Source organism: Aotus nancymaae, unplaced genomic scaffold (assembly GCF_030222135.1).
Source record: "Aotus nancymaae isolate 86718 unplaced genomic scaffold, 86718_ANA_hifiasm-v0.15.2.pri h1tg000028l, whole genome shotgun sequence".
NCBI lineage: Eukaryota > Metazoa > Chordata > Mammalia > Primates > Aotidae > Aotus > Aotus nancymaae.
Genome location: NW_026988441.1, coordinates 23,787,064 through 23,846,060, shown reverse-complemented (window position 1 = coordinate 23,846,060; position 58,997 = coordinate 23,787,064). Strand labels below are relative to the sequence as shown.

General features: G+C 39.4%; 1 protein-coding gene and 1 pseudogene across 3 annotated transcripts; both read left to right on the top strand.

Moving 5' to 3' along the window:
- The first annotated feature begins 645 nt into the window (after positions 1-645).
- LOC135276759 (zinc finger protein 254) lies at positions 646-40,517 on the top strand. 3 transcript variants are annotated; one of them, XM_064381548.1, is made up of 5 exons: positions 646-795; positions 10,141-10,235; positions 10,732-10,858; positions 11,339-11,434; positions 38,625-40,517. In XM_064381548.1, exons 3-5 carry the CDS (start codon positions 10,825-10,827, stop codon positions 40,355-40,357), a joined length of 1,863 nt encoding a protein of 620 aa, XP_064237618.1. In that variant the 5' UTR covers positions 646-795; positions 10,141-10,235; positions 10,732-10,824; the 3' UTR covers positions 40,358-40,517. The 3 variants fall into 3 exon arrangements, with proteins under 3 accessions (XP_064237618.1, XP_064237617.1, XP_064237619.1); XM_064381547.1 differs by lacking the exon at positions 10,141-10,235; XM_064381549.1 differs by lacking the exons at positions 646-795; positions 10,141-10,235; positions 10,732-10,858; positions 11,339-11,434 and adding an exon at positions 21,469-21,546.
- On the top strand, positions 21,575-26,773 carry LOC105714479 (MAPK-interacting and spindle-stabilizing protein-like; annotated as a pseudogene).
- Positions 40,518-58,997: the final 18,480 nt, after the last annotated feature.

Below are 58,997 nucleotides of genomic sequence, written 5' to 3'. Positions count from 1 at the left end.
AGACTGCAGCCTCTGCCTCCTGAGTTCAAGCAGTTCTCTGCCTCAGCCTCTCAAGTAGCTGGGATTACAGGCACCTGCCGCCACGTCCTGCTAATTTTTTTATTTTTAGTAGAGACGGGGTTTCACCATGTTAGCAGGCTGGTCTTGAATTCCTGACCTCGTGATCTCCCCGCCGCGGCCTCCCAAACTGCTGGGATTAAAGGTGGGAGGCACCGCGCCCGGCTGATGAATTTACTTATAACGTTTTATCTAATTAGCTCTAGTATTGATAATGCACTATTACCAAAGTGAACGTTGATTTTCTTTTGAACAAAAATTTTATGTATCAATATACATAAAATAGTTTTGTTCACATTTTGAATACATTGAAAAAGAGAGCGAAAAAGAGAGCAAGAAAGAGACCGAATTTTCCCATGCTCTGGGGTGGGCCTGGCTCAGCTCAAGGAGGAAGCCCTGCCTGAAAAGGCTGCAGCTTAGGTTGTCACACGTTCTTCATTCAGCTCCGCGTCTGATCACATCTTCTGTCACTCAGGGTCAGAGAAGGCGGGGTCTTAAATGTTATCCAATCAGGGACGCTGGTCTGGGAACTGTCCAATCAGGCACACAGCGGGAGCGGACAGGGCGGCTTCCGGGATGTGGCGGGGTCTTTGTCTCTTGCTGCGGCCGGGCCTCCATGTCTCTACTTCACTGGTCTCTGCCCTCTCCTTTTAGAGGCCAAGCCTCTGTAATCCTGTGACCTGCAGGTATTGGAGATCCACAGCTAAGACGCCAGGACCCCGTGAAAGCCTAGAAATGGTGAGTGCTGGGTCCGACATTCCGACAGAGGGGTTGGGGCTGATTGGAACCAGTGGGAAGTGGCTGTGGCGGGGCTCAGGTCTCCCCGCTGTCAGCTCCACAATCTGTGCTTCTAGTTCTCCTTGCCCAGCTGGGCGCCAGTGCCCTTCAGCCATAAGATGGCGGCCGCGTTGACAGTCGGCTCCCGGGCGTCTTGTCTTTTCCCTGCCCAGTGACTGTGCCCTGGCCTGGAGTCCTCTCTGGGCAGCTCTGCACCAGTAGGCTCTCTCTCTCTCAGATTGTGCAGGGACCACTGGAGGATCCTCAGGACGGAATCCTGACTCGAGGTGCGGGTTCATGAATGGGAAGAGCTTTGGTCCATGGAGTTCCCAGGCTTTCTTTTTTCCTATTAAAAATTACGGGCGTCACCGTGAAAATATTAAATAATTAAAGAGTGATTCAAAAATTGTAGAGCACCTAGCTGTGGTTTGTAATTTGTGGTCCATGGAAGGGACTTGATGGAAAGATTTTTATGACGTTCAGGATAAAGAAAACCAAATTCAATAATTGGCAAGGTATGTAGTGTTTTTTTTTTTTTTTTCTCCCCGGAGACAGAGTCTCACTCTGTTGCTTAGGCTGGAGTGCAGTGGTGTGATATCGGCTCACCGCATCCTCCGCCTCCCGGGTTCAAGCGATTCTCATGCCTTAGCCTTTCTGGTAGCTGGGACTACAGGCAGCCGTCACCACACCCAGCCAATATTTTTTTCATTTTTAGTAGAGACGGGGTTTCACCATTTGGCTAGGCTGATTTCGAACTCCTTACCTCAGGTGATCCACCTACCTTGGCCTCCCAAAGTGCTGGGATTACAGGAATGAGCCACCACGCCTGGCCTAGTTTCTTGATTTTTACAATCTAGGTGGAAATACCCTGGTTGTGTAATCAGAGCTTAATTGACAGTTTAGAGTTGTTTGAGCCTGAATTTTGTTCCAGCAATGTAGTAATTTACCAAAAAAATGCTCTTCAGTTTAGTTTTTTTTTTTTTTTTTTTTTTTTTTTTGAGACGGAGTTTCGCTCTTGTTACCCAGGCTGGAGTGCAATGGCGCGATCTCGGCTCACCGCAACCTCCGCCTCCTGGGTTCAGGAATTCTCCTGCCTCAGCCTCCCGAGTAGCTGGGATTACAGGCACGCGCCACCATGCCCAGCTAATTTTTTGTATTTTAGTAGAGACGGGGTTTCACCATGTTGACCAGGATGGTCTCGATCTCTTGACCTCGTGATCCACCCGCCTCGGCCTCCCAAAGTGCTGGGATTACAGGCTTGAGCCACCGTGCCCGGCCAGTTTTTTTTTTTTTTTTAAAGAAATTGAAATCCGGGGACTAGGGCCACCTCAGTCTAATTGCCTGCCACATAATTATTTTCACACTCCACAGGGGACTGATTTTTCTCTGAATTTTTCATATGTGCTTCAAGCAGGGCTTCAAGTCCTCCCTTGTCCCCTATTCCTCCAGCCTAACTCTGGCTTGCAGTAAAATACTAAATTTCCATTTTTTTCTGACATTTCCAAATGCCAATTTCCCCTTTCTTTTAATTTTCTTTCTTTTTTTTTTTGTGGTGGAGTTTTGCTCTTGTTGCCCAGGCTGGAGTGTAATGGTGCAATCTCGGCTCACCGCAACCTCTGCCTCCTGGGTTCAAGCAATTCTCCTGCCTCAGCCTACCAAGTAGCTGGGATTACAGGCACCTGCCACCAAACCCAGCTAATTTTTGTATTTTTGGTAGAGATGGGGTTTCACTGTGTTGGCCATACTAGTTTCGAACTCCTGATCTCGTGATCCGCCTGCCTCAGCCTCCCAAAGTACTAGGATTACAGGCGGGAGCCACTGCTCCCAGCCCAATTTCCCCTTTCTGATTCACTTGATCAACTATTTGTTTTTTAGTGTACATTTTGATACCTATATTAATTTACCTTTTTTTTTTTTTTTTTTAATTCTTGAGATGGAGCCTTGCTCTGTCACCCAGGCTGGAGTGTAGTGGCCCAATCTAGGCTCACAGCAACTTCAGACCTGTGGACTCAAACTATTCTCCTGTCTCAGTCTCCCAAGTAGATGAAATTACAGGTGCCCACTGTCATGCCTGGCTAATTTTTGTATTTTTGGTAGAGACAGGGTTTCACTATGTTTGCCAGGCTGGTCTCAAACTCCTGGCCTCAAGCTGTCTGCCTGCCTTGACCTCCTAAAGAGCTGGGATTACAGACATGAGCCACCGAGCCTGGCCAATTAATCAGTTTTTGACAAAGCATTTGATGGCACATTTAAAAAATTTGTTTTGTTGTTGTTTTTTTTTTGTAAACATTTCCTATGAGAAGAAAGCAAAGAATAATTTCCTGACACTGTATTGTAAAATATCTGTGTGTTTTTTTGTTGTCTCTTTTCCCTAGACACAGATATTTTTCCAGAATATTTTTGGGTAAAGTTTTCCTTTTGGAAATTTTATAGGGTGATGTGTCTTCAGTCACCTTTTAGTTTTTTCTTGGACCTGGGTTTCAGTACTGTATGGGGATAAACCGAGATACCCACCGTGGCCCATGGCTATGTCTGCTACAGTGTCTGGTGAATATCAGCTTCTGTATCATTTTCTCTCACAGGAGAACCTGAGGTACTGAGTGTAGCTTCTCAAGTGTTCAGGTGGATGTTCTGAGGCTGAGGCAATTCCTGGTGCACTTTTTTTTTTTTTTAAGGTAATTCCTTGAGACATTCATATTATCTTCACCCAACCTAGCTTTCATTTCTTGGAGACACATTGCTGGTCAGCCAATCAGATACTAGTACTGAGGAGAAAACAATTTTTGCCTGCTGGATTTTCTTAGGGGGCATAAAAGTAGTAAAAAATTTCTAGGATAAAAAACAAAAAACACACAAAAAACCCCTAGGACTCCAAAAGACAAAAAGAAAAAGAAGCAAACAAAAAAATGACCCCAGTGAGGTGGTATAAGAACTTGCAGAGTAAAATGTGCCTGAGGTATTCACTGGCATAGTTCAGAGTCTCTTGAGAGGAGGTTATTGAGCTCTCAAGTGAGCAGGACGGGGTGGGACAATCTCTCAAGTAATTGAATGGCTTGACTTCTTGACACATGAGTAAGACATATCTGTATCTTGAAAAGATTTGTTCACTTATTTTTACCTAAAGTTTTTTTTTTTTGACAGAGTGAATCTCTGCCACCCAGGCTGGAGTGCAGTGGTGGCATCTTGACTCACTGCAACCTCCAAATCCTGAGTTGATGTGTTTCTCATGCCTCAGCCTCCCAAGTAGCTGGGACTACAGATATGAACCACCATACCCAGCTAGTTTTTGTATTTTTAGTAGAGACAGGGTTTTGCCACGTTAGCCAGGCCGGTCTGAAAATTCTGACCTTAAGTGACTCACCTGTGTGAGCCTTCCAAAGTGCTGAGATTACAGGTGTGAGCCACTGTGCCCAGCTGACCTCAGTTTTTTAAGTGTATATTGCATTTTATTAGTAGAGCTTGAAAGGCAAGAAAATATTTCCAAAGGGCAGAAAAGACATAAGTTACAAAAAGTTAATATCTAATAATATATTTATTTGTTGAAAATTTTCATTTACCTTTTTCTTTCTCAGAGTGAATTTAGAAATTTTCTCTGGTGTGTTTTTTATGGCTCAGTGATTTCAAACAGAATTCTATCTAGCTTTTAGAATGTTAGCTACCAAGGAAAATGATAAAATTTCTATTCAATTTCAGCTTTAGAAAATGAATACATTTCCACAAAAAACGTGGTAGATAATTGGTGAGTTACATAGATTTCTGAAAACTTCAGTTCTTTTTTTTAGCCGGGTAAACTTGTGACAGTGAATATCTTTGTTTTATATCCTGGTTTTTGTTTGTTTGTTTGTTTTTGAGATGGAGTCTCACTGCGATGCCCAGACTGGAGTACAGTGGTGCAATCTCACCTCACTGCAGCTATCACTTCCCAGGTTCAAGTGATTCTCCTGCCTCAGTCTCCCGAGTAGCTGGGACTACAGGCACATATCACCACACCCAACTAATTTTTGTATTTTTAGTAGAGACGGGGTTTCACCATGTTGGCCAGGCTTGCCTTGAACTCCTAACCCCAAGTGATTCCACCACCTTGGCCTCTCAAAGTGCTGGGATTACAGGTTCGTGAGCCACCAAGCCTGGCCCTATATCCTGTTATTTTGATTTTTTAGTTTGATCCTAAATTTTATTTTATTTTATTTATTTATTGTTTGAGACGGAGTCACTCTGTCACCCAGGCTGGAGTACAATGGTGTGATCTCAGCTCACTGCAACCTCCAGTTCCTGGATTCAAGCATCTCCTGCCACAGCCTCCCAAGTAGGGATTACAGGCATCTGCCACCACGCCTAGTTAATTTTTGTATTTTTAGTAGAGACAGGGTTTTGCCATATTGGCTAGGCTAGTCTCGAACCCCTGACCTCAGGCAATCTGCCTGCCTCAGCTTCCCAATGTGTAATTACAGGTGTAAACCACTGTGTCTGGCTAATTGTTTACTACATATTTTTTAACACAAATAATAAAATGATACATTTATCGTTCGAAGGAAATAAATACTTTTTCTTTTCTTACTCAGGTATAAAACGTAAGCGCCTTAAAATTTTCTCCCCTTATATGAAGACTTTGAGGAATTTTGGGAAGGTCTTATTGAAGATAAAGTTGTTATTTTTTAAAGATAGTTTCTTGAATTTTTAAAATAAAACAGATACATGTAAAAAATTGAATTTCAAAGGAGGATTGCAACAGGAGGAAGCAGCAAATGTAAGATTTTTAAAGATTGCAAAGATTAGGCAGAAAAGGGCTATTTTTTTCTAGGGAAAAGCAAACAAGATTAATAAGGAGGTTGGAGGGTAATGTTTAAATGTTTAAATGGAGGGTGATAAAGTCAGAAATTAGATCAGAGAATGTTTTACCCTGAAGCCAGCATGTTCTTAAGAGGGGCATAAAATGGGGATGTATGGTGGCTCAGACTGAGTAGCTCAGAGTTCAGGAGTCATTGGGAAGAAAATAAACTTCAGTTCAGTTTGATTAAGAAGTATTTTATGTTGACCGCTGAAGACAAAGTCAGCTGATTTTTAAATGAGAAAAAGGAGAAAATGTGCAATCATTTTTCTGGCTCTGTGATAGGTAAGAAAAGAAAGCACCATTTACATCATAATGGAAAGGGTTTTTTCTTTTCATAAAGTGTTCCTGGAGAACACAAAGAATAGAGAGAATTTTATTAATCATGGCTGTTGATTATTTATATACTTCATCTTTTCTCACCTTTTTCTTAGTCCTATACTTGACTTTTGAGTGGGTTGTATCTTTTTTTTTTTTTTTTCAGATGTTAGTTTTGCTCTTGTTGCTCAGGCTGGAGTGTAATGGCACAATCTCAGCTCACCACAACCTCCGCCTCCCAGATTCAAGCAATTCTCCTTCCTCAGCCTACTGAGTAGCTGATATTACAGGCATGAACCATTATGTCCTGCTAATTTTGTATTTTTAGTAGAGACAGGGTTGCTCCATATTGGTCAGGCTAGTCTCGAACTCTGACCTCAGGTAATCTGCCCACCTCAGCCTCCCAAAGTGCTGGGATTACAGGCATGAGCCACTGCGCCTGGCTGGGATTGTATCTTTTGTATAAAAACGGTAAATGTAACTACAGTGTTCTGCTGAGTTCTGTGAGTAACTCTATCAAATTGGTAAATTTCAGTAACATTATGGGAGTCCTCAATTTTTAAACAGTATCTCAGAAGCATAGATGGGCTTATGGGGTTTGTGACTGGCATCTGCAGTGAGGACAACATTGTGGGACAGAGCCCTGAATCAGGGTCTGTGCTGATTCTGGGTGGTGTCAGAATTCAAGTGTTAGACAATAAGTTGATGTTGCAGAATTGCTTGTTGTTCAGCAAACTCGACAGATTTGGTGGCAGAAGAAAGATATTACAGTCTCCTGGCCTAGAATAAAACTCTGGGTGTCCAGGAATTGGAGGCTGTGCTCTGCTCTACACAGGCTGTCTCACTGTTTCTTGTTCTGTGATACCAGCTGTCCTTCCAGGGTGACAGAGGACTGAAAACTTAAAGGAGCTCTGATGACAGACCCCTTTTGCCACAGCTGCCACCATAAGGTTTTCACCCACTCACAAACATACCCACTAGACATTAATGTGTCCACACCTCTCCCAGGACAAGGAACCACACTCAGGTGATCAAAAATTTTACCACAGCATTTTTGATCATGTTTTTTTTTGTCAAAAACTTACAAAAGTGTCTACAAGTCTCCTGGCATATTCTCACCTTCAAACACTCAATCTGCAGTAGCAGCAACCTGTTTTCTCTACCAGCCTAGGGTTCTGGACCACCGGTTCATAATGTCATCTGCCTGCGTGGACCCAGAAATAAATCAGAGTACAGCCCCACCTGGGCCACCCTATGTAGCACAAACCAGTCCTTCAGCCTGCATTGCACTCTTTCCCACCCAGGTATTTTTTTTTTTTAACTTTTATTTGTGGTTTAGGTATACATGTACAGGTTTGTTATACAGCTAAAATTGTGTCATGGGGGTTTTGTATGTACATTATTTTGTAACTAAGGTACTAGCATAGCATCAAATAGGTATTTTTTCTGACCCTCTTTCTACTCCCGCCCTCCACCCCTAACTAGGCCTCAGTGTCTCTTGTTCCTCTCTGTATTCCTGTGTTTTTACTTTTTTTAGCTCTTACTTATAAATGAAATGCATTTGGTTTTCTGTTTTTACATTAGTTTTCTAAGAATAATGGTCTTAAGCTTTATCCATGTTGCTGTAAAAGACATAATCTTGTTTTTGGTTGTTTTTTATTGCCACACAGTATTCTATGATGTTTATGTACCATATTTTTAAATTATGTATTTTATGTTACGTTGTGTTGTTTTATTTTTGGAGACAGGGTCTCACTCTATTGCCCAGGCTAAAGTACAGTGGCGTGATGTTGGCTCACTGTAGACTCAACCTTCAAGCCTCAAGGAATCTTATTTATGAGACAGTGTCTCTCTTGTTGCCCAGTGCGAGTGCAATGGTGCAGTCTTAGCTCACTGCAACTTCCGCCTCCTGGGTTCAGGTGATTCTCCTGTCTCAGCCTCCTGAGTAGCTGGGATTATAGTCACCTACCACCACCATGCCTGACTAATTTTTGTATTTTTAGTAGAGACAAGGTTTCACCATGTTGGTCAGGCTGGTCTTGAACTTCTGACCTCAGGTGATCCACTTGCCTTGGCATCCCAAAGTGCTGGGATTACGAGCATGAGCCATCGTGGTGGGCCAAGCAATCCTCTTGTACCCCAGCCTTCCAAGTAGCTGGGACTACAGGTGTGTGCCACCACGCCTAGCTATTTTTTTTTTTTTATTGTTTTAGAGATTGGATTTCTTTATGTTGCTCACTCTGGTCTCAAACTCCTGAGCTCAGACAATCCACCTGTTTTGGCCTCTTGACGTGTTAGGATTACAGGCATAAGCCATTGTGCCCGATTATACTAAATTTTCTTTATCCAGTCTACCATTGATAGGCATTCAAGTTGATTCTATGTCTGCTATTGTGAATAGTGCTGCAGTGAATTCGCTTGTGCTTAGGTCTTTATGATAGAATAATTTATATTTCTTTGATTATATACCCAATTATGAGGTGGCTTGGTGAAATGGTAAATCTGGTTTTAGTTCTGCGAAGAATTGTCACACTACCTTTTACAATGGTTGAACTAATGTACACTCTTAACAGCAGTGTATTTCCTTTTCTCAGCAACCATCACAACATCTATTTTTTTGACTTTTTAATAGCTGTTCTCACTGGTGTGAGATGGCATCTTATGTTTTTTCTTTTTCTTTTTGTAGTGATTATTGGGGAGCATTTTATTATATGCTTGTTAGCCACATATTTGTCTTTTGAAAAGCAACTTTTTCATGATTTTTGTCTACTTTTTAGTGAGGTCTTTTTTTTCTGTAAACTTGTTTAAGTTTCTTATGGATTCTAGATATTAGACCTTTGTCAGAAGCATAGTTTGCAAATATTTTCTACTATTTTGTAGGTTGTCTGTTTACTGTGTTGACAATTTCCTTTGCTGTGAAGAATCTCTTTAGTTTAATTAGGTCCAATTTGTCAATTTTGGCTTTTGTTGCAATTGCTAAGTTGCAAGAATTCCTAAGTTATCTTCCAGGGTTTTTTTTTTTATAATTTTAAAATACGCATTTCAGTCTTTAATTATTCTTGAGTTGATTTTTGTATATGGTGTAATAAAGTGTCCAGTTTCGGTCTTCTACATAGTGCTAGCTAGTTATTCCACCACCATTAAAAAAATAGGAAATTCTTCCCACATTTCTGTTTCTATTGTCACCTTTGTTGAAGATCACGTGGTTTTAGGTGTGTGGCATTATTTCTGAACTCCCTATTCTGTTGCATTGGTCTATGAATTTGTTTCTGTGCCATTCCATGTTGCTTTGTTTACTGTAGCGCTGTAGTATAATTTGAAGTCAGGTAATGTAATGCCTTCAGCTTCGTTGTTTTTGCTTATGATTACCTTGGCTATTTGGACCCTTTTTTGGTTTTAAATAAATTTTAAATAGGTCTGCTTGGTCCAGAGCTGAGTGCAAGTCCTGGATATCCTTGTCAATTTTCTGTCTTGTTGATCTGTCTAATATTGACAGTGGGGTGTTAATGTCTCCCACTATTGTTGTGTGGCAGTCTAAGTCTCTTTGTAGGTCTCTAAGAACTTGCTTTATGAATCTGGGTGCTCCTGCATTAGGTGCATATATATTTAGGATAGTTAGCTCTTCTTGTTGCATTGATTCCTTTATCATTATGTAATGCCTTTCTTTGTCTCTTTTGATCTTTGATGGTTTAAAGTCTGTTTTATCAGAGACTAGAATTGTAAACTCTGCTTTCTTTTTGCTTTCCATTTGCTTGGTAAATATTACTCCATCTCTTTATTTTGAGCCTCTGTGTGTGTCTGCGTGTGAGATGGGTCTCTTGAATATAGCACACTGATGGGTCTTGACTCTTCATCCAATTTGCCAATCTGTTTCTTTTTATTGGGGTGTTTAGCCCATTTACATTTAAGGTTAATATTGTTATGTGTGAATTTGACCCTGCCATTATGATGTTGGTTATTTTGCCCTTTGATGTAGTTTCTTCCTCGCATCAATGGTCTTTACAATTTGCTATGTTTTTCCAGTGACTGGTACCAGTTGTTCCTTTCTATGTTTAGTACTTCCTTAAGGAGCTGTTGTAGGTCAGGCCTGGTGGTGTTCTTTAAGTTTTCTTTGCACTTATCTTTCTTTGGTAAATGAAAGCTCTCTTCTTTGTTTACAGGCCGGAAAAACTGAAAACAAACAAGAAAACAGGCTCTTTCACTTACTGGATGTTTGACAAAATAGTTTTTTGGGGCCAAAACATTGGCATTACTGGTGAGCTTGTTAGAAATTCAGTAACTCAGACTTTATTTCGGATCTCCTGAAAAAATAATCTGCATTTACAAGATGTCCAGTTTTGTACACATTAAAATTTGAATGGATCCTTCTAACTCAACGTGTCTATCTTGTATGAAAAATAAAAACAGCTATGTCTTTTTCTTCTGAAAAATATACAGAACTCATTCTGTATTACGTAAATATAGCACACAAAAATGCACATGTTAGTGTTTATGCCCTCTATTTTCTACTTTATCATCCAGACAAGTATCATATATACACTGATGTTGTGGATATTATGCTACTCTCTTTTCCCAGAGTTAGAGAATATGTTACACAATGCCTATATATTGACAATTATTTTATTGGATAGTTTCAGCCACTCTTATAAGTCAGAACCAATTCTATTCACTTTCTCATTTTACCTTGAGTCAAATGAAAAATTCTGCACATACCCACTTTGCAAATATGTGTGTTTGTGTGTGTTTTCCAGGGACTGTTGACATTTAGGGATGTGGCCATAGAATTCTCTCTGGAGGAGTGGCAATGCCTGGACACTGCACAGCAGAATTTATATAGGAATGTGATGTTAGAGAACTACAGAAACCTGGCCTTTCTGGGTGAGGATAACTTTAATATGGAATTCCTAATATAAACTAAATGTTTTATTACTTTTTTTGTAGAATGTATTTTGCTTATTTATGCTTTCAGATTTCTGTTTTCAAGAAAATCCTGGGGATTTGTCTGTTTAGAAAAGAATTTCTTCAAGATATTTTATTTTGACCCGAACTTTCCATATTCCTGAGCTGATCTGTGTCCTTCACTTTAGTGGTAATTTCAGTAGTTTAGTGGCATAGAACATTGTTGCTCACATCTTAAAATCTAATTGCCATCGTGAATTTTTGATTCAGTAGTAACAGGCAGTGAAATTAAGAATCTACAAAATTAAAATATTTCATAAATATTTAAAAATTTCTGTTATAAATTGGTATATTGGGATAAATTTATTAGAATATTATATCCTCTTTACTGAGCACATTACTAAGTTGGTAATTGGAGAACATGAGCAAGATTCATGTTAGTTATTTTTAATAAAACAGGTATTGCTGTCTCTAAGCCAGACCTGATCACCTGTCTGGAGAAAGAAAAAGAGCCCTGGAAGATGAAGCAACATGCGATGGTGGATGAACCCCCAGGTAGGTGAGAGTGAATACAACAGACAACATGGATGAGAGGCCCAAAGTCAAGGAGAAAACCAGTCTTTAAAGTGATTTGGGAAGCTGTTATCCAAAGGAAATAGATTCTGAGAAGCCTGTAATTTAAAAAAAAAAAAATTATACTCTCACATAAGGGCATCTTCTCTCTTATGCTTATAAAATATCTAAGAATTCTACTTTTCCTTAAATGATCTTCCTTCCAGTTTACAGTGACAGCCAAAGTCCTGTTCATGGCATACAATAGAGTGTAAAATCTGACTTACTTTTCCTTGTTTTTGTGGAGAGACAGTTATCTGCATAATTTTGATATACTGTATGTTAACCTCTTTTTTTTTTTTTTTTGAGATGGGGTTTCACCATGTTGGCCAGGATGATCTCGATTTCCTGACCTCATGATCCACCCACCTCGGCTTCCCAAAGTGCTGGGATGACAGGCGTGAGCTACTGCGCCTGGGGTTAACCTATTTTTTAAGTTCTCTTTTCGCATCATGACTGAAATGCATGAGAGTAGTGGTTTCTGTTCCATTGATTTTTAAAAAATTTTCTGCACATTTCGTCCTATTTTCAGTACTATGGTCTTGAAATATTGTTTAAAATTATAAAGTATGATGTCATTCTGCTTTGTTCTTTTTCCTCAAGATCGTGTTGGCTATTCAAAGTTTATTGTAATTTTATGTACATTTTAGGGTTATATTTTTTATTACTGTGGAAAAAAACTGGAATTTTGATAAAGAGTCTGTTGAATCTTTAGATCACTTTGCATACTATGGCAGTTTCACAATACTTATTCTTTCAATAGAAATAACATTTTAAAATTTATTTTTTTCATTGATATAGTTTTCACTTAAAAGATTTATAAGTTCCTTGGTTAAATGTGTTCTAAAATTGATTATTTTACTGCTATTGTAAATTAGATTTTTTTTTCCTTTATCAAATAGTTTGTTTTAGGTATATGGAACCATAACTTATATGTTTATTTATATTTTGCTAATTAACTGAGTATATTTATTAGTTTACACAGATTTTAATGTAGTGTTTATGTTTTTTAATATATAAGATTACATGGTCTACAAACAGCAATGTTTTTACTTGTTGGTCTTCAATATCAATGTCTTTAAATTTTTATTTTGACTATTTCTTCTTCCACATACTTTCAGTGCTATGTTAAAATAGAAGCATTGACAATAAGAAATAATATTTTGCATTGGTGTCTGTAAATTTGAATGAGCAAACAGCTCTCCAAGTTTTTGTAAACTGATTTGAGAAAGTAAAAATCTATTTTTGTTGGGTCTCCCAAGTGATAGAATGCCCTCTGGGTTTGTAGTGAAGAGGGGTTGTAGCTTGGTCTTAAGGCTGCTGGGTTTGCACACAGGTCCACCGTTAGCTGTCTTGTTAAAAGGGGCTTGGATAGTTGTAATTCTCATTTAACTTTTGGACAGAGTGAATATTCTTCAGGACTTTGCTCTGCAGGGCAGATTCAAGAGCAGGTTTCTGCAGTCAGGTCTGCATATGGTGGGCTTTATATTAATAGGTGGATGAGCATGGCTTTCACTGAGTACAAAAGAGGTTTTTCCCAGGTCACTCTGAGTTTGTACACAGGCAGAACTGGTCATGAACTGAGTCATGGAACTGCTTCAGGGATCACAGTGAAAGTCATGGTCTGCAGGCCTGCTGGATGGCTATAAAATGGGGTACTTCATCCAGGCCCCTGGAAGAACAGGACCTCCCTCAGACTGTGGCTGGGAAAAGTTAGGGATAGTTATAGATTAAGTTCAGAATTCTCAGTGGAATCAAGTTAGGTGGAACATTTTGTTACCTGTAGCCAAAAACGGTAGTCTAGTAGTTTGCCACCTGAATGAGGGCCTGCCTTCTAAAAAAGATTGCCTTCAATGTTGGGCCTTAGCAGAGCTTCACAACTCCCTGAATCTCAGAGCTCTTTTAAAGGCACTTATTTTTGAGATGGGGTCTTGCTACATTACCCAGGCAGGTCTTAATATTTTTACCAGAAGCAATTCTCCAACTTTAATGTACCATGTAGCTGACATTTCAGGTGGGATCCATGATGCCTGCTTCTCTCATAAAGGCATTTTTGTCAGGAATAGCTTACAAATTTTCTTGCTGTCAGGGGATAAGCAAATAGGGAACCCTTTTTTATTTTTATTTTTTAAATCTTATTAATGTCACTCTCCATATAAATTTTTACTTTCTATTTTTTACTTCAAATTTGTCTGTAATTCTAGATTCAGACATTTAGGGCGATATACTAAAATTTACATGTTGTACCTGAATTAGATAGTATGCAGGCAGGCAAAAAGGAATTATAGAATTTTCAACTTTTTTTTCACCTATATCTAAATAAAAACATAATTTATTTCCCAAATATTTGTTTTATATATGAGGCTCTATTAAATATATACATAATTTAGCAATATAAGGCTATTTTTTGCTTCTAAACTTGGATTATAGTAGTTTTAGTTTGTGAAAAATGCATATATTTAAAACATAAAAATTTACACTATTTTTTCTTTTTTAAATTTATACATATACATATTTTTTTTTTTTTTGAGATGGAGTTTCGCTCTTGTTACCCAGGCTGGAGTGCAATGGCGCGATCTCGGCTCATCGCAACCTCCGCCTCCTGGGTTCAGGCAATTCTCCTGCCTCAGCCTCCTGAGTAGCTGGGATTATAGGCACGCGCCACCAGGCCCAGCTAATTTTTTGTATTTTTAGTAGAGACGGAGTTTCACCATGTTGACCAGGATGGTTTCGATCTCTTGACCTCGTGATCCACCCGCCTCGGCCTCTCAAAGCGCTGGGATTATAGGCGTGAGCCACCGTGCCCGGCCATATATGTATTTTCTATTTTTATTTTATATATATGTATTTTTTATTGCACTTTATGTTCTGGGGTACATGTGCAGAAAGTGCAGGATTGTCGCATAAGTATATACATGGCAATGTGGTTTGCTGCCTCTATCCCTCCATCACCTATATCTGGCATTTCTCCCCATGTTATCCCTCCCCAACCTCCCTATCCCCTGCTGTCCCTCCCCTCTTCCGCACCAACAGACCCCAGTGTTTGATGCTCCCCTCCCTGTGTCCATGTGTTCCCATTGTTCAACACTTGCCTATGAGTAAGAACATGCGGTGTTTGATTTTCTGTTCTTGTGTCAGTTTGCTGAGAATGATGGTTTCCAGGTTCATCTATGTCCCTACAGAGGACACAAACTAATCATTTTCTGTGGCTGCATGGTATTCCGTGGTGTATGTGCCACATTTTTTTTTTTCAAAAAGGAAACAAAAGAAAAAACAAAGAGAGACATAAAATGAGAGGAGAAGTTATACCATTAAGAGTATTATCAAAGTAAGTCTATGGTTTAAATTCTGTTGTCATTGGTTTAACAATCCAATGTGCCACATTTTCTTTGTCCAGTCTATCATCTATAGGCATTTGGGTTGGTTCCAGGTCTTTGTTATTGTAAACAGTGCCGTGATGAACATGTGTGTGCATATGTCTTTATAATAGAATGATTTATAGTCCTTTGGGTATATACCCAGTAGTGGGATTACTGGGTCAAATGGAATTTCTATTTCTAGGTCCTTGAGGAATCACCACACTGTCTTCCACAATGGTTGAACTAATTTACACTCCCACCAACAATGTAAACATGTTCCTATTTCTCCACATCCTCTCCAGTATCTGTTGTCTCCAGATTTTTTAATAATTGCCATTCTAACTGGCATGAGAGGGTATCTCAGTGTGGTTTTGATTTGCATTTCTTTAATGACCAGTGATGCTGAGCATTTTCTCATATGTTTGTTGGCCTCACATATGTCTTCTTTTGAAAAGTATCAGTTCATGTTCTTCTCCCACTTTTGAATGTTTTTTTTTTCTTGTAAATCTGTTTTAGTTCTTTGTAGATTCTGGATATTAGCCCATTGTCAGATGGTAGATTGCAAAACTTTTTCCCATTCTGTTGGTTGCCTGTTCACTCTAATGATTGTTTCTTTTGCTGTACAGAAGCTCTGGAGTTTAATTAGATCCCATTTGTCTATTTTGGCTTTTGATGCCAACGCTTTTGGTGTTTTAGTCGTGAAGTCCTTGCCTATGCTGGTGTTCTTTTTGCCTAGGTTTTCTTCTAGACAAGAAAACTTTTATGGTGTTAGCTCTTATGTTTAAGTCTTTAATCCATCTGGAGTTAATTTTAATTTAAGGTGTCAGGAAGGGGTCCAGTTTCTGCTTTCTGCACACTGCTAGCCAGTTATCCCAACACCATTTGTTAAAGAGAATCTTTTCCCCATTGCTTGTTTTTGTCAGCTTTGTCAAAGATCAGATGGTCTTAGATGTGTTGCGTTGCCTCTGAGGCCTGTGTTTTATTCCCTTGGTCTATATCTCTGTTTTGGTACCAGTACCATGCTGTTTTGATTACTGTAGCCTTGTAGTATAGTTTGAAGTCCAGTAGTGTGATACCTCCCGCTTTGTTCTTTTTGCTTGGGATTGTCTTGGTTTTGCAGGATCTCTTTTGGTTCCATTTGAAGTTTAAGGTGTTTTTTTCCAGTTCTGTGAAAAAGGTTATCGGTAGCTTGATGGCGATAGTGTTGAATGTATAAATTACCTTGGGTAGTATGGCCATTTTCACAATATTGATTCTTCTTAACCATGAGCATGGAATGTTTTTCCATAGTTTGTGTCCTTTCTTATTTCATTGAGCAGTGGTTTGTAGTTCTCCTTGAAGAGGTCCTTTACATCCTTTGTTAGTTGTATTCCTAGGTATTTAATTCTCTTTGTAGCAATTGTGAATGGCAGTTCGTTCTTGATTTGGCTCTCTTTAAGTCAAATTAAGATTGGTGTATGGAATGCTTGTGATTTTTACACATTGATTTTGTATCCTGAGACTTTGCTGAAGTTGCTTATCAGTTTCAGGAGATTTTGGGCTGAGACAATGGGGTCTTTTAAATATACAATCATGTCATCTGCAAATAAAGACAATTTGACTTCCTCCTTTCCTAATTGAATACAATTTCTTTCTTTTTCTTGCCTGATTGCTCTGGCTAGAACTTCTAATACTATATTGAATAGGAGTGGTGAGAGAGAACATCCTTGTCTAGTGCCAGATTTCAAAGGGAATGCTTCCAGTTTTTACCCATTCAGTATTATATTGGCTGTGGGTTTGTCGTATATAGCTTTTATTATTTTGAGTTCTGTCGATACCTAGTTTATTGAGAGTTTTTAGCATAAAGGACTGTGAATTTTTTCAAAGGCCTTCTCTGCATCTATTGAGATAATTGTGATTTTTGTCTTTGGTTCTGTTTATGTGGTGAATTACCTTTATAGACGTGCATATGTTGAACTAGTCTTGCATCCCCAGGATGAAGCCTACTTGATCATGATGGATAAGCTTTTTGATGTGCTGTTGCAGTCGGTTTGCCAGTATTTTATTGAAGATTTTTGCATCTATGTTTACCATGGAGATTGGCCTGAAGTTTTCCTTTCTTGTTGAGTCTCTGCTGGGTTTTTCTATCAGGATGATGTTGGTCTCATAAAATGATTTGGGAAGGATTCTTTCTTTTTGTATTGTTTGGAGTCGTTTCAGAAGGAGTGGTACCAGCTCCTCTTTGTATGTCTGGTAGAATTCGGCTGTGAACTCATCTGGACCTGGGCTGTTTTTGGTTGGTAGGCTATTAATTGCTGCCTCAACTTTAGCTGTTGTTATTGGTCTACTCAGCGTTCAACTTCTTCCTGGTTTACGCTTGGGCGGGTGCAAGTGTCTAGGAATTTATCCATTTCTTCCAAGTTTACTGGTTTGTGTTCATAGAGTTGTTTGTAGTAATCTGATTGTAGTTTGTATTTCTGTGGAATCTGTGGTGATATCCCCTTTATCGTTTTTTATTGCATCTATTTGATTCTTCTCTCTTTTCTTTTTTATTAATCTGGCTAGTGGTCTGTCTATTTCGTTGATCTTTTCAAAAAAACAGCTCCTGGATTTATTGTTTTTTTTTTTTTTTGAAGGGTTTTTTGTGTCTCTATCTCCTTCGGTTCTGCTCTGATCTTAGTTATTTCTTGTCTTCTGCTAGCTTTTGAGTTTTTTTTTTTTTTTATCTTGCTCCTCTAGCTCTTTCAATTTCGATGATAGGGTGTTAATTTTAGATCTTTCCTTTCTTCTCATGTGGGCATTTATTGCTATAAATTTTCCTTTACACACTGCTTTAAATGTGTTCCAGAGATTCTGGTACTTTGTATCTTCGTTCTCACTGGTTTCGAAGAACATCTTTATTTCTGCCTTCATTTCTTTGTTTATCTAGTCAACATTCAAGAGCCAGTTGTTCAGTTTCCATGAAGTTGTACAGTTCTGAGTTAGTTTCTTTTTTTTTTTTTTATTTATTGCATTTAGGTTTTGGGGTACATGTGAAGAACATGCAAGATTGTTGCATAGGTACACACATGGCAGTGTGATTTGCTGCCTTCCTCCCCATCACCTATATCTGGCATTTCTCCCATGCTATCTTTCCCCACTAAGTAAGTTTCTTAATCCTGAGTTCTAATTTGATTGCATTGTGGTCTGAGAGACTGTTTCTTATGATTTCCGTTCTTTTGCATTTGCTGAGGCTTAATTTACTTCCAATTATGTGATCAGTTTTAGAGTAGGTGTAATGTGGTACTGAGAAGAATGTATATTCTGTGGATTTGGGGTGGAGAGTTTTGTAGATGTCTGTTAGGTTTGCTTGGTCCAGATCTGAGTTCAAGTCCTGGATATCCTTGTAATTTTCTGTCTCGTTGATCTGTCTAATATTGACAGTGGAGTGTTAAAGTCTCCCACTATTATTGTGTGGGAGTCTAAGTCTCTCTGTGGGTCATTAAGAACTTGCTTTATGTATCTGGGTGCTCCTGTATTGGGTGCATATGTATTTAGGATCATTATCACTTCTTGTTGCATTGATCTTTTTACCATTATGTAATGCCCTTCTTTGTCTCTTTTGATCTTTATTGGTTTAAAGTCTATTTTATCAGAGACTAGGATTGCAACTCCTTCTTTTTTTTTGCTTTCCATTTGCTTGGTAAATCTTCCTCCATCCCTTTATTTTGAACCTATGTGTGTCCTTGCATGTGAGATGGGTCCTGGGTGCAGCACACTGATGGTTTTTGGCTTTTTATCCAATTTGCCAGTCTGTGTCTTTTGATTGTGACATTTAGTCCATTTACATTTAAGGTTAATATTGTTATGTGTGAATTTGATCCTGCCATTTTGATGCTAGCTGGTTGTTTTGACCATTTGTTGATGCAGTTTCTTCATTGTGTCAGTGCTCTTTACCATTTGGTACATTTCTGGAGTGGCTGGTGCTGGTTGTTCCTTTCTATGTTTAGTGCTTCCTTCAGGAGCTCTCGTAAGGCAGGCCTGGTGGTGACAAAATCTCTCAGCAATTGCTTGTTTGTAAAGGATTTTATTTTTCCTTCCCTTATGAAGCTTATGAAGTTTGGCTGGATATGAAATTCTAGGTTGAAAATTCTTTTCTTTAAGGATGTTGAATATTGGCCCCCACTGTCTTCTGGCTTGGAGGGTTTCTGCCAAGAGATCTTCTGTGAGTCTGATGGGTTTCCCTTTGTGGGTAATCCGACCTTTCTCTTTTGTTGCCCTTAGCGTTTTTTCCTTCATTTCAACCCTGGTGAATCAGATGATTATGTGCCTTGGGGTTGCTCTTCTTGAAGAATATCTTTGTGGTGTTCTATATATTTCCTGGACTTGAATATTGGCCTGCCTTGCTAGGTTGGGGAAGTTCTCCTGGATAATATCCTGAAGAGTGTTTTCCAGCTTGGATTCATTCTCTCCTTCACATTCAGGTACACTTATCAAACGCAGATTAGGTCTTTTCACATAATCCCATATTTATTTAGACTTTGTTCATTTCTTTTCACTCTTTTTTCCTCTAATCTTGCCTTCTCGTTTTATTTCATTGATTTGATTTTCAGTTTCTGATATCCTTTCTTCTGCTTGGTCGATTCAGCCATGAAACTTGTATATGCTTCGCAAAGTTCTCATGCTGTGTTTTTCAGTTCCATCAAGTTATTTGTATTCTTCTCTAAGCTGTTTATTCTCATTAGCATTTCATCAAATCTTTTTTCAAGTTCATAGTTTCTTTGCATTGGGTTAGAACATGTTCTTTTAGCTCAGAGAAATTTGTTATTACCCCCCTTCTGAAGCCTGTTTCTGTCAATTCTTTAGACTCGTTCTCCATCCAGCTTTGTTCCCTTGCTGGTGAGGAGTTGTGATCCCTTGGAGGAGGAGAGGCATTCTGGTTTTGGGTGTTTTCTTCCTTTTTGCACTGGTTTCTCCCCATTTTTGTTGATTTATCTGCCTGTGGTCTTTGTAGTTGGTGACTGTCAGATGGGGTCTTTGAGTGGACGTCCTTTTTGTCGATGGTTAAGTTATTTCTTTTTGTTTTTTAATTTTTCTTCTAACAGGTCCCTCTGCTGTAGGACTGTTGGAGGTCCTCTCTCTCCAGAACCTGCTTGCCTGGGGATCACCTGTGGCAGCTGCAGAACAGTGAGGGTTGCTGCCAGTTTCTTCTGTTACCTTTGTCCCAGAAGGATACCTGCCAGATGTCAGCATGAGCTCTCCTTTATGAGGTGTTTTTTTGGATATATAGGGGTCAGGGAGCTGCTTGAGGAGCAGTCTCTCCCTTATAGGAGCTGAAGTGCTGAGCTGGGAGCTCCATTGTTACATTCAGAGCTGCAGGGCAGGTGAGTTTATGTCTGCTGCAGCACAACTCATAATCGCCTTTTTTCCCAGGTGCTCTGTCCTGGGAAGGTGGGGCTTTATTTATAAGTTCCTGATGTGCTCCTGCCTTTTTTCAGAGCTGCCTAGCCCAGCAAGGAGTTAGCCTAGTCACGGTCTGCCAGCAGAGGTGTTGCTGAGCTGTTGTGGGCTCTGCCCAGCTGCTGTGTGAACTTCCTTGTGGTTTTGTCTATAGAGGTATAGTTAGAACTGCCTCGGTAATGGTGGTCTGCCTCAGTAATGGCAGACTGCCTCGGTAATGACGGATTTCCTCAGTAGTGGTGGACTGCCTCAGTGATGGTGGATGCCCTTCCCCCCACAGAGCTGGACCATCTTGGTCCAGCTGCTCTTGCTGCGAAACTCTCAATGCAGAGCATTTCAGATTTCTGGTCTTTGTGGGGGTGGGACCTGGCGAGCCAGTTCACCTAGCTCCCTGTTTCAGCCCGCTTTTTTTCAGTTGGATGGGCAGCTCTGTCTCCCAGGTATTCCAGGTGCCAGTTGAAATGGCCACCCAGATTTGTGTGAGTTTTTGTGTGGAGACCCGCTGCACCGGCTGAAACAGCCATGCTGGAAACTCATGGCACTTTTCAGCCTGGGAATCTCCTGGTCTGTGGGCAGTAATAACTCATTTGGAAATGTGGTGATCACTCACCCTCTGTTTTGTTCTTGCTAGGAACTGCACTCTAGAACTGTTCCTATTTGACCATCTTGGATCCGCCCCCTGACCCCCAACTATTTTCTTTTAAATGCTTATCTAGTAAAAGGTTCTCACTACCATCTCCTATTTATGATTGTACTGCATTTTCTTTGAAATTTTATTGCTATACAATAGATACTAGTAATTTAAAATGTCTGCCATCCCTGAATGCAGTTAATGTCAAACATTACTGTTAATTAGACAAATTATTTTTTAATGTAAATTAATGTTGCCAACTAGATTTTATGAGTAAACATTTCTTTCATTATTGTCTTGAAGTTCTATATTAGTGTGTATTTTTAGTGTAAGTTTCTTTTTTTTTTTTTTTTTTTTGAGACGGAGTTTCGCTCTTGTTTCCCAGGCTGGAGTGCAATGGCGCGATCTCGGCTCACCGCAACCTCCGCCTCCCGGGTTCAGGCAATTCTCCTACCTCAGCCTCCTGAGTAGCTGGGATTACAGGCACGCGCCACCATGCCCAGCTAATTTTTTGTATTTTTTTTTAGTAGAGATGGGGTTTCACCATGTTGACCAGGATGGTCTCGATCTCTTGACCTCGTGATCCACCCACCTCGGCCTCCCAAAGTGCTGGGATTACAGGCGTGAGCTACCGCACCCGGCTTAGTGTAAGTTTCTTAATATCAGTTTATTGTGTTTGTGGTTTTACTTATGTATTATAATTTTAGACAATTTGCAATTCTGTTTGTATACTTTAAGTGAATGTTGGGTTTAATTAAAAGATAAATGAGCCATATGTCTATCTATCACAATCAGATTATACATATGTGTATGTTTATATCTACACATATGACCCCAGTATTGGTTATAGCTTATCTTGTATATATTCTTTCTTACCTCATTTTCTTTTTTTCCTTCTTGTTTTTTTTTGAGGTGGAATGTTGCTCTTGTTGCCGAGGCTGGAGTGCAATGCACAATCTCGGCTCACTTTGGTCTTCTTAAATTTATTTGTTGTTGTTATATTTGTTGTTTTTGTTTGGAGACATGATCTTTCTCTGTCCCCAGCCAGAGTGTACTGGCCTGATTTTGGCTCACTGCAGCCTCGACCTATTGGTCTCAAGTGATCTTACCACCTCAGTGTCTCAAGTAGCTGGGACTATTCTTTGCTTAGTTTTAGGGATAGTGTCTCACTATGTTGCCCAGGCTGGCCTCAAACTTTTAACTCCAAGTGATTCTTTCACCTTGGTCTTTCTAACTGTTGGGATTGGAGGCATGAGCTACACCACCCAGCTGGCATTTCTATATTTAATAAGACTTAGTATGTGTCCTAACACAGTATACCAAGTGCAAAGAAGACTGTTTTGTATTCTCTTGCTTTTGACCGTAATGTTTTGTATGTCAGTTAAACCTTGGTGGTTTATAATATGGTTTTCATGTTTGTGTTCTCCAAACCTTATGCTGTAATGTAATCCTTAATGTTGGATGTGGGATCTAATGAGAGATGTTTGGGTCATGGGGGCAAAGTCCTCATAAATAGCTTGGCACTATCTTCTTGGTAATCAAAATGTTTACACTCCATTAATTCAAATGAAAGCTGGTTTATTAGAAGAACCTGTCTTCTTCACCTCATATTTGCTCTGTCTCTTATGTGATATGTACAGTTACTCTTTACTTTCAACCATGATTGTAAGCTTGCTGACACTTTCACCAGAAGCAGATGCTGGTACACAGTTTTTCTATAGTCTGCTGAATTGTGAGCCAAATACACTTGATTTCTTTATAAATTATCCACTCTCAGGTATTCTTCTATGTGCAAAATAATACAGTCTGTAATATCTAGGTTTTCTGTTTTCTTATTGATTTTTTATCTGAATTTTCTGTTTATTGTTGAAAGTGGTGTCTTGATATCTAAAATTTTATGTTGCTATGTATTTCTTGCTTTAATTTTGTCAGTATTTGCTTTATATATTTTAGAACCCTGATGTTATACAGATAGATATAGATAGATAAATAGATAGATAGGTAGATAGATATAATAGTTACAGATTTGTGGTAAATCAACTCATTTTACCAGTATATAATATCAATGTTTGTCTCACATTAGCATTTGACTTAAAGCATATTATGTTTAGTATCCTATTGTAGCTACTATTTTCATAAAATACAGTTTTTTTCTCAGTCTGTGGTTTTTAGCCTATTGCACTCAGTGCTTAAGTGAGTCTCTTGTAGGAAGTGTATTGTTTGCTTTTTTCTTAAGCCACTAAAGAATTTTATTATTTTTAAAAATAATTTTATTTATTTATTTGTTCATTCGTTTATTTTTGAGATAGTTCCCACTCTGTCAACCAAGCTGGTTTGCAGTGTTGTGATCATGGCTCACTGCAGCCTCAACCTCCCAAACTCAGAAGATTCTTTCGTTTCAGCCTCTCAGGTAGCTGGGTTATGAGTGTGTAGCATCATGCCTGTAATCTTCTGAGATCCAGTAATTAGCCCACCTCAGCCTCCCAAAGTCCTGAGATTATGTTTTTTTTTCATTTGTTCTTTCTTTCTTTTTTCTTTTGAGAGTAAGTTTTGCTCTTGTCACCCAGGCTGGAGTGCAATGTTGCAATCTTGTCTCACTGCAACATCTGCCTCCCAGGTTCAAGTGATTCTCCTGCCTCAGTCTCTCGAGTAGCTGGGATTACCGACTACTCATAGGCACTTACCCACAGGCACCCACAACCATGCCCAGCTAATTTTTGTATTTTTAGTAGAGTAGAGGTTTCACTTTGTTGACCAGGCCAGTCTCGAACTCCTGACCTCTGATGGTCTGCCCTCCTTGGCCTCTCAAAGTGCTGGGATTACAGGTGTGAGCCACTGCACCCATCCTACATTTCTTTTTATTAAGTAATTTAATTAATTTATATTTAAAATTATTTCTTAAAAATAAAATTATGGGCACCAGGAGGAGCTGTGCCTTGCTGGTGTTGCCGCTGCTGCTCTCACTGCCGTCAGTCAGGGTGTGCCTGCTTCTTCAGGGCCCAGTTGTAAGGCCGGTGCCTCCTTGGGAGCTGAATGGACATGCCCTTCTCTCTCCATGCCTAAAAACTACATCATCATTCTGAGCGCATTGCTCAGCATTTGCCCTCTCCACGCTGGCTCCCCCTTGCCCATTTCCACATTCCAATCTCAGACCTGCACCCGCCAGAAATTTTTGAAAAGGCCCGCCAAGAACCTGCCCTATGGTAGCTCTCCCGTACGTCCTTGACCAGCCCCTCGTCCGTGCTCACTCCCTTCATACCCAATGGAAATGCCCCCGCTTTGTTCACCTCGCCCGTCCCCAGTCTTTTAATATTGAACAGAACTACCTTGTCTTTGTTTCCCCCTTAGTCAATCCACTACCTCTACTCCCTATAAAACCCCACGCCCCAAGAAAAGAAGCGTGACTTCTTTGGCCACTTTCCAGGACCATAGAACCTCGCCCGGGAACTGAATAAATTGGCTTTTAATTTCCTCACTCCGGTCTCTGTTTCCTCCTTGAACTCAACGAGAATTCTAACACCAGTCCCTCGGACCCATCACTGCTTCTAGACTCTACTGCAGTCTTGGATCTTGCTGGGAAAATGTCTGATGAATTTTCGTTGGCAGATGCACTACTTGAACACTCTCCTGCCAAAACTTTTGCTATGAGCAATTCAAAACCTGGCCAACCTCCTCAAGGCTGGCTAGGCTCCAACCCTTGGAATAATCTGAGTGCTCCACCTTCTGTGCCATCTGGACTCCCACCATGTGCAACACCCTGTACTGTGCCTTTTGAACCAGCACCAATGGGGATGTATCCCTCCGTGCCTCCCACCGAACCAACTCCAGGACTCCCAGCACCCTTTCCTCCTTCCGGACCATCACACCTCCCACCTGGTGGTCCTTATTCAGCCCCAACTGTGCCAGGCCCTGGCCCCACAGGGCCATATCCTACACCAAATATGCCCTTTCCGGAGTTACCTAGACCATATGATGCACCCACACATCCAGCTGCAGCTGGTCCTTTAGGTCCATGGGGATCCATGTCTTCTGGACCTTGGGCACCAGGAATGGACGGGCAGTATCCTACCCCTAATATGCTATATCCATCTCCAGGACCATATCTGGCTCTTCCTCCTCCCCAAGCCCCTGGGCAGCACCACCTGTTCCATGGAACACTGTTCCACCAGGAGCCTGGGGACCACCAGCTCCATATCCTGCCCCTACAGGATCTTATCCTACACCAGGACTTTATCCTACTCCCAATAATCCTTTCCAAGTGCCTTCAGGAACTTCTGGTGTTCCACTGATGCCTGGTGGCCCCCATTCTTACCGTTAAGTTAACAATGGACGAAGAGATGACGCTTTGCTTTTTGAAGTACATCTATGTGCACATGAATGCATATATAAAAATTGCTGGTTTCACTATTAGAGGGCATTCATGGAAGAACACTCTTGCACCTCTCAGAGAAGATAACTGCCTTTTGTACTTGGATGTGTAGTACATTATATTTATACAATCAGATAAAAAAGCATAGAAGTAAATCATTCAGATGTGATTTTTATTTGGTTTTCATGGAAAGTTAAAGTGATTAAGTATATTGAACAGCTCTTTGACAGAATTTGTTTAAACTATGAAACTATGCAATTAAAAATCTAAGATGATGTGGAGTATTGTTAGAATCTGCAACTCATTGACAATTTATTTCAAGAATTTTTCTATAATCACTTTCCCCTCCTAAATAAATAAACTTTGAGAATATCCCCTCATATCTAAACAAATGATGCCTCTCAACATTTTGAGCTGCTGTGTTGGATAAATAAACCTGGTCCTCCTGAGGTTATATTTTGGATATACATTTTTAAACTGTCAGTAATTATTGTCAGATGTGGAGTTCAGTAGCCAGCCAATGTTCAGTTTTATCCTTGAGCTTTTCATAAAAACTTCCTGGTTTGTTTTTAGTTATATGAGTCATACAGCACTAAAGTCTCCTCTTTATGGAAACTTTTTTCTTTTTAATCCAGGCCAACATGTATGTAAATTAAATTTTTAGATAACTGATTATCTCTTTGTACTACTTAAGATTTGATTATGAGATGCACATATTGCTTTGGGAAAAGCTCAAGGAAAGAAATAATTCTCTCCTTTGTTTTGAACTTCAAACTAGGTAAACCTTAGGTATTGCTTAATTGCAACAAGTAAGTTTTCATTGCCACAAAAACCTGAGGCAGCTCTTCTGCCCAGGGCGTTCCCTGCAGCCACCCCCACCCCACTTGCCCTTGGTTCTTTAGAAGGAGCACATCCCCTGATTCCTCCTCGATGTGGTAAACTGGCACACTCTAGAGGTCTAAAGCATAAAACAGTTGTGTTTAGAGAACCTTAAGTCATGCAGATATGACTGTTCTCTTTGTACAAGTGTGAATCAAAATAATTTATCTTTCAGAGTCTGGTTAAGCTATGTCATTGTCTCCTGCATAATTTCCTGAGTCTTTTTGTAAAGTGCTTATGGCTAACAGTTCAGTTCTGTATTTGTTGACAGGGAAATAAGTGGAGTTGAGTTCCATCTTTGAAAAAATTACCCTCTAGCTCTAACACTGAAAGTAATAATAAATTGTAGATCTCTGCAACTGAGTTTAAAGCAGTGTGACTGGATTGTTTAAATATTAAGTATTGTTTATAACCACCAAAAAACAGCCCTAGTAGTTTTTTGGCACCTTATGTTTAAATCAGATTCTTAGATTTGGGGTAGAACTGACCTTGTTATTTATTAGATAACATTCTGAATGTATCCATTGGATTTCTAAAATGTATTGTGAATTTTCTCAGGCAAACAGGATTTATGCTGGAGCTCTGTTTTTGCTTTGAAATAAAATATATATATATTTTTTGAAACGGAGTTTCGCTCTTGTTTCCCAGGATGGAGTGCAATGGCGCGATCTCGGCTCACCACAACCTCTGCCTCCTGGGTTCAGGCAATTCTCCTGCCTCAGCCTCCTGAGTAGCTGGGATTACAGGCACGCGCCACCATGCCCAGCTAATTTTTTATATTAGTAGAGACGGGCTTTCACCATGTTGACCAGGATGGTCTCAATCTCTTGATCTCGTGATCCACCCGCCTCGGCCTCCCAAAGTGCTGGGATTACAGGCTTGAGCCACTGCGCCCGGCCCGAAATAAAATATTTAGTTTATTTCTGTTCTAATTAAAATGTCAAAAAAAGTTACTAGTTTATTGTTTTATGTGTTCCTGGGTGATATGTTTTTTCTTATGTACTGTTTTATTTCCTTGAATTTTATTTTAATTGTGTAGTGATGTGCTTCAATTATTTTTTAAATTTTGTTTTGCATAGTTTCTATAAATATTATCTTCATAATCATCTTCTGTATTAGTCTGTTTTCATACTGCTGATAAATGCATACCTGAGACTGGGCAATTTACAAAAGAAAGAGGTTTATTGGACTTATAGTTTTATGTGACTGAGGAGACTTCACAATTATGGTGGAAGGTGAAAGGCATGACTTACATGGTGGCAGATGAGAGAGAGAAAGCTTGTGCAGAAAAACTCTGTTATAAAGCCATCAGATTTCATGAGACTTATTCACTACCATGAGAACAGCACAGAAAAGACCTGCCCCCATGATTCAATTACCTTCCACAACGTCCCTCCCAGACCATGTGGAAATTAAAGATGAGACTTGAGTTGGGACTCAGCCAAACAATATCATCTTAAAAAGTAAAGTTTAACAGCTGGGCACGGTGACTCACACTTGTAATCCTAGCACTTTGGAAGGCCAAGGCAGATGGATCAACTGAGGTCAAGAGTTTAAGACCACCCTGACTAACATGGTGAAACCCCATCTCTACTACAAATATAAAATTAGGCAGGTGTAGTGGTGCATGCCTGTAATCCCAGCTACATGGAAGGCTGAGGCAGGAGAATTGCTTGACCGCAGGAGGTAGAGGCTGCAGTGAGCTGAGGTCTGCCATTGCACTTCAACCTGGGCAACAAGAGTGAAACTTTGTCTGAAAACAAAAACAAAACAGTGGAGTTTACATGTAACATTTTAAAATAAAACAGTATATTTTAATCGCATGACAATTTCAATTGACTATAAAAATTACACGTCTATATTTTTCAGTTAATATTAAAATTATATTGTGTATTGACATACTTATGCAGATTTTTGTTCTGTTTTAAATATTCTGCAGAAGAGCTTTAAGGGTTTTATGCATCATCATTTTGATAGTAAAGAGTTTTATATTTGTGTATTTACATTTAATAGAGAGCTTTATTTTATATATGGTTTTACGATGCTGTCCAGTATTATTTTATTTTTAAACAAAATTGACTCATTTTAGCATTTCTTTTCTTATTTGAAGAGTCTCACTGTATTACTCAGCCTGATCTTAAACTCTTGGTCTCTAGTGTTCTGACAGCCTTAACCTCCTGAAAGTGTAGAATTACAGGCATGAGCCACGGTGTCTGGCCACCATGTAGCATTTTTTTTTTTGTAGAACTGTGCTAGTGGTGATGAACAACAACACCCTCACCTTTTATTTTGGAAATTTTTTATTTTCATCTTTTTTAAAGTGAAACATTTAAATCAAGTAATATTGGTTAAAAGTATTTTTAAAATTATATCAAAATTTGGAAAATTTTCATTTTTTTAAATCTTCAAGTAACTTCTGTATTATTTTTTCCCATATTCTTTTTCTAAGATTTTCTTTTTCTTTTTTTTTTTTGGAGACGGAGTTTCGCTCCTGTTACCCAGGCTGGAGTGCAATGGCACAATCTCGGCTCACCGCAACCTCCGCCTCCTAGATTCAGGCAATTCTCCTGCCTCAGCCTCCTGAGTAGCTGAGATTACAGGCACGCGCCACCATGTCCAGCTGATTTTTTGTATTTTTAGTAGAGACAGGGTTTCACCATGTTGACCAGGATGGTCTCGATCTCTTGACCTCGTGATCCACCCGCCTCTGCCTCCCAAAGTGCTGAGATTACAGGCGTGAGCCACCGCGCCCGGCCAGATTTTCTTAATATATTGATCTACTTGATGAAATCTAGTAAGTTTTACATTTCATAGTTTAATTTTGTTTTGCAATTTTATATTTTCGTGTTACATATTTTAGGGTATGCTATTCCACATCCATCAATTGTGTTTTTATTTTTTAGTAGCTATTATAATTGTGCATGACAGTATTTAACTTTGTACAATTTAAGACAGTGTGGAGCAAAATGAAATCTGAATCAGCCATTTTTTAGAAATACGATTCAAATATGAATCAACCAAATATTTTTCCAATGGAATTATCTCTATGTTTGTTTGCCTGCATAAATGTTATCCTTGTATTTATTTTCTTTTATTTTTTAATTATATTTTAGGTTCTGGGGTACATATGCAGATCATGCAGAATTGTTGCATAGGTACATACATGGCAATGTGATTTGTTGCCTCCTTGTATTTTTTTTTTTATAGTTTATATGTTTGTTGTACAGGTTTGTTGTGAATGTTTTTTTTAATACTGCGTAGATGAGTAGTCATGAAATTTTTGTAATTCTCTTTTTTTTTTTTTCTTCCTGAGACAGCATCTTGCTCTGTCACCCAGGCTGGAAGGCAGTGGTGTGATCTTGGCTCTCTGCAACCTCTGCCTCTCAGGTTCAAGCAATTCTCCTCCCTCAGCCTCCCGAGTAGTTGGGATTACAGGCGCATGCCACCGTGCCTGGGTAATTTTTGTATTTTTAGTGAAGATGGGGTTTCACTATGTTGGCCAGGCTGGTCTTGAACTTCTGACCTTGTGATCCACCCACCTCAGCCTCCCAAAGTGATGGAATTACAGGCGTGAGCCACCATGCCCAGCAATTCTTGTAATTTCAACATCTTATTTATTTGTGAATCAGTATGATTTTTGTGTGGGAGAAATACTTTTGGATTTGAATAAATTTAAAACTATCATAACTCTCTTATAGGTATTATTGTGTATTGTTACTTGTAAAAAAGTAACAATTCACCACAAAATTTTTTTTTTTTGGAAGAAAGAAAGAAAAAAAGAATGAAGAAGAGGAAGAAAAAGGAAGAGAAAGAGAGAGAATTGGAGTATTGCTTTCTTGCCCAGGCTAGAATGCAGTTTAGTAATGGGTATTGAAAACCTCTTTTATACCAATAATTATACTTAATGATGTAGACAGGAAGGAATAAGGGAAGAAAATAACAAACAAGCAGCCGACCAATATTTCATTTAAACCTATGAAATGCTATGCGATTATTGAGGAGTGATTTACTTCCAATTATGTAGTCACTTTTGGAATAGGTGTGAGGTGGTAATGTATGTTTTGTGTATTTGAAGTGGAGAGTTCTATAAATGTTTATTACGTTTACTTGTTCTGGGTCTGAGTTCAAGTCCTGGATGTCCTTGTTAATTTGCTGTCTCATTGATCTATAGAATCATTAGCTCTTCTTGTTACATTGATCCTTTTGCCATTATGTAATGTCCTTCTTTGTCTCTTTTGATCTTTGTTGCTTTAAAGTCTACTTTTTATCAGAGGCGAGAATTGCATCTCCTGCTTTTTATTTATTTGTTTATTTTTACTCTCTGTTTGGTTGGTAAATCTTCCTCCTTCTCTTTGTTTTGAGTCTTTGTATATCGTTGCATGTGAGATGGGTCTGGATGCAGCATACCGATGGGTTTTGGCTTTTTATCTGATTAGAATATATATAAGTTTAATACTGGCATTTGATGCTAGCTGGCTGTTTTGCCCATTAGTTGGTGTACATTTTTCATTGTGTTAATGCTCTTTTCTTTTTGATATATTTTTGGAAAGCCTGATATTGGTTGTTCCTTTATATGTATAGTGCTTCTTTCAGAAGCTCTTGTAAAGCAGGCCTGGTGGTGGTGAAGTCTCTAAGTACTTGTTTGTTCCCAAAAGATTTAATTTTTCCTTCACTTATAAAGCTTAGTTTGGCTGGATATGAAATTCTGGGTTGAAAGTTCTTTTCTTTAAGGATGTTAAATATTGGTCCCCACTCTTTTCTGGCTTATAGGGTTTCTGCTGAGAAATCTGCTGTAAGTCTAATAGGTTTCCCTTTATGGGTAACCTGACCTTTCTCTCTGGCTGCCCTTAGTATTTTCTCCTTCATTTCAACCCTAATAAATCTGGCGATTATGTGTCTTGGGGTTGGTCTTCTTGAAGAATATCTTTGTGGTGTTCTCTGTATTACCTGGAGTTGAATATTTTCCTGAATGATATCCTGAAGAGTATTTTCCAACTTGGATTCATTCTCTTTGTCACATTCAGGTACACCTATCAAACGTAAATTAGGTCTTTTCACATAGTCCCATATTTCCTGGAGACTTTGCTCATTCCTTTTTATCCTTTTTTCTCCAATCTTGTCTTCTTGTTTCATTTCACCGAGCTGGTCCTCGACTTCTGATATCCTTTCTTCTGCTTGATCAATTCGACTGTTTAAACTTGTGCATACTTCGCAGAGTTCTCGTGTTGTGTTTTTCAGCTCCATCAATTCACTTATATTCCTCTCTAAATTGTTCATTCTTGTTAACATTTCATCAAACCTTTTTTCAAGGTTCTTAGTTTCTTTGCATTGGGTTAGAACAAGTTCTTTTAATTCACAGAAGTTTCTTATCACCCACCTTTTGAAACCTGCTTCTGTTATTGGAACACACTCGTTCTCCATTAAGCCTTGTTCCATTACTGATGAGGAATTGCGATCCCCTGTAGAGGGAGAGGCATTCTGATTTTGAGTATTCTCTGCCTTTTTAGGCTGGTTTCTTCCCTTCATTATATATTTATCCCTCTGTCGTCTTTGTTATTACCGACTTTCTAACTAGGTCTCTGAGCGGATGTCCAACTTGTTGATTCCCAGCGCCAAAATCTGAGCAATCCACTGTGCTGGCCAAAACAGCAGTGTTAAGATTGATGATGCTTTTCTGCCCGGGAATCTCCGGACTCTGCACCAAGTTCTGCCGCGCTAAGGCGCCAGCAAAACCGCCACGCCGGCCACAAGAGTCGCTCTGGCGACCCGTGGGGCTCCTCCGCTGGGAATCTCTTGGTCTGTGAGCAACAAATATTTGTCTGAAAGTGTGGCGTCCTCTCGTTCTCTGCGCTTTCACTGGGAGCTATGAGCCCAAGCTGCTAATGATCAGCCATCTTGGATCTCTCTGCCCACAAAATATTTTTTAATATTCAGTTTAGTCATATTAATTATTTTGACATTGTCATGCAACATATTGCTAACATGTTTTTATCCTGCAATGCTAAATCTTAATAAATATTAAACAACTACCCTTTTTTTTTTTTTTTGATTGAGTCTTGCTTTGTTACCCAGCCTGGAGTACAATGGCATGATCTCAGCCTACTGCAACCTTCACCTCTCAGGTTCAAGCAATTCTTGTGCCTCAGCCTTCTGAGTAGCTGGGATTACAGGTGCTCATCACCATGAATGGTTAATTTTTGTATTTTTAGTAGAGATGGGTTTTTGCCATGTTGGCCAGGCTGGTTTCAAACTCCTGACCTTAGGTGATCCACCTGCCTTAGCTTCCTAGACTGCAAGGATTACAGGTGTGTGCCACCACGCCTGGCCCCAATGTTTTCTCTTTTATGGCACTTTGCACAAACCACTCTGTTCTTTTTTCTAAGAATGTAACTGCTTCATATATCACATACAATCTCTGTGTTTTTGTGGCTGGTTTATTTCATTTTACATAATGCCAACAAGATTTATCTTTATAGTTGGTAGACTATTTCCTGCTTTTTGAATACTGAGTGATTTTCCAGAATTTTTGTATTTCAAATTATATCTACTGAATGATTTGGTGAAAGAAATTTGCATTGCTTTTACCTATCGGCTTACAGTAACAATGCTGCAATAATTATGATTATGTAAATGACTCCTTATATGACCATATATGTAAAAGTTTATATATATGCTGCATTCTGTTTTATTAGTCTGCTTTTTCACAGTTACAGTCATACCAAATTGTTTTAATTCTGTAGCTTTGTAATGTGTTTTGAATTAAGAACTTTAGTGCCTCCGGCATCGTTTCATTTTGTGCCCACACGCCTGCCTGCCTGCCTTCCTTCCTTCCTTCCTTCCTTCCTACCTTCAAGATTGTTCGGTACTTTATTGTCTCTTGAGATTCTTTATATTTTTGGGGTTGCTGTTTCTATTTTTTCAAAAATGCAGTGAGAAATTTGGAAAACATTGCATTAAATCTGTAGGTTGCATGGAGCAGGATGGACCTCTTCGCAATATGAACTATTTCAACCTTTGTATAAGAGCACACTCAAGAGTGTGTTGCTTAATTTGTATGTATTTGTAAATTTTTCAGTTTTTTTCTCTTATCATTGTATACTCTCATTCCATTTTGGTCATAGAAAGTAGTTCATCAAATTTTATTTTTAAAAATTTTGGTAAGACTTCCTTTTTGGCCTAAGATGTGGTCTAGAGAGGAAAATGTTGTACGAGCTATTGAGAAGGGTGTGTATTCTGATGTTGAGGAGTGTTCTCTGTAATTCTGTTTGGAATACTATTTTTGTACTGCCTTTAAGTAGTCTGTCCCTTATTAACATTCTTTCTTGTTTTATTTTTATTATAGATAGTGTGGTATTAAAATACCTTGCTATAATTATATTGCTTTCTATGTGTTTCTTCCATTCACATAGGGCATATATATTCTCATTGTTCAACATGCATTTATGAGTGAGAACATGCAGTGTTTGGTTTTCTATTCTTGTGTCAGTTTACTGAGAATGATGGTTTCCAGCTTTATTCATGTCCCTGAAAAGGACAATGAACTCATCCTTTTTTATGGCTGCACATAATATCCCATGGTGTATATGTACCACATTTTCTTTTTTTTTTTTTCAACTAATATTCAAGTACTAGAATTCAGATGTACTACATCTTCTTTATTCAGTCTGTCATTCTTCGATTCTGTCAAATTTGCTTTATATATTTGGAACTCTAATGACACACACACACACACACACACACACACACACACACACACACACATCATAGGCTCCCAGTGAATGAATCTATTATTTCTTGATGTCCTTCTTTGTTTCTTTGGAGTTTCAATTTCAAGTACATTTTATAAAATATCATACTTTTTGACTTAAGATGTACCTTGTGTAATATTATTTTGACTGTTTCTGCTTTCTTGTTTTTTTTTTTTTTTTTGAGATGGAGTTTCACTCTTGTTACCCAGGCTGGAGTGCAATGGTGCGATCTCGGCTCACCTCAACCTCTGCCTCCCGGTTTCAGGCAATTCTCCTGCCTCAGTCTCCTGAGTAGCTGGGATTACAGGCATGCACCACCATGCCCAGCTAATTTTTTAAAAATATTTTTAGTAGAGACGGGGTTTCACCATGTTGACCAGGATGCTCTTGATCGCCTGACCTCATGATCCACCGCCTCAGCCTCCTAAAGTGCTGGGATTACAGGCGTGAACCACCACGCCCGGCCCTCTGCTTTCATTTGATTAGTATTTGCATGGAATGTCTAATTCCATTCCGCCACTTGAGTCTTTTTTTATCATTAGATTTCAACTGCTTTTGTAGAAAAGCAAGATAGATCTTGGCTTTTAAAATTTTTAAATAAATCTGTTTATTGAAAGTACGTCTCAATTTAAAAGTTAATTTTATATATATTTAAATAATTTTCTGAAAGAGAAAGACTTATTAAGTATTTTTATTTATTTGACAAAGAGATATCTTTGTTATTTCTTTGCGTCTCTGATGTTTTTATTGATATGCTTTTACTTATTTTCTTTGTGTATTTATACAAATATTTTTGTGGTACCCTGGGGATTATATATAACCTCTAAAAGATATATTTTTATATATATCTTTTATAAATATATTTTATATACATATGAAACAATATATTTTAATCTGGTAAAAAAATAAACAAGTTCATATAAATATTATTTATGATTGCATCTTCCCTCAAATTTGTCATCGATGTTAATTATATCTTTTTGTGTTGTATATTCACTAACAAGTGTTTATATTGATTTCTGTGCTTTTGTTCTTCAAATTTCAGAGAATAATTATAAATGTTTTATTTTCTTTTTTCTCTTTTTTAAAAAATTTTATTTTTCTTACGTTTCCAAGGAGCCGTGTATAAATGTTTTCTTTTTTAAAATTTATTATACTTTAAGTTCTGGGGTACATGTGCAGAACCTGAAGGTTTGTTACATAGGTATACACATGCTTTGGTGGTTTGCCACATTCATCACCCTGTCATCTACATTAGGTATTTCTCCTAATGCTATCTCTCCCCATTCCTCCACTTGTTACTATCCCTCCCCTAGCCTCCAACCCTCTAGCAGGCCCTGGTGTGTGATGTTTTCCTCCCTATTTCCATGTGTTCTCATTGTTCAACACCCACTTATGAGTGAGAACATGCAGTGTTTGGTTTTCTGTTCTTGTGACAGTTTGCTGAGAATGATGGCTTCCTGCTTTATTCATGTCCCTGCAAGGGACATGAACTCATCCTTTTTTATGGCTGCACATAGTATTCTATGATGTATATGTGCCACATTTTCTTTATTCAGTCTATCATTGATGGGCATTTGGGTTGGTTCCAAGTCTTTGCTATTGTGAACGTTTTCTACACTACTGAAATAACGCTATGAAATTCTACTTTTGAGTATTTGCATATTTTTCCCAGAAAATAATGTATTTTTATATGATAATTTTTTTAAATCATGTTATTTTCAGTAGAAGGAACTGTTTTCAGCATGTTTTTTATGTAGGGGCTATGTAGTTACAATATACTTTTATAGAATTTGGTTACTTTGAAAGCTTTTTATTATTTTATTTTGCAGCAGAGATTCACTGATGATATTATTCCCACTTAATTAAAGCTATTTTTTTCACAGTTTTTTTCATGACTGCATCACACAGTTTCCTTATTGTCTGTAAAATTCTTGTTAACAGTTATGTTAACAAAAATTTTGTTAACAGTTATGATTATCTCTTAAGACTATATTTGTAAATGGAGCATCACTTTTGTTCTTCTTCTTCTTTTTTTTTTTTTTGGAGACAGAATCTCACTCTATTCCTCAGCCAGACTGGAATATAGTGGTGTGACCTTAGCTCACTGCAATCTCCACCTCCTGTGTTCAAGTGGTTCTTCAGCCTCAGCCTCCTCAGTAGCTGGGATTGCAGGCACATGCCAGCATACCCAGCTAAGTTTTGTAGTTTAAATAGAGACTAGGTTTCACCATGTTGGTCAGGCTGGTCTCAAACTCCTGACATCAGGTAACCTGCCCACCTTGGCCTTCCAAAGTGCCTGGACTCCAGGAGTGAGCCACCATGCCTGATTTGGCACATCACTTTTATCTTCAGCTCCAAAGATAATCATTTTGTCTGTGGCTTTTGAAATTGTGCTTATATATGTGTTTGTTATAAATATGTTTTTGTGTTCCTAGTTTGTTAAGCTTATTTTTACTTTTTTTTCTTTTAGGATCTATTAGGTTTTTTTTTTTGTATTTTTTCCTCCAGAATTTCTATTTTTTTTGATATCTTATTTTTATTTTCATCCTCATTTTTCTGATTTTCCATAGTTGTCTGTTTCTAATCAGTATTTTTCAATGTATTAGCAATTCTTTAAATTAATTTATTCTTTTTAATGTTTTTTTTCGAAAATTTTATATTTTTGGTGAGATTATATTGCCCTGTATTGTATATATTATGATCTTTGATCTAGATTTGGACATTAAAATGTCAAAATCTTTATAATGTAGCTTTTTCCTGGCAGAGTCTGAAAACAATTGTCTTGACTGGTAATTATGGGAGTTTCTCAAACATGTACTTAGGATATGTGTTGTCTGAAATTTAGTGTTTATTTTTATTTATTTATTTCTTTTTACGGGCTTAATTCATTTATTTTTCTTGTATGAAACCCTATGTTGTAGCTGCTGGAGCCTGGGTCCTCTGCACAGAGAATCTGGTGTGGGCCTTGACGAGGTGGTCAGTGAATTTCCGATAGGGAGACTTGGTGAATACAGTCTGCTTCTGGAGATCAGGTGTCAGGTGGCTGTAGGTCTTAGAGATGGCATCAAAGGTGGCCTTGGTGAAGTTGCCCAGGGTGGCAGTGCAGCCCCTGCTGAGGGTAGCGGTTATTGATACCAGCCATCCTGAGCAGCTTCTTGGGCACAGGCCATGAGACAATGCCAGTGCCCCTGGGCGCGGGGATGAGGCTCACCAGCACAGAGCCACAGCGGCCTATAACCTTGTGAGAAATAGTGTGGAGCTTACAGATCTTGTTTCCCAGTAGCCTCTGCACACGGGGACAATGGAGAGCTTGGCCAGGACAATGGCCCTGCAGATGGCAGTGGCCACTTTATTGGACCACTAAATACCCAGACCAACGTGGCCGTTGTAGTCTCAGATGGAAACAAACACTTTAAACATGGTGCGCTGGCTGACACGGGTCTGCTTATGCACCGCATAGTCTTCAAAACCTCATTCTTGAGAGAGGCCCCCAGGAAAAAGTCAGTGATCTCAGATTCCTTGATGGGCATGGAGAAGAGATAGATCTTCAAGGACTTGGTCTTCATGTTCTTAACAAGGCTGCCCAGATTGGTGACGGGCATCCACGCCTTATCTTTGGCCTTGCCTCCACAAGCTCTGTGGCCTAACCGCGGACCGGGCCGCGGACCGGGCCCCAGACCTGTCCAAGGCTGAGACACTGGCTCTGATGCTGCTGTCAAAACATCCTCAGAAGCCACCGCTGTTCCCCATCCCAGGACCCCCCGCTGCACTAGCGTCCTCGATTTTTTTTTTTTTTTTCCTCAGAGAAGATGCTGTGTTTTTTTATTTAAGAGAGTTTACTAATGTTACTCTGTAGGAGTCAGTAATCACTTGCCATTCCGGTTCCCTGTCTCTGCAGTCTCTCTGCTGCTGTAAGATTTTTCTTTGGTCTCAGCAGACTCAAACTCTCATTTCAAAATATACCACCATTTCTTTCGGCACTTTATGTCATGAGAGTTAGAAACCAGGGTCAGAAAAAGCCCCTAAAAGCCAGAAATAACAATGAATGTGCCAGTATTTTACTTTAAAGCAGAAACCAAGAGCTGGCCATTTACTTCTAAAGGCACTATGTTATAATGGGAAGCAGAAAAGGCTGTGTTGGATAAATTTAACAGACTTTTCTTTTTCTTTTTTTTTTTTGAGACGGAGTTTCACTCTTGTTACCCAGGCTGGAGTGCAATGGCACGATCTCGGCTCACCGCAACCTCTGCCTCCTGGGTTCAGGCGATTCTCCTGCCTCAGCCTTCTGAGTAGCTGGGATTACAGGCACGCGCCACCACGCCCAGCTAATTTTTTGTATTTTTAGTAGAGACGGGGTTTCACCATGTTGACCAGGATGGTCTCGATCTCTTGATCTCGTGATCCACCCGCCTTGGCCTCCCAAAGTGCTGGGATTACAGGCGTGAGCCACCGCGCCTGGCCTATTTTTCTTTTATGTGGTTTTTTGCATTGTGCTCACCTGGGACACTGCACACAATTAATTCATTTATAAATTTTCCATAGATGTGTTTGGGTCTGTATGTTTTTGTTACATTTAAATGTCTATGAAAGAATTAGGGCCTGTGGTATTTTGCAATGCCATTCTGATTATGTAGTTTGTATAATGTTATAGGTAAGATTTTAAAACTATATCCATGTGACTGTAGCAAGTGGAGTAATTTATTATTTTTATTTTTATTTTTTTCAGTTATATGTCCTCATTTTGCTCAAGACCTTTGGCCAGAGCAGGGCATGGAAGATTCTTTTCAAAAAGTAATACTGAGAAGATACCAAAAATGTGGACATGAGAATTTACAGTTTAAAAAAGGCTGTAAATGTGTGGATGAGTGTAAGGTGCACAAAGAAGGTTATAATGGACTTAACCAGTATTTCACAACTACCCAGAACAAAGTATTTCAATGTGATAGGTATCTGAAAGTTTTTAATAAATTTTTAAATTCAAACAGACATAAGATAAGACATACTGGAAAGAAATATTTCAGATGTAAAAAATGTGTCAAATCATTTTGCATGATTTCACACAAAACCCAGCATAAAAGCATTTATACACGAAAGAAGTCTCACAGATGTAAAAAATGTGGAAAAACCTTTAATTGGTCTGCAACCCTTACTAATCATAAAAAAATTCAAACTGAAGAGAAACCCTACAAATGTGAAGACTTTGGCAAAGCTTTTAAGCAACCCTCAACCCTTTCTACACATAAAATAATTGATGCTAGAGAGAAACTCTACAAATGTGAAGAATGTGGCAAAGCTTTTAATCGAGCCTCAAATCCTGCTACTCATAGGATAACTCATAGTGGAGAGAAACCTTATAAGTGTGAAGAATGTGGCAAAGCATTTATCTGGTTCTCAACCCTTACTAAACACAAGAGAATTCATACTAGAGAGAAACTCTACAAATGTGAAGAATGTGACAAAGCATTTCTATGGTCCTCAACCCTATCTAGACACAAGAGGATTCACACTGGAGAGAAACCCTTCAAATGTGAAGCATGCGGCAAAGCTTTTAGCCAATCCTCAACCCTTAATACACATAAGATAATTCATACTGGCGAGAAACCCTACAAATGTGAAGAATGTGGCAAAGCTTTTAAGCAACTCTCAACCCTTACTACACATAAAATTATTCATGCTGGAGAGAAACTCTACAAATGTGAAGAATGTGGCAAAGCTTTTAATCGATCCTCAAATCTTACCACACATAAGATAATTCATACTGGAGAGAAGCCTTACAAGTGTGAAGAATGTGGCAAAGCATTTATCTGGTCCTCAACTCTTACTAAACATAAAAGAATTCATACTAGAGAGAAACCCTACAAATGTGAAGAATGTGGCAAAGCATTTCTATGGTCCTCAACCCTAACTAGACATAAGAGGATGCACACTGGAGAGAAACCCTACAGATGTGAAGAATGTGGCAAAGCTTTTAGCCAATCTTCAACTCTTACTACACATAAAATAATTCATACTGGAGAGAAACCTTACAAATGTGAGGAATGTGGAAAAGCCTTTAACTGGTCCTCAACTCTTACTAAACATAAGATAATTCATACTGAAGAGAAACCCTACAAATGTAAAAAATGTGGCAAAGCCTTTAACCAGTCTTCGATCCTTACTAACCATAAGATAATTCATACTGGAGAGAAGCCCTACAAATGTGAAGAATGTGGCAAAGCCTTTAACCGGTCTTCAACCTTTACTAAACATAAGGTAATTCATACTGGAATAAAACCCTACAAATGTGAAGAATGCGACAAAGCCTTTTTCTGGTCTTCAACCCTAACTAAACATAAGAGAATTCATACAGGAGAGCAAACCTACAGATGGAAAAAATTTGGCAAAGCCTTTAACCAGTCCTTACACCTTACTACAGATAAGATAACTCATATTGGAGAGAAATCTTACAAGTGTAAATAATGTGGCAAAGCGTATAAAAAGTCTTAAATTCTTAATAGGCCTAACATTCATGCTGGATAGAAACTCTACAAACCTGAAAGATGTGCTAATGCTTTTTACAATACCTCAAACTATTCTAAACATAAAGAAAATCAAATATGTTTTCAGTTGCAGTAAATAAAAAAGTTATTCAATTCAAAATTAAGTAAATATCAGGGAATAATTCACTCTAAAATTAGACATTACATGAAATCAGAGTGCTGAGTATAGAAAATACAAACTAGAGTTTGTGTAAGCATTATTTGTAAATAACTTTAAAAGAATTAGAATTTTTTTGGAGCATTATAATTACATTCAAAGTATACTATTTTTGAAAATACAGATTTTTTTAAAAAGTGAATAATAATGGCGTTAAACTGAAATTGCTTCATGCTGTTTTATTATTCCTGGTGTATTCACATGTGAAAGCATGTGACTACTTGTTGCTGCATAAAAGATATGAGAGATTCTTTTTTATTAGGCATTATTTATGATCTTTTTGTGGAAAGGTAAGGACATGAAAATGTAAGATGCATGATGAAAATTTAAGTAGAGAGGCTCTTTGTAGTTAACTTATAATATTGAGTGATGCAAGAGGTAGGTGTTCAAAGTAATATTCTGCATTATTATGAAAGAGAAATATTCTTAATTTTACTTAAAATTTAGTAGTATGTTATTTTATTAATTGTGCTTTTATGGAATAATATGCAGCATATTTTAAAATTATAAGTTATGTGTGAACTTAACTTTTCAATTCAACATTTTTAACATGTTAAATATGATTGTGAATTCAATAAATTGTTGTTATGCCACTAACTTTAACCTATTCCACATTACTCAAGGGTATAGGTAAAAGATGGTAAGAATACACTATTTGGTAAGGTAATGGATTAACATCTCCAGTAATCTTTTTTGCCGGTAGCTTTAAATTGCCAATAAGTTAAAAAATATTGTTCCTCTAGGTTAAAATTGTATTCCTATTTTCACATTTAAATTTATTCTTCTTAATTTTTGTGGATACATAATATGTGTATATATTTATGCCATATATGGCATATTTTGATACAAGCATACAATATATAATAATCACTTTAGAGGAAATGAAGTATCCATTACCTCTAGCATTTATTCTTTGTATTACAAGCCATTTAATTCTAAAGTTTTAGTTGTTTTTAAATGTACAGTTAACTTGTTATTGACTCCAGGGTCATTTATATGGCCATAATAAAAATTATATACTAAGAATTATATGCAAATATAAGTAAAATCCATACATTTCTGAGTCCTGAATATTTTTATAAGTTTTAATATATTTTTCTTTGAACATGTGACCTCTGCCTGCAAGCACATATGGACTCTTAGTATTGATTTACATAGAGTTAAATTTACTCATCTCTTAGTCTACAGATAAACCTTAGTTGTAAATAAATAATGGAGTAATTGTGTTTGTGTGAGAATACATATTTTAAAAATTTTACTGTTTTATAAGTTATTGGGGTACAGGTGGTATTTGGTTAGTTGTGTAAGGTTTTTAGTGGTGACTTGTAAGATCCTGGTACATCCATCACCCAAGCATTATGCACTGCACCATATATGTTGTCTTTTATTTCTCCCCTCTTCCACTCTTCCCCACGTCCCTGAAGTCCATTGTATTATTATTCTGCCTTTGTGCCCTTAAATGATGTTTGCTTTTCCATTCCTGAGTTGCTTCACTTAGAATAATAGTCTTCAATCTCGTCCATGTCATTGCAAATGCTGTTAATTCATTCCTTTTTATGGCTTAGTATTCCAACGTATGTATGTACCACAGTTCCTTTATCCACTTGTTGATTGATGGACATTTTGGTTGGTTGCATGATTTTGCAATTGTAAATTGTGCTTCTAGAAACATGCATGTGTGCAGGGCACGGTGGCTCACACCTGTAATCCCAGCACTTTGGGATGCCGACACGGGCAGATCACCTGAGGTCAGGAGTTTGAGACGAGCTTGGCTGGCATGGTGAAACCCTGTTTCTACTAAATATACAAAAAATTAGCTGGGCATGGTGGCGTACACCTGTAGCATTTGTAGCACCTGTAATCCTAGCTACTCGAGAAGCTGAGGCAGGAGAATTGTCTGAAACCGGGAGTTGGAGTTGCAGTGAGATGAGACTGTGCCATTGCACTCCAGCTTGGGAAACAAGAGCGAAACTTTTTCTCAAAAAAAGGAAGGATGGGAGGGAGGGAAGGAGGGAGGGAGAGGGAAGCGTGTATTGCAATTATTTCTTTCAAATAATGACTTTGTTTTCTCTGGCTAGATACCCAGTAGTGGGATTGCTGGATCAAATGGTAGTTGTACTTTTAGTTCTTTAAGAAATCTCCACACGGTTTTCCTTAGTGGCTGTACTAGTTTACATTCCCACCAGCAAGTGTTCCCTGATGGCCAGATCCATGCCAACATCTACAATATTTTGATCTTTTCATTATGGCCATTCTTGCAGGAATAAGGTGGTATTGCATTGTGGTTTGAATTTACATTTCTCTGATCATTAGTGATGTTGAGAATTTTTTTTTTTTTATGTTGGTTGGCCATTTGTATATCTTCTTTCGAGGACTGTGTATTCATGTCCTTAGCCCACTTTTTGATGAAAACTTTTTTCTTCTTACTGATTTATTTGAGTTTGTTGTAGGTTCTTGATATTAATCCTTTGTCAGATGTATAGAATGTGAAGAATTTCTCCCACTCCAAGTTGTCTATTTACTCTGCTCACTGTTCCTTTTGCCATGCAAAAGCTTTTTAGTTTAATTAGGTCCCAGTTATTTATCTTTTTTTTTACTCATTATTTGCTTTTGTGTTTTTGGTAATGAAATTTTTGCCTTGCCAATGCTTAGTTTTTCCAATGTTATGTTCCAGAATTTTTATAGTTTCATGTCTTAGAATTAAGTCCTTAATCTATCCTGAGTTTATTTTATTATAAAGTGAGAGATGAGAATTCGGTTTCATTCTCCTACGTGTTGCTAGCCAATTATCCCAGCACCACTTATTGAAAAGGGTATCCTTTCCCCACTTTATGTTTTTGTTTTCTTAGTTGAAGACTGGTTGGCTGTATTTGAGTTTATTTCTGGGTTCTCTGTTCCATTGTAATATGTGCCCATTTTTATACCAGTACCATGCTGTTTTGGTGAATATGGCCTTACAGTATAGTTTGAAATCAGGTAACGTGGTGCCTCCAGATTTGTTCTTTTTGCTTAGTCTTGCTTTGGCTATGCGGCCTCTCTTTTGGTTCCATATGAATTTTAGAATTTTTTTTTCTAACTCTGTGAAGAATGATGGTGGTATTTTGATGGGAATTGTGTTTAATTTGTAGATTGCTTTTGGCAGTATGGTCATTTTCACAATATTGATTCTATCCATCCTGGAGCATGAGATGTGTTTCCATTTGTTTGTGTTGTCTGTGATTTATTTCAGCAGTGTTTTGTAGTTTTCCTTGTAGAGGTCTGTTGACTACTTTATTAGATATATTCCTAAGTATTGTATTTTTTTTCAGCTATTGTAAAAGGGTTTGCCTTCTTGATTTAATTCTCTGGTTGCTATTGGTGAATAGAAGAGCTACTGATCTGTGTACATTAATCTCATCCAAAAACTTTGCTGAATTCTTTTATCAGTTCTAGGAGCTTTCTGGAGGAGTCTTTAGGTTTTTCAAGGTAAATGATTATATCATCAGGAAACAGGGACAGTTTGACTTCCTGTTTACTTATTTGTACGCCCTTTATTTCTTTCTCTTGTCTGATTGTTCTGGCTAGGACTTCCAGGACTGTGTTAAAGAGGAGTGGTGAGAGTGGTCATCCTTGTCTTGTTCCTGTTCTCAGAGGGAATACTTTCAAACTTTTTCCCCATTTAGTATTATGCTGTCTGTGGGTTTGTCATAGCCTTTATTACATTAAGCTGTGTCCCTTGTATGTCAACTTTGTTGAGGGTTTTAATCATAAAGCAATGCTGGATTGTGTTAAATGCTTTTTTCTACATCTATTGAGATGATTGTGATTTTTGTTTTCAGTTCTGTTTGTGTAGTGTATCACATTTGTTAACTTATGTGTGTTAAACCATCTCTGTATTCCTGGATCCCTGGTATGAAACCGACTTGATCATGGTGGATTATCTTTTTGACATGTGGTTGGATTTGGTTAGCTAGTATTTTGTCAAGGATTTTAGCATCAATGTTTATCAAGGATATTGGTCTGTAGTTGTTGTTTTTCTGTTTGTTTGTTTCGCTTGTGTCTTTTTCTAGACACAAGGGAGGGTTCATTCTTTATCTTTCTTGTGGAATAGTGTCAAAAACATTGGTATCAATTCTTTGAATGTCTGGTAAAATTCTGTGAATCTTTCTGGTCCTGGACTTTTTTTTGTTATAATTTTAAAATCACCATTTTAATCTCATTCTTTGTTACTGTTCTGTCCATGCTATCTAATTCTTCCCAATTTAAGCTAGAAGGGTTGTATTTTTCCAGGAATTTATCCATCTCTTTGAGGTTTTCTAGTTTATGTGTGTAAAGGTGTTTATGGTAGCCTTGAGTGATTTTTTGCATTTCAGTTGTTTCAGTTATAGTATCTCCTGCTTCATTTCTCAGTGAGGTTATATGGATTTTCTCTCTTCTCTTGGTTAATCTTGCCAATTGTCAATCAATTTTATTTATATTTTCAAAGAAGCAGCTTTTTGATTTATTTAGTTATTTTTGTTTGAATTTCATTTAGTTCTGCTCTGACCTTAGTTATTTCCTGTTTTTCTGCTAGGTTTGGGTTTTTTTTTTTTTTTTCTTGTTTCTTTAGTTCCTTGAGGTGTGACCTTAGATTTTCTGTTTGTTCTCTTTTACATTCTTTGATATAGGCATTTAGAGCTATGAACTTTTAGCACCACCTTAGCTATATTCCAGAGGTTTTGATAGGTTGTGCTATTATTGTCATTCAATTTGAATAATTTATAAATTTTCATGTTGATTTTGTTTTTGACCCAATGTTCATTCAGGAGCGAGTTATTCAATTTCCATGTATCTGTGTGGTTTTGAAGGTTCCTTTGGGAGTTGACTTCAGTTTTATTTCACTGTGGTCTGAGAGAGTGCTTGATATAATTTAAATTTTCTTAAATTTATTGAGGCTCATTTTATGGCCTATTATATGATCGATCTTGGAGGAAGTTTTATATGCTATTGAGTAGACTGTATGTTCTGCAGTTGTTGGATGAAATGTGTTGTATATATCTGTTACGTCCATTTGTTCCGTGGTATAGTTTAACTCCGTTGTTTCTTTGTTGCCTTTCTTTATTGATGACCTTTCTAGTGCTGTCAGTGGAGTATTGAAGTTCCTCACTATTATGGTGTTACTGGCTATCTCATTTCTTAGGACTGTTAGTAATTATTTCATAAATTTGAGAGCTCCAGTGTTAGGTGTGTATATGTTTAGGATTGTGATATTTTCCTGTGGGATGAGGCCATTTACCATTATATAATGTCTCTCTTTGTCTCTTTTAACCACGGTTGCTCTAAAGTTTGTTTTGTCTAATATAAGAATAGCTACCCCTGCTTGCTTCTGGTGTCCATTTGCATGAAATGCCTTTTTCCACCCCTTTAAGTTTATGTTAGTCCCTATGTGTTAGGTGAGTCTCTTGAAGATAGCAGATGGTTGGTGAGTTCTTATCCACTCTGCAGTTCTGTGTCTTTTAAGTGAAGCATTTAGGCTATCTACATTCAATGTTAGTATTGAAATGTGAGGTACCATTGCATTCATCATGCTCTTTGTTGCCTGCATACTTTGGTGTTATTTATTTATTTTGAGATGGAGTCTCATTCTGTCGCCCAGGCTGGAGTGCAGTGGCACAATCCTGGCTCACTGCAACCTCCATCTCCCAGGTTCAAGCAATTTTTTTGCCTCAGCCTTTTGAGTAGCCAAGACAACAGTCACTCGCCACCATGTACGGCTAATTTTTTAACATTTAGTGGAGATGTGATTTCAGCATATTGGCCAGGCTGGTCTCTAACTCTTGACCTTATGATCCACCCCACTTTGCCTCCCAAAATACTGGGATTACAGGCATAAGCCACCACACCTGGGTTTGTTTTTTATTTTTGGTTTTGGACTCGTATTTTTGTTTTATAGGTTCTGTTTGATTTATGCTTTAAAAATTCTGTTTGGATGTGTTTTCAGGATTTGTTTCAAGATTTAGATTTTTTTTTTTTTTTTAACAGTTCTTATAGTGGAGGCTTGGTAATATCGAATTCTCTCAGAATTTGTCTGAAAATGACTGTATCTTTCTTTCATATATGAGGCTTAGTTTCACTGGATGCAAAATTCTTGGCTGATAATTATTTTGTTTGAGGAGGCTGAAGTTGGGGCCTCAATCCCTTCTAGCTTGTACGGTTTCTACTGAGAAATCTGCTGTTAAGCTGATAGTTTTTCTTCATAGGTTACCTGGTGCTTCTGTCTCACAGCTCTTCAGATTCTTTCCGTTGTCTTTACTTTAGATAACCTGATGACAGTGTGCCTAGATGATAATCTTTTTGTGATAAATTTCTCAGGTGTTCTTTATGCATCTTGTATTTGAATGTCTAGGTCTCTAGCAAGGCTGAGGAAGTTTTTCTTGGTTATTAACCCAAATGTGCTTTCCAGACTTTGAGATTTCTCTTTATCCTCACAAATGCCAGTTATTCTTAAGTTTGGTCATTTAATGTAATTTCAGACTTCTTGGAGGCTTTGTTCATATTTTCTTATTATTTTTTCTTTTTCTTTGTTGAATTGGGTTAATTTAAATACCTTGTTTTTGAGTTCTAAATTTCCTCTATTTGTTTACTTGTATTGCTGAGACTTTCCAGAGCATTTCACATTTCTTTTTGTTATTTTTATTTTATTTTATTATTTTATTTTTTTGAAGTTACCATTTTATTTGTGGCCGGAGTGGCATAAAAGATGCGTTTTCCATGCATCAAAAAGAAAAAAAAAAGTCTTCGGCAGGTCTCTGGGCTCTGTCCCTCCCTATGCATCCTATCCTTCTGTTTCCTGTTCTTAACTTTCTCTGTACCTGTGGGAGTCATCAATGGGGAGTGTCACAGGGCTTGGTAAGAAATGCCACATTGGAGTGGCCTCAAACTGAAACCAAGCAGGGCTGCTTGTTTCCAAAGAGAACCCTCCACTTTGGTGCCACTCATGCATCACCACGGAAGCTCTGCCAGGTCAGTCAGGGAAGCTCCCTAGGCACCAGCAGAGTGCCCAGCACAGCTGTTTCATGTGAGTGAACCCTGAAAAGGTTTAAAGTGTTGCAGGCCCCTTTCAAGTTTTGCCTCCCTCACTCTGTGCAAACTCCCTTAATATGGGCCATGGAAGAGAATTTTAAGAAACAATGACAGAAAGACTGGATCTTACCCCAGAGAATAAAGACTTGCAAAGCTTGGAATTTACAATGTTTGAAACCTGGTCTCGTGCATCAGCATTTCACATTTCTAAACTTATGTCCAAAGCTTCCTGAATTTTTGATTGTTTTTTTCTTTAAACTATCTATTTTGTTGAATATTTCTCCCTTCACTTTTTGTATGATACTTTGGATTTTCTTGTATTGGGCTTTGCTTTTCTCTGGTCCCTCCCTGATTAGGTTAATAACTAACCTCCTAAATTATTTTGCTCAGATAAATTAGAAATTTCTTCTTGGTTTGGATCCAATGCTGCTGCTGAACTAGTGTGATTTTTTTTTTTGGGTGGGGGGGGTGGCGGTGCTGTGTTGACAAACCTAGTTTTGTCATATTACCAGGGTTGCTTTTCTAGTTTCTTCTCATTTGGGCAGGCTCTGTCAGAGGGAAGGTCTAGGGCCGGCCGAAGCCTGTTGTTCCCATTTTTTTGTCCCACAGGGTGTTTTCCTGATGTAGTACTCTTCCTTTGTTCCTGTGGATGTGGCTTCCTGTGAGCCAAACTGCAGTGATTGGTTGTCTCTATTCTGGGTCTAGTCACCCACTGAGTCTTCTCAGCTCCAGGCTGATACTGGGGTTTTCTGCACAGAGTCCTATGATGTGAACCATCTGTGGGTCTCTCAGCTATGTTTACTAAGTGCCTGTTCTAGTGGAGATGGTGGAAAGTGCAATGGACTTTGTGGGGGGCCTTAGCTTTGGTGATTTAATGCTTTATTTTTGTGCTGGTTGGCCTCCTGCCACGAGGTAGTGCTTTCCAGAAAACATCAGCTGCAGCAGTGTGGAGGGGGAGCAGTGGTGAGTGGGGCATCTTAGATTATATATTCTTTGTCTTCTGCTACCAGGGTAGGTATGAAGGACCATTGGGTGTGTGTTGGGGGTTCTAGGCCTTCCTGAGTTTAGACACTCCTTGGGTGGATCTTGGTGTGGCTGCTGTGGGGGGATGAAGGAGAGATTCCCAGGTCACTGGAGTTGTGTACGTAAGAGACTTATGGCTGTCTCTGCTGAGTCATGCAGGGTGTCAGGGAAGTGGGGGAAAGCCTGTAGTCACAGGCCTCACTCAGCTCCATGCAAACCAAAGGACCAGGTCAAGTCTCACTTCCACTGTGTCCCCAACAACCTCCCTGAGTCTGTTTTCAGGTAGAGGGTGAGTTGGGCTTGAAAATTGCCCAAAGCTTTCTGCCTTCGAGCTGTGAAGGAAAAGGGCGTTAGTTCTTCCCTGCCTGTAAAATCTGCAAGCCAGGTTCAGGCCTTCCTTTGAGTTCTGGCCCGGAGGCTTCTTGCCCTGTTCAAATTGTTACAAAGTTCAGCTAGGGAAGCCCTTCTCCACTTGGAGTTTTACCTCCTGTTCCTCTGTCCTCCCTTCTGATGGGTCTCTGTGGTGTCAGGCAGGAATGGGCTGTTTGGGGATTCAGTGAGTTCCCAGGGTCTCCCTGCTGCCTCCTCCACCCCTGTATTTCACTCAGCCTGGCTCTCTAACTTGACTCAGCTCCAGGTAGTCAGGAACTTCTCCCACAAACAGATTTTCAGCTTCTCCAGTGGGAGTGTGTGTTCAGGAAAGGAAGATTTCTCTTTCCAACTTCTGCAGTTGGGGCACTCAGTATTGGGGGCGTCTCCTGGGTCCTGCAGAAGCAGTCTGCTTCCTTCAGAGATTTGTCTTAATGCTTTTAAGACACATTCTCAAGATGAAGGTGGTTATTCAGATCATCTTTCCTGAGAAGGAATCAGAGAAAAGAGAAAAAATAATTGATTCTCAGATAAGTGTGTCCTGGGTCAATACTGTGTCCACATTTTTTTCTAGAATGTCATGTATTTAGAATTGTAATCATTTACATTTTTACTTATGATGCTTTTGCCAAACGAGATTATTTCAAGTAGCTTTTCTCTTTTCTTTCATGACAGTGAAAGGACCTCTTTAAAATAACTCTCGCCAGGCGCAGTGGCTCACGCCTGTAATCCCAGCACTTTGGGAGGCCGAGGCGGGTGGATCACGAGGTCAAGAGATCGAGACCATCCTGGTCAACATGGTGAAACCCCGTCTCTACTAAAAATACAAAAAAGTAGCTGGGCGCGGTGGCACGTGCCTGTAATCCCAGCTACTCAGGAGGCTGAGGCAGGAGAATTGCCTGAACCCAGGAGGCGGAGGTTGCGGTGAGCCGAGATCGCGCCATTGCACTCCAGCCTGGGTAACAAGAGCGAAACTCCGTCTCAAAAAAAAAAAAAGAGTGGACTGTTTATCTATAATTTATTATTATTATTCCTCCAGAGTGGACATTTTTCACATGATGAAGAAATCAGGATTTTGTTTCTTCTTCTTCTCCTTTTCCTCTTCCTCCTCCTCCTCCTCTTCTTTTGACAGAGTCTTCCTCTGTTGCCCAGGTTGGAGTGCAGTGGCACGATCTTGGCTGACTGCAACCTCCACATGCTTAAGCATTTCTTGTGCCTCAGCAACCTCGGTGGCTGGGATTACAGGCGTGAACCACCACACCCAACTAACTTTTGAATTTTTAGTAGCAACAGCTTTTTACCATGTTGGCTAGGCTGGTTTCAAACTTCTGACCTCAAGTGAGTTCCTCACTTTGGCCTCCCAGAGTGCTAGGATTACAGGCATGAGCCACCGTGCCCAACCCAAGTTTCCATTGTTTCAGATGCCCTAGGACCATTTTATTCTACCTTAATTTCTGATGCATCATCTCTGGAAATTTTACATTAGTTCCCAAAGTATTTTACTCTTTTTAAGATGTTATCAGCTGCATGCAGTGGCTCACACCTGTAACTGCAACACTTTGGGAGGCCAAGATGGGATGATTAGTTGAGTCCACGAGTTCAAGACCAGTCTCTGCAACATAGCGAGACCCTGATCTCTACAAAAAATTTTTTGTAATTAAGTAGGCATATGTGCTGTATGCATGTGGTCTCAGCTACTAAGTAGGCTGAGGTGGGAGGATCGCTTGAGCCTAGGAAGTTGAGGTTACAGTGGCTACTGTCCTCTAGCCTGGGTGACGGAGTGAGACCATGTCTAAATAATTATTTTTAATTACAATTTTTTTTTTTTTTTAGAAAACAAGATATACACTTAGTGACTTGATACAAATGAATGACTTTTATAATCTACAGAAACAATAACAAAAATAATAATAACCCACAGCCATTCTTCTTATGTGAGTCTTTGGTGTCTCTGACTTGTAAAAATTGTGAATTATGATTAATAACAAATATGCATAACAATGACTCAAAAAGGGATAGAGATTAATAAATTGCAATCTGCACTTACTGGAGTAAGGTCTTCAAAGATGTGCAAAAAGAAAAAGAAAAGGCATTGAGAAACTGTGTTGACTATCAAAATGCTAAAGTTTACCTAAGTCCATTAATCAGCATGCACACACACACAATGGATGTGTAACATGGTCAACACATTCACCCATGAATGTATCCTCTTATTAGTAGGTCTGTGAGGGTAAGAGAGGAGGTTCTATAGATCCTCGAATCAGGGATGGGGAATCTGTGAGGTCCCTGGGGTGAAAGATGAGGATCTGTAGATTAGTAATGGGTAGTCTTTGGAATAGTGGATGTGTAGGATCAGTGATGACGGACTCTGGTGTCACTGATGTGATATGTGTGGAATCAATGGGAGAGTGTGGAATCAGTCTGTGAAAGCCAGATTTGTGGTGTCGTCTCTCAGGGTGACACATCCTGATCTGTATGTCAGTGGTGGAGATTCTATGGGGTCAGCGAGTGTGGCTGTTAGGTCCCTGCCACTGTGTGTTCTGGGTCCAGCCAAGTGCACAGATTCCCTTACCTGGTCCTGGCTGGAAAGGCCTCCCTTCTCAAGCATGCCTCAAGTGAAAGGTGGGTTGGTGGTGGGTTTTGTTTTGTTTGGGGAGGGGGTTGGCTTTTTCTTTTGGGTTTCATTTTGACTCTTAGAGACCACAGACACATGCAGCTTTTAGGAAGATATTTGGTCTGAGCAATTGCTAGATAATGCTAGCACTTTGGGGAGCTGAGGTGGAGCATTGCTTGGATGCAGGAGTTTGAGACTAACCTGGCCAACATGATGAAACCTGCTCTGTACAAAAAACACAAAAATAAGCTGGGTGTGGTGGCACATGCCTGTGGTTCCAGCTACTCAGGAGACTGAGTTAAGAGGAGAGCTGGAGCCCGGGAGGTTGAGGCTACAGTGAGTTATGATCATGCCACTGCACTCCTGCTTGGGTGACAGAGTGAGACCCTCTTTCAGACAAAAGCAAAAACAAACCAAATATAATGTCTATGCACTACACACTAGATTTCTTTCCAAAGGGTTACATAACACTATACTTTCACCAGCAATATATGAGACTACTCATTTCCTACACATTCACTATCACTTGTGTGCAGTTAAGGAAGCTTAGTAGGCCTGAATTGTCCAAACCCCGTACACTTCAAAGAAAGGTTTGACTCTAGTTCAACTCCAGGGAAATAACCTCTCAGTCCTTGGAATACCCTGCCTGTCTGGTGTTACCCACACCAGATAGTCTATCTTAACAATGTGATTCATTTTGGGGACATTGGACCACGCAGTGTAGTGTCAACTTGACCTTAGGAAGTTGGACACAGAAACTAAGTCATTCAAATGGGTGCTCTTGTCTGTGCGACCAACCCCCAATGAAACCCTCAACACCAACGCTCAGGTAAGCTGCTTGTTTGCGAGCACTTTCTGTGTGTTGCCACATATCGCTGGGGAATTCAGCACTGTCCACATGATGCCCCTGGGAGCGGACAAATGGAAGCTTGTGCTTGGTCTGTCCTGGACTCTACCCTATGCAGCCTTTTCTGCTGCAGATTTTAATCTGTGTCTTTTTGTTGTGATAACCTATAACCATGAGAATAACAGCTTGACTCAGTTTTGTGAGTCCTTCTAGTTAATCACTGAACCTTTGGGACCCCAAAACACAACTTTTTCTGTTCCCTAATTAAATTTTACATGTTATGTAGGAAACCTATGCACATAATTGAAAAATCAAACGCTAAGAGCTTTTCATGCAGTCTACTCCCTAACCCTGTTTCTCTAATGCTCCCAGATATACTCCCTAAATAATCAAATGTTTACATTTTCTAAACTATTTCTAATCTCTATATCTGAGTGATTATTTCTGTGTTATATAATAGGTATATTCTGCTCCTTCTCAATATATCAACTTAATATATTACCTGATGACATCCTGTTCTGACGGTTACAGTTCACAACGTTCAACAATTACCTTTTCCTTCATTTATTTATTTATAATTTTCTCAATTTTTAGGTTTGAGGGATACACATGCCGACTTGTTCCATGGGTAAACTGCATATCACTGGGGCTTGGTTACAAATGATATTGTTACCCAGATAGTGACCACAGTACCCAATAGTTTTTTGACCCATAGCCTCACGCCATCCTCCCGACTCAAGCAGGCCACAGTGTCTATTGTTCCCATCTCTGTGTCCATGTGTACTCAGTGTTTAGCTCCCACTTATAAGTGAGAACATGGGCTATTTGCTTTCCAGATGCTACATTAATTCATTTAGGATAATGGCCTCCAGTTGCACCCTTGTGGCTGCAAAAGACATGCTATCTTTTTTTTTACTTCTGTGTAGTATTTCATGGTATATAAGTACCACATTTTGTTTATTCAGTACACTGCTGATGGGCATCACATATGCAAATTCAAACTATACTGTAAGGTTACAGTAGCCAAAACAGCATGGTTCTGGTACAAAACCAGACACATAGACCAATGGAACAGGTTAGAGAACCCGGAACTAAAGCCACACACCAACAACTCTCTGATATTTAACAAAGTCAACAAAAATGAGCAATGAGGAAAGGACTCCCTATTCAATAAATGGTGCTGGGATAACTGGCTAGCCATATGCAGAACACTGAAGCTGGGCCCCCTACTTTCACCATATATAAAAATTAACTCGAAATGGATTAAACACTTAAATATAACACCTCAAGCTATACAAATCCTGGAAGACAACCTAGGAAACACTCTTCTCAACATCAGCCTTGGCAAGAAATGTTTGGTTAAGTTTCCAAAAAAGCAATTGCCTAATTCCAAAAAAGTGGTACCTAATTCAACTAAAAGCTTTAACACAATAAGACAAACTATCAACAGAGCCAACAGACAACATACAGAATGGGAGAAGACACTCACAAACTATGTATCCAACTGAGATAGGGGCTAAAACAGAAGCCTAAGCACCGCCATCTTATAGAGAAGCCACCTGGGCCCTGGGCAGAGGTGTCGTTCTCAGAACTGTTATTGTACTGCAATTCTCAGAAGTGTTAAGGGTAAAAATTTCCACTGCTACCCGCCTCCCCTTGCAACAAACCACTGACTTTAGCTTCTGTACAGACAGCTTGCCCCTGTGGCCCCCCGCCACCGAACAAGGATGTGGTTTTGCAGCTTAAATGCCTTGCTCCCCCTGAGCTTGGGGCCACCAGTTGGAGAGACATGAGTCCTCTGTGGCCACCAGCAATAAAGACCCTCCAATCTGGCATACTTTTGTCTTGGTGTTGATTTTCTGTTCTTGCTCCAGCGCAACACAACAAAGACCTAATCTCCAGAATCTATAAAGAACTTAAATGGAACTTAAACAGAACCCTTACTACATAGCAAGTTCTGTCTGCATAAGCCTCCCTTTGTTCTTATTTGGGTGGCCTTCTTTTATTTACAAAGAGAAAGAACTGATATTTCCCATAAACTGTGGCTTTGAAAATGGTCACAGTAACTTATGACACTTGGAGGAATGCTGCATTTGTTAGTGGGGTAGTGACAGTATATGTGACAGGAACATTTTGTTGTAGATGATGATGTTAAACTTAATTGTGACAGAAAAATGTATGTTGTAAGGCCGGTTGCCTCGCCGGGAGCATGGACGCACAGCAACCCCCACCAACCCGTCTGAGAGGAGTCTGTGTGACTTCTCCGGCCCCTCCTGTCGGACCGCAGAAACTCGTCCAGGATCCTGAATAAATTCCTTTTGGATCTTCTTGAGCTGGCCTCAATTTCTTCCATTTTAAGCTCAGGGAGAACAAACCTTACATATGTTAGTGCTGAGATGTCAAAAGATAGCAGATAGGAGGCATCTGTTCTGTTTTTCTGGTCACTCTGTATCTTCCAAATATTTTTAGACCAGATGTGGTGGCCCATGCCTGTAATCCCAGCATTTTTGGAGGCCAAGGCAGGTGGATCACAAGGTCAGGAGTTCCAGACCAGCCTGACCAATAATGATGAAGCCCCATCTCTACTAAAAATACGAAAATTAGCCGGGCGTGGTGGTGCATGTTTGTAATCCCAGCTACTTAAGAGGCTGAAGCAGGACAATCGCTTGAACCCCGGAGGGAGAGGTTGCAGTGAGCTGAGATTGTCGACACTGCACTTCAGCCTGGGGGACAGAGCGAGACTCCGTCTTGGAAAAAAAAAAATTAAAAACAGTCCCTGTTTTTGAGACAGGGACTCACTCTGTTGTCCAGGCTTCAGTGCAGTGGTGACATCACCGCTCACTGCAGCCTCAGACTCCTGGGCTCAAGTATTTCTCCCGCATCAGCCTCTCAAAATGTTGGGATCACAGCCATGAGCCACCACTCCCAGTCCCTTTTGAGCATTTTTGCCAGCTCTAGGAAATTTCTTCAGTTCTTTGGGCTCTACGTCTCACCAATGAAACTCACATCAAGATATTTTAAAACTGACCAACTTAATCAATGTTTCACATGGAATTCATTTTGTGGGCGAGGGTGGAGGCAGAGGTTCTGGTTTCACAGGCAGGAGTAGTTGCTCATGTATCAGGTGCAGACAGCACGTCATTGTGGCAACAGTGCCAATTCCCACAACTCTTGTGCCAGCAGGAGAGGCAGGGGACTTGGTCATACCTCTCCCATGCCATGGTTTTGGGCATAGTTCCTAGAAGCCTAGCCTTGAGCCTGGATACCCTCCCTCCCAATCATTCTGTAAGCTACCTACATTTTTGGCTTAATTACGCAGAGGCTGGGACTGTTGCTTGCAATTAGAAGCTTTGAATATTAAAGTATTAAACAATAGAACAGGCCAGGCCTGGTGGCTCACGCCTGTAATCCCAGCACTCTGGGAGGCTGAGGTGAGTGGATCACCTGAGGTCAGAAGTTCAAGACCAGCCTGGCCAACATGACAAAACCCCGTCTCTACTAAAAATACAAAAATAAGCCTAGCACAGTGGTGCACATATATAATCCCAGCTACTTCGGAGGATGAGGCAGGAGAATTGCTCCAACCCAGGAGGCAGAGGTTGCAGCGAGCCAAGGTTGCGCCACTGCACTCCAGCCTGGGTGACAGAATAAGACTCCAACTCAAAAAAAAAGAAAGAAAAATTGCTACAATTTTTGCAATCAATATTATTTTGCATTGATTGCGTATGTGGTTTATACAACTCTTACATCAAGAAACTTGTCCAAAGACTTATAGCTATTAAGTGGCTGGGCCGAAATTCAGGATAAACTGAGTTTGTTCATCTGAGCTCCTCCAAAGATTGAACTATTGGCTTCTGCAGACCCATGAAATACTGGAGAATGATACTTTAACAATAGAAGCTGGATTTTTTTTTTTATTTGTGCCCATATAGCACTGTTTATTATTGGGAATAATCCTGTCAAGAAATTGCAGAAGCACACGGTGCCTCACACCTGTGATCCTAGCACTTTGGGAGCCTGAGTTGAAAGGATCACTTGAATTCAGGAGTTCAAGTGCAAACTGGGCAACAGAGTAAGATCCTGTGTCTACGAAAATATTTGTTTACATCAGCCAGGCATGAGGTTGCGTGCCTGTAGTCCCAGCTTCTCAGGTGGCTGAAGCAGGAGGACTGTGTGAGCCAAGACCCTTAAGGCTGCAATGAGCAATAATTGGCTACACTACCACACTCCAGCCAGGATAAAAGAGTGAGACGCTGTCTCAAAGAAAAATTGCAGAAGCATTTTGAACAAAGAATAATTTGCAAGAATAGTTAAGGGATGAGCTTAGAAAGTCAAAACCCGGCCGGGCGCGGTGGCTCAAGCCTGTAATCCCAGCACTTTGGGAGGCCGAGGCGGGTGGATCACGAGGTCAAGAGATCGAGACCATCCTGGTCAACATGGTGAAACCCCGTCTCTACTAATACAAAAAGTTAGCTGGGCACGGTGGCGCGTGCCTGTAATCCCAGCTACTCAGGAGGCTGAGGCAGGAGAATTGCCTGAATCCAGGAGGCGGAGATTGCGGTGAGCCGAGATCGCGCCATTGCGCTCCAGCCTGGGAAACAAGAGCGAAACTCCGTCTCAAAAAAAAAAAAAAAAAAAAAGAAAGTCAAAACCCAAGAACATTATTTTTTATCCATGAAATAACTTGAAAACTTGTAAAAAAAAAAAAAAGAAAGAAAGAAAGAAAAGAAAAGAAAAACACTAGATAAATTAAATGCAATAGGGTTAAATTGAGCAAAAAATGACGTGCAAATCAGATAGTCCGTGGATCCAGAGTAGGCTCAGAGGTACTCCAGCCTAGCCACATGGTGGAAAAACCAAGTGACATACAGAAAATGGAAGGAAGGTACAGAAACAGCCAGAGTAATTACAGCTTAGAATGCGCCGTATTTGAAAATCATTTGAGCAGTTGACATTTTTATATGTGCCAAAACATTGCAGGAGGTACAAGAATGGGTACAGTCTATTTATGTATCAAATTAGGTTTCAGTTTAGTATGTAAAAAAAAAACTATTGAAAAAAATTAAACATGAAAGCGGGCAGCATTAGCATATAATTAATTTAACAATTTCTCTCTTTTGGTCATCTTCTCAATTTTGAGAGATACATCAAAACTTTAGATATTGATATCACTCCATTGCAATCAAAAATGCATTTATTGGCTGGGCTTGGTGGCTCACGCCTGTAATTCCCAGCACTTTGGGAGTCCAAGGCGGGCAGATCACCTGATGTCAGGAGTTTAAGACCAGCCTGGAAGCCTGGCCAACATGGTGAAATCTCATCTCTACAAAAATACAAAAATTAGCTAGGCAGAATGGTGAGTGCCTGTAATCCCAGCTACCTGGGAGGCTGAGGCCGGAGAATTGTTGAACCCAAGAGTTGGAGGCTATAAGTAGCTGAGATCTCACCACTGCACTCCAGCCTGGGCAACAGAGCAAGACTGTCTCAAAAAAAAAAGAAAGAAAGAAAAAGAAGTACTTATTTAGTCTCAAATCCCATTGTAAAATAGCAGAACTGTGAAGGTATTTTTTTAGTGGAAACATGGGCTTCAGGTTATTTTATTATTTTTATTTTTTAGATGAAGTTTCACTCTTGTCGCCCAGGCTGGAGTGCAATGGCATTATCTTGGCTCACTGCACACACCGCCTTTCGGGTTCAAGAGATTCTCCCGCCTCAGACTCCCGAGTAGCTGTGATTTTAGTCCAGCGCCACCACGTCCGAGTAATTTTTGTATTTTTAGTAGAGACGGAGTTTTACCATGTTGGCCAGACTGGTCTCAAACTCCTGACCTCGGGTGATCCTCCCGCCTCGGCCTCCCAAAAAGCTGGGATTCCAGGCACAAGTCACCCTGCTCAGCCTATTATTTGTTTTTTATTTTATTTTTTTTTCTTTTGGAGAGGGAGTTTCGCTCTTGTTACCCAGGCTGGAGTGCAATGGCGCGATCTTGGCTCACCGCAACCTCCGCCTCCTGGGTTCAGGCAATTCTCCTGCCTCAGCCTCCTGAGTAGCTGGGATTACAGGCACACGACACCATGCCCAGCTAATTTTTTGTATTTTTAGTAGAGACGGGGTTTCACCATATTGGCCAGGATGGTCTCGATCTCTTGACCTCGTGATCCACCCGCCTTGGCCTCCCAAAGTGCTGGGATTACAGGCGTGAGCCACCGCGCCCGGCTATTATTTGTTTTTTAAAGGGTTAGGACTAGACGCAGTAGTTCACGCCTGTAATCCCAGCACTTTGGGAGGTCGAAGCGGGGGAATCATGAGTTCAGGAGTTTGAGACCAGCCTGGCCAACCAAGTGAAACTCCATCTCTACTAAAACTACAAAAGTTAGCTGGGCATGGTGGGTGACGCCTGTAATCCCAGCGACTCGAAAGGCTGAGGCAGGAGAATCGCTTGAACCTAGGAGCCAGAGATTGCAGTGAGCCAAGACCCTGCCGTTGCACTCCAGCTTAGGCAACAGAGCAAT

Bases quoted from the DNA above. Each gene is read 5' to 3' on its own strand.
- LOC135276759 (XM_064381547.1), top strand. The intron at 10,859-11,338 runs GTGAGGATAACT...TTAATAAAACAG, and splicing joins CAGAAACCTGGCCTTTCTGG to GTATTGCTGTCTCTAAGCCA. The intron at 11,435-38,624 runs GTAGGTGAGAGT...TATTTTTTTCAG, and splicing joins GATGGTGGATGAACCCCCAG to TTATATGTCCTCATTTTGCT.